The sequence below is a fragment of the Dendrobates tinctorius genome, unplaced genomic scaffold (genome assembly GCF_039654945.1).
Source record: "Dendrobates tinctorius isolate UK_male_01 unplaced genomic scaffold, ASM3965494v1 ptg000132l, whole genome shotgun sequence".
In the NCBI taxonomy this organism is placed as follows: domain Eukaryota; kingdom Metazoa; phylum Chordata; class Amphibia; order Anura; family Dendrobatidae; genus Dendrobates; species Dendrobates tinctorius.
In genome coordinates this window covers 9,670,554-9,742,642 of record NW_027361800.1, presented here as the reverse complement: position 1 = coordinate 9,742,642, position 72,089 = coordinate 9,670,554, and positions in this window count along the sequence as shown.

Below are 72,089 nucleotides of genomic sequence, written 5' to 3'. Positions count from 1 at the left end.
ATCACATTTCTTGGTAAAATCATGCAGGATTGAAATTTTTGATGGTTTTTTACTCCTCTCAACAGCCCAAACAAGTTTCTAAAAGGATGAGTTTGCAACTACTTTACTTTTGGAGAAAATTCAAAACATTCATTATTCAATAGGGCCCAAACTATCAAAAACCAGCGGTTTGAATGAACACACATTTCTTGGTAGAATCATGCAGGACTGAAATTTTTGATGTTTTTCTACTCCTCTCATGAGCCCAAACAAGTCTCTAAAAGTATGAGTTTGCAACTACTTTACTTTTGGAGAAAATTCAAAACATTCATTATTCAATAGAGCCCAATAGCAAAAACCAGCGTTTTGAATGAAGAATCACATTTCTTGGTAGAATCATGCAGGATTGAAATTTTTGATGGTTTTTTACTCCTCTCAACAGCCCAAACAAGTTTCTAAAAGGATGAGTTTGCAACTACTTTACTTTTGGAGAAAATTCAAAACATTCATTATTCAATAGGGCCCAAACTATCAAAAACCAGCCGTTTCAATGAACACACATGTCTTGGTAGAATCATGCAGGACTGAAATTTTTGATGTTTTTCTACTCATCTCATGAGCCCAAACAAGTCTCTAAAAGCATGAGTTTGCAACTACTTTACTTTTGGAGAAAATTCAAAACATTCGTTATTCAATAGAGCCCAATAGCAAAAACAAGCGTTTTGAATGAAGAATCACATTTCTTGGTAGAATCATGCAGGATTGAAATTTTTGATGGTTTTTTACTTCTCTCAACAGCCCAAACAAGTTTCTAAAAGGATGAGTTTGCAACTACTTTACTTTTGGAGAAAATTCAAAACATTCATTATTCAATAGGGCCCAAACTATCAAAAACCAGCGGTTTCAATGAACACACATTTCTTGGTAGAATCATGCAGGACTGAAATTTTTGATGTTTTTCTACTCCTCTCATGAGCCCAAACAAGTCTCTAAAAGCATGAGTTTGCAACTACTTTACTTTTGGAGAAAATTCAAAACATTCACTATTCAATAGAGCCCAATAGCAAAAATCAGGTTTTGAATGAAGAATCACATTTCTTGGTAAAATCATGCAGGATTGAAATTTTTGATGTTTTTTTACTCCTCTCAACAGCCCAAACAAGTTTCTAAAAGGATGAGTTTGCAACTACTTTACTTTTGGAGAAAATTCAAAACATTCATTATTCAATAGGGCCCAATAGCAAAAACCAGCGTTTTGAATGAAGAATCACATTTCTTGGTAGAATCATGCAGGATTGAAATTTTTGATGGTTTTTTACTCCTCTCAACAGCCCAAACAAGTTTCTAAAAGGATGAGTTTGCAACTACTTTACTTTTGGAGAAAATTCAAAACATTCATTATTCAATAGGGCCCAAACTATCAAAAACCAGCGGTTTCAATGAACACACATTTCTTGGTAGAATCATGAAGGACTGAAATTTTTGATGTTTTTCTACTCATCTCATGAGCCCAAACAAGTCTCTAAAAGCATGAGTTTGCAACTACTTTACTTTTGGAGAAAGTTCAAAACATTCATTATTCAATAGAGCCCAATAGCAAAAACCAGCGTTTTGAATGAAGAATCACATTTCTTGGTAGAATCATGCAGGATTGAAATTTTTGATGGTTTTTTACTCCTCTCAACAGCCCAAACAAGTTTCTAAAAGGATGAGTTTGCAACTACTTTACTTTTGGAGAAAATTCAAAACATTCATTATTCAATAGGGCCCAAACTATCAAAAACCAGCGGTTTCAATGAACACACATTTCTTGGTAGAATCATGCAGGACTGAAATTTTTGATGTTTTTCTACTCCTCTCATGAGCCCAAACAAGTCTCTAAAAGCATGAGTTTGCAACTACTTTACTTTTGGAGAAAATTCAAAACATTCATTATTCAATAGAGCCCAATAGCAAAAACCAGCGTTTTGAATGAAGAATCACATTTCTTGGTAGAATCATGCAGGATTGAAATTTTTGATGGTTTTTTACTCCTCTCAACAGCCCAAACAAGTTTCTAAAAGGATGAGTTTGCAACTACTTTACTTTTGGAGAAAATTCAAAACATTCATTATTCAATAGGGCCCAAACTATCAAAAACCAGCGGTTTGAATGAACACACATTTCTTGGTAGAATCATGCAGGACTGAAATTTTTGATGTTTTTCTACTCCTCTCATGAGCCCAAACAAGTCTCTAAAAGTATGAGTTTGCAACTACTTTACTTTTGGAGAAAATTCAAAACATTCATTATTCAATAGAGCCCAATAGCAAAAACCAGCGTTTTGAATGAAGAATCACATTTCTTGGTAGAATCATGCAGGATTGAAATTTTTGATGGTTTTTTACTCCTCTCAACAGCCCAAACAAGTTTCTAAAAGGATGAGTTTGCAACTACTTTACTTTTGGAGAAAATTCAAAACATTCATTATTCAATAGGGCCCAAACTATCAAAAACCAGCCGTTTCAATGAACACACATGTCTTGGTAGAATCATGCAGGACTGAAATTTTTGATGTTTTTCTACTCATCTCATGAGCCCAAACAAGTCTCTAAAAGCATGAGTTTGCAACTACTTTACTTTTGGAGAAAATTCAAAACATTCGTTATTCAATAGAGCCCAATAACAAAAACAAGCGTTTTGAATGAAGAATCACATTTCTTGGTAGAATCATGCAGGATTGAAATTTTTGATGGTTTTTTACTTCTCTCAACAGCCCAAACAAGTTTCTAAAAGGATGAGTTTGCAACTACTTTACTTTTGGAGAAAATTCAAAACATTCATTATTCAATAGGGCCCAAACTATCAAAAACCAGCGGTTTCAATGAACACACATTTCTTGGTAGAATCATGCAGGACTGAAATTTTTGATGTTTTTCTACTCCTCTCATGAGCCCAAACAAGTCTCTAAAAGCATGAGTTTGCAACTACTTTACTTTTGGAGAAAATTCAAAACATTCACTATTCAATAGAGCCCAATAGCAAAAATCAGGTTTTGAATGAAGAATCACATTTCTTGGTAAAATCATGCAGGATTGAAATTTTTGATGGTTTTTTACTCCTCTCAACAGCCCAAACAAGTTTCTAAAAGGATGAGTTTGCAACTACTTTACTTTTGGAGAAAATTCAAAACATTCATTATTCAATAGGGCCCAAACTATCAAAAACCAGCGGTTTCAATGAACACACATTTCTTGGTAGAATCATGCAGGACTGAAATTTTTGATGTTTTTCTACTCCTCTCATGAGCCCAAACAAGTCTCTAAAAGCATGAGTTTGCAACTACTTTACTTTTGGAGAAAATTCAAAACATTCATTATTCAATAGAGCCCAATAGCAAAAACCAGCATTTTGAATGAAGAATCACATTTCTTGGTAGAATCATGCAGGATTGAAATTTTTGATGGTTTTTTACTCCTCTCAACAGCCCAAACAAGTTTCTAAAAGGATGAGTTTGCAACTACTTTACTTTTGGAGAAAATTCAAAACATTCATTATTCAATAGAGCCCAATAGCAAAAACCAGCGTTTTGAATGAAGAATCACATTTCTTGGTAGAATCATGCAGGATTGAAATTTTTGATGGTTTTTTACTCCTCTCAACAGCCCAAACAAGTTTCTAAAAGGATGAGTTTGCAACTACTTTACTTTTGGAGAAAATTCAAAACATTCATTATTCAATAGGGCCCAAACTATCAAAAACCAGCGGTTTCAATGAACACACATTTCTTGGTAGAATCATGCAGGACTGAAATTTTTGATGTTTTTCTACTCCTCTCATGAGCCCAAACAAGTCTCTAAAAGCATGAGTTTGCAACTACTTTACTTTTGGAGAAAATTCAAAACATTAGGGGCGTGGCCAGCGTCTGAGCTGAATGGAAGCCTGAGCTCTGAGCTCCTCCACAGGGCAGCCTACCAAGCGCTATTAACAAGCGACTTACAAGCCAGGACTGGCTGAAAACTTGTGGGAACCTCCATAGGCACCAGCGGTGCCCCCACATAATGGATCCGCTTAATAGAAAAGCAGGAAAATCAAAAAATCTGGAGCGCTCTCCCCTCATGCTGAGGAGCCAAGATGGCGCCCGCCACACAGCAGCCACAGCCTGCAGCCCCAGCCTGAGCGGCGCACAGCGGGAGAGAACGCCACAGAGACTGAAACACGCAGTATTCAAGTCAGGGGGTAAGTCTGCCCCCATCCCTGCAAAAACCGCCGCTCCATATATTAAAGAAAGCGCTAAATTCAGTGTTAAAAGTAGCGCTGAGAAGAAGGAGGCAAAATATCGCGAGATTAACCGGGAAACAGACGGGATTGCGCAGCAAGTACGCAAATTGCGTACCTTAAGCAAAAATCTTGCGCAGCCTGTGAAATCTTGCACAGCAGCAACGCTCACAGCCGCTATGGAGGCCACAAATACAATAAGGGCCTCCTCATCTTGTCCAGATATCTCCACAATTTCAGACACCCCTCTAACGCCACCACAGAGGGAACTGTCCCCTGCCTCACAAAATAGCTGCAGATTAAGCAGTAGCTCGGCTGAGCTGCAAAGTGAGACGCAGATGGAGGACTTCTGCACTCCAGATAACCCCATGCCTGAAAACTTTTTACATGTTTTGACTGAGGTAGAGGCTACCAACAAAGCAGCTTCAGAAATGTTCATAAAAAATATGGTGTGCCTTCTTGCAAAGACATTCCAAAAACAACTAGAGGGATATAATACAAACCTCCAAAACAATATAGACAGTCTGGGTCAGAGGGTGAATCACTTGGAGTCGAAAATGGAGGAGATAGTCCAGTCTCACAACAATTTGATAGACGAACATTATGCCTTAGAGAAAGAAGTTACCTTCCTAAAGTCAAGACTGATAGAACAAGAGGACAGGAGTAGGAGAAACAACCTTAAATTCAGAGGAATACCTGAGAATGTCAAGGACAGAGATCTTGATTCATATGTGCAAAAAATGCTCCATGCTATGCTCCCAGGTGCTTCCAAAGGAGACCTCTTAATAGAACGCATACACAGACTACCTAAGTCCAAATATGCCCCTGAAAGAGCTCCGCGGGATGTTATTGCATTCTTTCACTATTTTCTGACAAAGGAGGACATTTTGAGGAAGAGCAAGCAGTCACCCATCTTACCAAGACCATATGAGGGTATTAAGATCTTTGCAGACTTTTCAAAAGCCACGTTGCAAAAAAGGAGAGACTTTTTCCCTATCACTGCACACCTACGGGAGCACAGGGTGCTATACAGATGGGGCTTTCCTACAAAAATATTGGTCATGAAGGAAAACACTACTTTTGCCTTATCTAACATTGATAACTGTGATAGATTCTTTCAGGACCTTGGTATTCCTCCAATGAAGAACTCATCTTTATCCTACAATCAAGAGAGGAGCAACTCTTCACGACAGCCAAGACGTTTGTCACAGTCCTGGACCACACAAAAGAAAAGATAATGGACTTGGTAGGTGTTGACCCTGGCTCTTGGCCTGAACTTTCATCCCCAAACACTAACCGAGAGATTTCTCTTGGTATCATTTCTTTTGAGAAATTCACCTTCCTTGTTAACAAGTTTGTTTTGTTCTAGGTTATTCCAGGTTATAACATGTTTCTATTCACAGGCACACCAGGCACTGACAACAAATTTCTAGAGAAATACCACTCTTCTTGGATATATGTCCAGATGGACTATTCTATCTTATTGAGTTATTTAACACATTTCTTTCTTTTTGATATATTATGGAGTTGAAAATCCTATCATTTAATGTAAATGGGCTTAATAGTCCCTTTAAAAGGTATGCTCTGTGGAAGGAGATCAAAAGATTGAAAGCAAATGTTGCTATGATACAGGAAACCCACCTCCTGGAAACTGATAATAACAGATTTAAAAACAAAGATTATCCTCAGATTTTCTTCTCCAACAACGAGGGAGGGAAAAAAGCTGGGGTGGCCATTGCCTTCCACAGAGACCTACCAGTGGTTATTTCAGATGTTTATAAAGACAATAAAGGCAGATATTTAATCATCAATTTTACCTTGGAGGGAATGGAATACACTGTGGTTAATGTATACGCCCCTAATGTGAGACAAATTAGCTTTCTCAATAAAGTCAAAAGAAAATTATCCAAATTTAGCAAGGGACAAATCATATGGGGGGGAGACTTTAATTGTATTGTTGACCCAAGCACTGATTGCTCATCCTCTGCTCCATACTACAGAAGTGTGAATTTGGGGAAGTGGCTGAGCAATGCTAACCTGCACGACAGTTGTAAAATATTGAACCCTAATTCTAGAGAATACACCAGATTCTGCCCACACAACAGATCTTATACCAAAATAGATCATATATTTACCAGTTTTTCCTTACTAGATTCGTATATAGATTTCCAAACTGGCCCCATCACATGGTCGGACCATGCTCCAATTCTATTAACATTACAGGTTTCCTCTTCGACTCAAAGACACTACAATTGGAGATATAGCAAATTTGTAGTAGACTCCCCAGATAATATAGCAACAATAAAAAACACTATAATGAATTATTTTAAAGAAAATGACTCCCAGGAAATCTCCCCTGAAACCTTATGGTTAGCACATAAATGTGTCATTAGAGGCCACTTAATTCAGATGGCCTCAAGACAAAAGAGGGAAAGAGAGAGCAAACAGAGGCTGTTACTAGAACAAATCAAAAAACTTGAAGACCAGGCCAAAGTGGAAAAATCTTTTACTAAATACAAGGAGTTATACTCCCTTAGATTGGAATTTAGAAATCTTCTCATAAATATTTACGAAAAAAAGACTCTGTTTAACAGGGCAGGGTTCTACATAAATAACAACAAAAACTCAAAAACTATGGCAAATAGATTCAAACCCATAAATAAAAAGCATTTAATTAAAAAACTTTCCCAGAACTCAGTGAATATAGAAAAGCCAAGGGACATAGCTTTGGCTTTTGAAAAATACTACTCAAACCTTTACAATATAGGGAAAAATGGGACTTATCCCCCTCCTACAGAGGAGATGATAGATAATTTCCTGGGAGGAGTAGAGTTGAGATCTCTGTCTTCTGAGCAAAGGGAAATGCTTGATGCACCCTTCTCTGAGGGAGAGGTCTCTCTGGCAATAAAAAATCTCAAATGTAATAAGGCTCCTGGTCCAGACGGATTCCCTGTGGAATATTATAAAACATTTCAGGAAAATCTGGTCCCCTATTTAACAAACACCCTAAATTTTATAAAATCAAAAGGAACATGTAGTGCAGATATGCTGAGAGCCACCATAGTGGTAATCCCCAAACCGGACAAAGATCCCACCAAGATAGAAAACTATAGACCCATATCCCTCCTGAATGCAGACATCAAGGTCTATGCAAAAATACTGGCAGAAAGGGTGCAGGATGTTATCCAATATCTCATACATCCCGATCAAGTGGGTTTTGTAAAATTTAGACAGACTTCTGACAGTTCAAGAAGTGTCTTGCACCATATACACTTTTGTAACAAGAAAAAAATTCCCAGTCTGTTTGTGGCCCTTGATGCGGAGAAAGCTTTTGACCGCATCAATTGGACATATGCATTCGCAGTATTAAAGAAGATGGGTTTTGGTGAGGAGATGTTGAAAAGTGTTCAGGCTCTGTACTCCCAACCGTCTGCCTCTGTGCTGGTCAATAGCACGATGTCAGGGAAATTTGACATAACAAACGGAACAAGACAGGGATGCCCTCTGTCCCCAATTATTTTTATCCTGAGTCTGGAACCACTGGCTCAAAGGATAAGGGACTCGAGTGAGGTGAGGGGAGTACGGTTGGGAGATGTAGAGCATAAAATAAATTTATATGCAGACGATATCATACTCACACTGACAGATCCTGTTGAGTCGTTGAAGGCGACTTGGGACATCATAGAGTTGTTTGGTTCAATATCATATTATAAACTCAATGTAAAAAAGACTAACGTTTTGTCACTATTTATTTCAGCCCCTATAAAACAGCAATTACAAGATAAGTACCCTTTTACTTGGGACTGCACTAAAATCCCATATCTAGGAATTTGGCTCACAAGCGACCTCACACACACAAGTGAGGTAAACATAGATAGCCTTTTGAAATCCCTTGACACTAAGTTGGGAGAATTGTCAAAAACCCCAGCCACTTGGTTGGGAAGAATAGTACTATATAAGATGTTCTGCCTCCCAAAGGTGTTGTTTTTGTACAGGAATGTCCCTCTGCCTTTATCAATGCAACACATACAAAAATTAACTCATCAAATGAACAGATTTATTTGGAATAATAAAAAGCCTAGGGTAAAGAAACACACACTACTTAAATCTAGAGAAAATGGGGGGATAGCCCTTCCAGACTTGGAGGCGTATTACTTTGCCACCACAACTGAATTGACAAAAATGTGGCTCACAGAACAGACAGAATTGGGATGGCCAAAAATTGAAAGAGATTTAATGCCTAATAAAGAACCGACACTTTATGTTTCCTATTTTCTTCTGCACAGAGGAGAGATTGGAGACATAGAAAACCCAATACTCAGAGCCTCTGTGCAGAGCTGGTCACATATGTGCAGGAGAAGGTTTAATGTCTCCCCTGTTTCAACCAAAAGACTGAGACTTCACTTTTTGGCACCTGTCAAGGTTTCTTTGAGACCCATGTTTGATAACTGGAAAACATTCCCCATTGCTTATGTGGATGATTTATTGGACAATAATAAAGTCATGCCTTTTGAGTTGGTCAAGGCTAAATTTAAAATCCCTAATACGGAATATATGAAATACCTCATACTCAAAGAGGAATATAACAAATTTAAGAGATATTTCTGCAAGATAGTTTTGGTCAACCATACCATTTATAATTTCCTAACCAGCACAACCCCCAGGCACAAGAGCTCTCTTAAACCCCTGTATAACTTCCTGACCGGCAAATACACCTTTTCTAAGGGTGGATGCTTTGAAAAATGGGAGACTACTCTGCAGAAGCAGATTTGTGCCCCACAGTGGACATTGTCTTTTAAGACTGCAGTGAGGTCTACAAATTGCATGAACATTTTGGAAACACATTACAAACTAGTCCACAGATATTACTTGACCCCAAACAGGATTAAACATTTTGGGGAAGGGGGATCTGATCTGTGTTGGCGGGGATGCGGGTCTCAGGCTGACTTACTCCATATTTTCTGGGGATGCCCGGTACTGAAACCATACTGGCTTAAGGTCTCCAATTTGATTTCGATCATATGCAACTGGCGTGTTCAGTTGCACCCTGCCTTGGCCTTACTACTCATAGATATTTGCAGATTCAAAACAACAAAGTATTTGGTTGCCCACATACTCATGTCTGCAATATACCTTATAGCGAAAGGTTGGAACAACAAGCAACCTCCGAACATTGCCACATTGATCATGTTGGTGGACAAACATTGTGTTTATGAAAAAATTCATTATATTAACAATATGTCAATAAAGTTATTTGACGACAGATGGCATAGATGGTTGAAACTCAAATCTAAGATAGAAGAAGAATTTATATCTTGATATCTTGATTTTTGCTCTTTTTGTGTGCCAAAATTTCACATGTATTTGGTGTTTGCCTGTACTGTTGTAATTGTTTTTCAAATCTATTTCAATTAATGTTAATTGTACATACTTTAAATGATGATATGATGTTCAGATACCATATGATGATGTCCTGATGTACATTATCTTGACTCTATTCGAACATGATATATATGAGGTATGTTTATACATTCCTATTATTTTGAAAACTCAATAAAAATATTGTTTAAGAAAATTCAAAACATTCATTATTCAATAGGGCCCAAACTATCAAAAACCAGCGGTTTGAATGAACACACATTTCTTGGTAGAATCATGCAGGACTGAAATTTTTGATGTTTTTCTACTCCTCTCATGAGCCCAAACAAGTCTCTAAAAGCATGAGTTTGCAACTACTTTACTTTTGGAGAAAATTCAAAACATTCATTATTCAATAGAGCCCAATAGCAAAAACCAGCGTTTTGAATGAAGAATCACATTTCTTGGTAGAATCATGCAGGATTGAAATTTTTGATGGTTTTTTACTCCTCTCAACAGCCCAAACAAGTTTCTAAAAGGATGAGTTTGCAACTACTTTACTTTTGGAGAAAATTCAAAACATTCATTATTCAATAGGGCCCAATAGCAAAAACCAGCGTTTTGAATGAAGAATCACATTTCTTGGTAGAATCATGCAGGATTGAAATTTTTGATGGTTTTTTACTCCTCTCAACAGCCCAAACAAGTTTCTAAAAGGATGAGTTTGCAACTACTTTACTTTTGGAGAAAATTCAAAACATTCATTATTCAATAGGGCCCAAACTATCAAAAACCAGCGGTTTCAATGAACACACATTTCTTGGTAGAATCATGCAGGACTGAAATTTTTGATGTTTTTCTACTCCTCTCATGAGCCCAAACAAGTCTCTAAAAGCATGAGTTTGCAACTACTTTACTTTTGGAGAAAATTCAAAACATTCATTATTCAATAGGGCCCAAACTATCAAAAACCAGCGGTTTGAATGAACACACATTTCTTGGTAGAATCATGCAGGACTGAAATTTTTGATGTTTTTCTACTCCTCTCATGAGCCCAAACAAGTCTCTAAAAGCATGAGTTTGCAACAACTTTACTTTTGGAGAAAATTCAAAACATTCATTATTCAATAGAGCCCAATAGCAAAAACCAGCGTTTTGAATGAAGAATCACATTTCTTGGTACAATCATGCAGGATTGAAATTTTTGATGGTTTTTTACTCCTCTCAACAGCCCAAACAAGTTTCTAAAAGGATGAGTTTGCAACTACTTTACTTTTGGAGAAAATTCAAAACATTCATTATTCAATAGGGCCCAAACTATCAAAAACCAGCCGTTTCAATGAACACACATGTCTTGGTAGAATCATGCAGGACTGAAATTTTTGATGTTTTTCTACTCATCTCATGAGCCCAAACAAGTCTCTAAAAGCATGAGTTTGCAACTACTTTACTTTTGGAGAAAATTCAAAACATTCATTATTCAATAGAGCCCAATAGCAAAAACCAGCGTTTTGAATGAAGAATCACATTTCTTGGTAGAATCATGCAGAATTGAAATTTTTGATGGTTTTTTACTCCTCTCAACAGCCCAAACAAGTTTCTAAAAGGATGAGTTTGCAACTACTTTACTTTTGGAGAAAATTCAAAACATTCATTATTCAATAGGGCCCAAACTATCAAAAACAGCGGTTTCAATGAACACACATTTCTTGGTAGAATCATGCAGGACTGAAATTTTTGATGTTTTTCTACTCCTCTCATGAGCCCAAACAAGTCTCTAAAAGTATGAGTTTGCAACTACTTTACTTTTGGAGAAAATTCAAAACATTCATTATTCAATAGAGCCCAATAGCAAAAACCAGCGTTTTGAATGAAGAATCACATTTCTTGGTAGAATCATGCAGGATTGAAATTTTTGATGGTTTTTTACTCCTCTCAACAGCCCAAACAAGTTTCTAAAAGGATGAGTTTGCAACTACTTTACTTTTGGAGAAAATTCAAAACATTCATTATTCAATAGGGCCCAAACTATCAAAAACCAGCCGTTTCAATGAACACACATGTCTTGGTAGAATCATGCAGGACTGAAATTTTTGATGTTTTTCTACTCATCTCATGAGCCCAAACAAGTCTCCAAAAGCATGAGTTTGCAACTACTTTACTTTTGGAGAAAATTCAAAACATTCGTTATTCAATAGAGCCCAATAGCAAAAACAAGCGTTTTGAATGAAGAATCACATTTCTTGGTAGAATCATGCAGGATTGAAATTTTTGATGGTTTTTTACTTCTCTCAACAGCCCAAACAAGTTTCTAAAAGGATGAGTTTGCAACTACTTTACTTTTGGAGAAAATTCAAAACATTCATTATTCAATAGGGCCCAAACTATCAAAAACCAGCGGTTTCAATGAACACACATTTCTTGGTAGAATCATGCAGGACTGAAATTTTTGATGTTTTTCTACTCCTCTCATGAGCCCAAACAAGTCTCTAAAAGCATGAGTTTGCAACTACTTTACTTTTGGAGAAAATTCAAAACATTCACTATTCAATAGAGCCCAATAGCAAAAATCAGGTTTTGAATGAAGAATCACATTTCTTGGTAAAATCATGCAGGATTGAAATTTTTGATGGTTTTTTACTCCTCTCAACAGCCCAAACAAGTTTCTAAAAGGATGAGTTTGCAACTACTTTACTTTTGGAGAAAATTCAAAACATTCATTATTCAATAGGGCCCAAACTATCAAAAACCAGCGGTTTCAATGAACACACATTTCTTGGTAGAATCATGCAGGACTGAAATTTTTGATGTTTTTCTACTCCTCTCATGAGCCCAAACAAGTCTCTAAAAGCATGAGTTTGCAACTACTTTACTTTTGGAGAAAATTCAAAACATTCATTATTCAATAGAGCCCAATAGCAAAAACCAGCATTTTGAATGAAGAATCACATTTCTTGGTAGAATCATGCAGGATTGAAATTTTTGATGGTTTTTTTACTCCTCTCAACAGCCCAAACAAGTTTCTAAAAGGATGAGTTTGCAACTACTTTACTTTTGGAGAAAATTCAAAACATTCATTATTCAATAGGGCCCAAACTATCAAAAACCAGCGGTTTCAATGAACACACATTTCTTGGTAGAATCATGCAGGACTGAAATTTTTGATGTTTTTCTACTCCTCTCATGAGCCCAAACAAGTCTCTAAAAGCATGAGTTTTCAACTACTTTACTTTTGGAGAAAATTCAAAACATTCATTATTCAATAGGGCCCAAACTATCAAAAACCAGCGGTTTGAATGAACACACATTTCTTGGTAGAATCATGCAGGACTGAAATTTTTGATGTTTTTCTACTCCTCTCATGAGCCCAAACAAGTCTCTAAAAGCATGAGTTTGCAACTACTTTACTTTTGGAGAAAATTCAAAACAGTCATTATTCAATAGAGCCCAATAGCAAAAACCAGCGTTTTGAATGAAGAATCACATTTCTTGGTAGAATCATGCAGGATTGAAATTTTTGATGGTTTTTTACTCCTCTCAACAGCCCAAACAAGTTTCTAAAAGGATGAGTTTGCAACTACTTTACTTTTGGAGAAAATTCAAAACATTCATTATTCAATAGGGCCCAAACTATCAAAAACCAGCCGTTTCAATGAACACACATGTCTTGGTAGAATCGTGCAGGACTGAAATTTTTGATGTTTTTCTACTCCTCTCATGAGCCCAAACAAGTCTCTAAAAGCATGAGTTTGCAACTACTATACTTTTGGAGAAAATTCAAAATATTCACTATTCAATAGAGCCCAATAGCAAAAATCAGGTTTTGAATGAAGAATCACATTTCTTGGTAAAATCATGCAGGATTGAATTTTTTGATGGTTTTTTACTCCTCTCAACAGCCCAAACAAGTTTCTAAAAGGATGAGTTTGCAACTACTTTACTTTTGGAGAAAATTCAAAACATTCATTATTCAATAGGGCCCAAACTATCAAAAACCAGCGGTTTCAATGAACACACATTTCTTGGTAGAATCATGCAGGACTGAAATTTTTGATGTTTTTCTACTCCTCTCATGAGCCCAAACAAGTCTCTAAAAGCATGAGTTTGCAACTACTTTACTTTTGGAGAAAATTCAAAACATTCATTATTCAATAGAGCCCAATAGCAAAAACCAGCGTTTTGAATGAAGAATCACATTTCTTGGTAGAATCATGCAGGATTGAAATTTTTGATGGTTTTTTACTCCTCTCAACAGCCCAAACAAGTTTCTAAAAGGATGAGTTTGCAACTACTTTACTTTTGGAGAAAATTCAAAACATTCATTATTCAATAGGGCCCAAACTATCAAAAACCAGCGGTTTCAATGAACACACATTTCTTGGTAGAATCATGCAGGACTGAAATTTTTGATGTTTTTCTACTCATCTCATGAGCCCAAACAAGTCTCTAAAAGCATGAGTTTGCAACTACTTTACTTTTGGAGAAAATTCAAAACATTCATTATTCAATAGAGCCCAATAGCAAAAACCAGCGTTTTGAATGAAGAATCACATTTCTTGGTAGAATCATTCAGGATTGAAATTTTTAATGGTTTTTTACTCCTCTCAACAGCCCAAACAAGTTTCTAAAAGGATGAGTTTGCAACTACTTTACTTTTGGAGAAAATTCAAAACATTCATTATTCAATAGGGCCCAAACTATCAAAAACCAGCGGTTTCAATGAACACACATTTCTTGGTAGAATCATGCAGGACTGAAATTTTTGATGTTTTTCTACTCCTCTCATGAGCCCAAACAAGTCTCTAAAAGCATGAGTTTGCAACTACTTTACTTTTGGAGAAAATTCAAAACATTCATTATTCAATAGAGCCCAATAGCAAAAACCAGCGTTTTGAATGAAGAATCACATTTCTTGGTAGAATCATTCAGGATTGAAATTTTTAATGGTTTTTTACTCCTCTCAACAGCCCAAACAAGTTTCTAAAAGGATGAGTTTGCAACTACTTTACTTTTGGAGAAAATTCAAAACATTCATTATTCAATAGGGCCCAAACTATCAAAAACCAGCGGTTTGAATGAACACACATTTCTTGGTAGAATCATGCAGGACTGAAATTTTTGATGTTTTTCTACTCCTCTCATGAGCCCAAACAAGTCTCTAAAAGCATGAGTTTGCAACTACTTTACTTTTGGAGAAAATTCAAAACATTCATTATTCAATAGAGCCCAATAGCAAAAACCAGCGTTTTGAATGAAGAATCACATTTCTTGGTAGAATCATGCAGGATTGAAATTTTTGATGGTTTTTTACTCCTCTCAACAGCCCAAACAAGTTTCTAAAAGGATGAGTTTGCAACTACTTTACTTTTGGAGAAAATTCAAAACATTCATTATTCAATAGGGCCCAAACTATCAAAAACCAGCGGTTTGAATGAACACATTTCTTGGTAGAATCATGCAGGACTGAAATTTTTGATCTTTTTCTACTCCTCTCATGAGCCCAAACAAGTCTCTAAAAGCATGAGTTTGCAACTACTTTACTTTTGGAGAAAATTCAAAACATTCACTATTCAATAGAGCCCAATAGCAAAAATCAGGTTTTGAATGAAGAATCACATTTCTTGGTAAAATCATGCAGGATTGAAATTTTTGATGGTTTTTTACTCCTCTCAACAGCCCAAACAAGTTTCTAAAAGGATGAGTTTGCAACTACTTTACTTTTGGAGAAAATTCAAAACATTCATTATTCAATAGGGCCCAAACTATCAAAAACCAGCGGTTTGAATGAACACACATTTCTTGGTAGAATCATGCAGGACTGAAATTTTTGATGTTTTTCTACTCCTCTCATGAGCCCAAACAAGTCTCTAAAAGTATGAGTTTGCAACTACTTTACTTTTGGAGAAAATTCAAAACATTCATTATTCAATAGAGCCCAATAGCAAAAACCAGCGTTTTGAATGAAGAATCACATTTCTTGGTAGAATCATGCAGGATTGAAATTTTTGATGGTTTTTTACTCCTCTCAACAGCCCAAACAAGTTTCTAAAAGGATGAGTTTGCAACTACTTTACTTTTGGAGAAAATTCAAAACATTCATTATTCAATAGGGCCCAAACTATCAAAAACCAGCCGTTTCAATGAACACACATGTCTTGGTAGAATCATGCAGGACTGAAATTTTTGATGTTTTTCTACTCATCTCATGAGCCCAAACAAGTCTCTAAAAGCATGAGTTTGCAACTACTTTACTTTTGGAGAAAATTCAAAACATTCGTTATTCAATAGAGCCCAATAGCAAAAACAAGCGTTTTGAATGAAGAATCACATTTCTTGGTAGAATCATGCAGGATTGAAATTTTTGATGGTTTTTTACTTCTCTCAACAGCCCAAACAAGTTTCTAAAAGGATGAGTTTGCAACTACTTTACTTTTGGAGAAAATTCAAAACATTCATTATTCAATAGGGCCCAAACTATCAAAAACCAGCGGTTTCAATGAACACACATTTCTTGGTAGAATCATGCAGGACTGAAATTTTTGATGTTTTTCTACTCCTCTCATGAGCCCAAACAAGTCTCTAAAAGCATGAGTTTGCAACTACTTTACTTTTGGAGAAAATTCAAAACATTCACTATTCAATAGAGCCCAATAGCAAAAATCAGGTTTTGAATGAAGAATCACATTTCTTGGTAAAATCATGCAGGATTGAAATTTTTGATGGTTTTTTACTCCTCTCAACAGCCCAAACAAGTTTCTAAAAGGATGAGTTTGCAACTACTTTACTTTTGGAGAAAATTCAAAACATTCATTATTCAATAGGGCCCAAACTATCAAAAACCAGCGGTTTCAATGAACACACATTTCTTGGTAGAATCATGCAGGACTGTAATTTTTGATGTTTTTCTACTCCTCTCATGAGCCCAAACAAGTCTCTAAAAGCATGAGTTTGCAACTACTTTACTTTTGGAGAAAATTCAAAACATTCATTATTCAATAGAGCCCAATAGCAAAAACCAGCATTTTGAATGAAGAATCACATTTCTTGGTAGAATCATGCAGGATTGAAATTTTTGATGGTTTTTTTACTCCTCTCAACAGCCCAAACAAGTTTCTAAAAGGATGAGTTTGCAACTACTTTACTTTTGGAGAAAATTCAAAACATTCATTATTCAATAGGGCCCAAACTATCAAAAACCAGCGGTTTCAATGAACACACATTTCTTGGTAGAATCATGCAGGACTGAAATTTTTGATGTTTTTCTACTCCTCTCATGAGCCCAAACAAGTCTCTAAAAGCATGAGTTTTCAACTACTTTACTTTTGGAGAAAATTCAAAACATTCATTATTCAATAGGGCCCAAACTATCAAAAACCAGCGGTTTGAATGAACACACATTTCTTGGTAGAATCATGCAGGACTGAAATTTTTGATGTTTTTCTACTCCTCTCATGAGCCCAAACAAGTCTCTAAAAGCATGAGTTTGCAACTACTTTACTTTTGGAGAAAATTCAAAACATTCATTATTCAATAGAGCCCAATAGCAAAAACCAGCGTTTTGAATGAAGAATCACATTTCTTGGTAGAATCATGCAGGATTGAAATTTTTGATGGTTTTTTACTCCTCTCAACAGCCCAAACAAGTTTCTAAAAGGATGAGTTTGCAACTACTTTACTTTTGGAGAAAATTCAAAACATTCATTATTCAATAGGGCCCAAACTATCAAAAACCAGCCGTTTCAATGAACACACATGTCTTGGTAGAATCATGCAGGACTGAAATTTTTGATGTTTTTCTACTCCTCTCATGAGCCCAAACAAGTCTCTAAAAGCATGAGTTTGCAACTACTTTACTTTTGGAGAAAATTCAAAACATTCATTATTCAATAGAGCCCAATAGCAAAAACCAGCGTTTTGAATGAAGAATCACATTTCTTGGTAGAATCATGCAGGATTGAAATTTTTGATGGTTTTTTACTCCTCTCAACAGCCCAAACAAGTTTCTAAAAGGATGAGTTTGCAACTACTTTACTTTTGGAGAAAATTCAAAACATTCATTATTCAATAGAGCCCAATAGCAAAAACCAGCGTTTTGAATGAAGAATCACATTTCTTGGTAGAATCATGCAGGATTGAAATTTTTGATGGTTTTTTACTCCTCTCAACAGCCCAAACAAGTTTCTAAAAGGATGAGTTTGCAACTACTTTACTTTTGGAGAAAATTCAAAACATTCATTATTCAATAGAGCCCAATAGCAAAAACCAGCGTTTTGAATGAAGAATCACATTTCTTGGTAGAATCATGCAGGATTGAAATTTTTGATGGTTTTTTACTCCTCTCAACAGCCCAAACAAGTTTCTAAAAGGATGAGTTTGCAACTACTTTACTTTTGGAGAAAATTCAAAACATTCATTATTCAATAGGGCCCAAACTATCAAAAACCAGCGGTTTCAATGAACACACATTTCTTGGTAGAATCATGCAGGACTGAAATTTTTGATGTTTTTCTACTCATCTCATGAGCCCAAACAAGTCTCTAAAAGCATGAGTTTGCAACTACTTTACTTTTGGAGAAAATTCAAAACATTCATTATTCAATAGAGCCCAATAGCAAAAACCAGCGTTTTGAATGAAGAATCACATTTCTTGGTAGAATCATTCAGGATTGAAATTTTTAATGGTTTTTTACTCCTCTCAACAGCCCAAACAAGTTTCTAAAAGGATGAGTTTGCAACTACTTTACTTTTGGAGAAAATTCAAAACATTCATTATTCAATAGGGCCCAAACTATCAAAAACCAGCGGTTTCAATGAACACACATTTCTTGGTAGAATCATGCAGGACTGAAATTTTTGATGTTTTTCTACTCCTCTCATGAGCCCAAACAAGTCTCTAAAAGCATGAGTTTGCAACTACTTTACTTTTGGAGAAAATTCAAAACATTCACTATTCAATAGAGCCCAATAGCAAAAATCAGGTTTTGAATGAAGAATCACATTTCTTGGTAAAATCATGCAGGATTGAAATTTTTGATGGTTTTTTACTCCTCTCAACAGCCCAAACAAGTTTCTAAAAGGATGAGTTTGCAACTACTTTACTTTTGGAGAAAATTCAAAACATTCATTATTCAATAGGGCCCAAACTATCAAAAACCAGCGGTTTCAATGAACACACATTTCTTGGTAGAATCATGCAGGACTGAAATTTTTGATGTTTTTCTACTCCTCTCATGAGCCCAAACAAGTCTCTAAAAGCATGAGTTTGCAACTACTTTACTTTTGGAGAAAATTCAAAACATTCATTATTCAATAGAGCCCAATAGCAAAAACCAGCGTTTTGAATGAAGAATCACATTTCTTGGTAGAATCATTCAGGATTGAAATTTTTAATGGTTTTTTACTCCTCTCAACAGCCCAAACAAGTTTCTAAAAGGATGAGTTTGCAACTACTTTACTTTTGGAGAAAATTCAAAACATTCATTATTCAATAGGGCCCAAACTATCAAAAACCAGCGGTTTCAATGAACACACATTTCTTGGTAGAATCATGCAGGACTGAAATTTTTGATGTTTTTCTACTCCTCTCATGAGCCCAAACAAGTCTCTAAAAGCATGAGTTTGCAACTACTTTACTTTTGGAGAAAATTCAAAACATTCACTATTCAATAGAGCCCAATAGCAAAAATCAGGTTTTGAATGAAGAATCACATTTCTTGGTAAAATCATGCAGGATTGAAATTTTTGATGGTTTTTTACTCCTCTCAACAGCCCAAACAAGTTTCTAAAAGGATGAGTTTGCAACTACTTTACTTTTGGAGAAAATTCAAAACATTCATTATTCAATAGGGCCCAAACTATCAAAAACCAGCGGTTTCAATGAACACACATTTCTTGGTAGAATCATGCAGGACTGAAATTTTTGATGTTTTTCTACTCCTCTCATGAGCCCAAACAAGTCTCTAAAAGCATGAGTTTGCAACTACTTTATTTTTGGAGAAAATTCAAAACATTCATTATTCAATAGAGCCCAATAGCAAAAATCAGGTTTTGAATGAAGAATCACATTTCTTGGTAAAATCATGCAGGATTGAAATTTTTGATGGTTTTTTACTCCTCTCAACAGCCCAAACAAGTTTCTAAAAGGATGAGTTTGCAACTACTTTACTTTTGGAGAAAATTCAAAACATTCATTATTCAATAGGGCCCAAACTATCAAAAACCAGCGGTTTGAATGAACACACATTTCTTGGTAGAATCATGCAGGACTGAAATTTTTGATGTTTTTCTACTCCTCTCATGAGCCCAAACAAGTCTCTAAAAGTATGAGTTTGCAACTACTTTACTTTTGGAGAAAATTCAAAACATTCATTATTCAATAGAGCCCAATAGCTAAAACCAGCGTTTTGAATGAAGAATCACATTTCTTGGTAGAATCATGCAGGATTGAAATTTTTGATGGTTTTTTACTCCTCTCAACAGCCCAAACAAGTTTCTAAAAGGATGAGTTTGCAACTACTTTACTTTTGGAGAAAATTCAAAACATTCATTATTCAATAGGGCCCAAACTATCAAAAACCAGCCGTTTCAATGAACACACATGTCTTGGTAGAATCATGCAGGACTGAAATTTTTGATGTTTTTCTACTCATCTCATGAGCCCAAACAAGTCTCTAAAAGCATGAGTTTGCAACTACTTTACTTTTGGAGAAAATTCAAAACATTCGTTATTCAATAGAGCCCAATAGCAAAAACAAGCGTTTTGAATGAAGAATCACATTTCTTGGTAGAATCATGCAGGATTGAAATTTTTGATGGTTTTTTACTTCTCTCAACAGCCCAAACAAGTTTCTAAAAGGATGAGTTTGCAACTACTTTACTTTTGGAGAAAATTCAAAACATTCATTATTCAATAGGGCCCAAACTATCAAAAACCAGCGGTTTCAATGAACACACATTTCTTGGTAGAATCATGCAGGACTGAAATTTTTGATGTTTTTCTACTCCTCTCATGAGCCCAAACAAGTCTCTAAAAGCATGAGTTTGCAACTACTTTACTTTTGGAGAAAATTCAAAACATTCACTATTCAATAGAGCCCAATAGCAAAAATCAGGTTTTGAATGAAGAATCACATTTCTTGGTAAAATCATGCAGGATTGAAATTTTTGATGGTTTTTTACTCCTCTCAACAGCCCAAACAAGTTTCTAAAAGGATGAGTTTGCAACTACTTTACTTTTGGAGAAAATTCAAAACATTCATTATTCAATAGGGCCCAAACTATCAAAAACCAGCGGTTTCAATGAACACACATTTCTTGGTAGAATCATGCAGGACTGTAATTTTTGATGTTTTTCTACTCCTCTCATGAGCCCAAACAAGTCTCTAAAAGCATGAGTTTGCAACTACTTTACTTTTGGAGAAAATTCAAAACATTCATTATTCAATAGAGCCCAATAGCAAAAACCAGCATTTTGAATGAAGAATCACATTTCTTGGTAGAATCATGCAGGATTGAAATTTTTGATGGTTTTTTTACTCCTCTCAACAGCCCAAACAAGTTTCTAAAAGGATGAGTTTGCAACTACTTTACTTTTGGAGAAAATTCAAAACATTCATTATTCAATAGGGCCCAAACTATCAAAAACCAGCGGTTTCAATGAACACACATTTCTTGGTAGAATCATGCAGGACTGAAATTTTTGATGTTTTTCTACTCCTCTCATGAGCCCAAACAAGTCTCTAAAAGCATGAGTTTTCAACTACTTTACTTTTGGAGAAAATTCAAAACATTCATTATTCAATAGGGCCCAAACTATCAAAAACCAGCGGTTTGAATGAACACACATTTCTTGGTAGAATCATGCAGGACTGAAATTTTTGATGTTTTTCTACTCCTCTCATGAGCCCAAACAAGTCTCTAAAAGCATGAGTTTGCAACTACTTTACTTTTGGAGAAAATTCAAAACATTCATTATTCAATAGAGCCCAATAGCAAAAACCAGCGTTTTGAATGAAGAATCACATTTCTTGGTAGAATCATTCAGGATTGAAATTTTTAATGGTTTTTTACTCCTCTCAACAGCCCAAACAAGTTTCTAAAAGGATGAGTTTGCAACTACTTTACTTTTGGAGAAAATTCAAAACATTCATTATTCAATAGGGCCCAAACTATCAAAAACCAGCGGTTTCAATGAACACACATTTCTTGGTAGAATCATGCAGGACTGAAATTTTTGATGTTTTTCTACTCCTCTCATGAGCCCAAACAAGTCTCTAAAAGCATGAGTTTGCAACTACTTTACTTTTGGAGAAAATTCAAAACATTCACTATTCAATAGAGCCCAATAGCAAAAATCAGGTTTTGAATGAAGAATCACATTTCTTGGTAAAATCATGCAGGATTGAAATTTTTGATGGTTTTTTACTCCTCTCAACAGCCCAAACAAGTTTCTAAAAGGATGAGTTTGCAACTACTTTACTTTTGGAGAAAATTCAAAACATTCATTATTCAATAGGGCCCAAACTATCAAAAACCAGCGGTTTCAATGAACACACATTTCTTGGTAGAATCATGCAGGACTGAAATTTTTGATGTTTTTCTACTCCTCTCATGAGCCCAAACAAGTCTCTAAAAGCATGAGTTTGCAACTACTTTATTTTTGGAGAAAATTCAAAACATTCATTATTCAATAGAGCCCAATAGCAAAAATCAGGTTTTGAATGAAGAATCACATTTCTTGGTAAAATCATGCAGGATTGAAATTTTTGATGGTTTTTTACTCCTCTCAACAGCCCAAACAAGTTTCTAAAAGGATGAGTTTGCAACTACTTTACTTTTGGAGAAAATTCAAAACATTCATTATTCAATAGGGCCCAAACTATCAAAAACCAGCGGTTTGAATGAACACACATTTCTTGGTAGAATCATGCAGGACTGAAATTTTTGATGTTTTTCTACTCCTCTCATGAGCCCAAACAAGTCTCTAAAAGTATGAGTTTGCAACTACTTTACTTTTGGAGAAAATTCAAAACATTCATTATTCAATAGAGCCCAATAGCAAAAACCAGCGTTTTGAATGAAGAATCACATTTCTTGGTAGAATCATGCAGGATTGAAATTTTTGATGGTTTTTTACTCCTCTCAACAGCCCAAACAAGTTTCTAAAAGGATGAGTTTGCAACTACTTTACTTTTGGAGAAAATTCAAAACATTCATTATTCAATAGGGCCCAAACTATCAAAAACCAGCCGTTTCAATGAACACACATGTCTTGGTAGAATCATGCAGGACTGAAATTTTTGATGTTTTTCTACTCATCTCATGAGCCCAAACAAGTCTCTAAAAGCATGAGTTTGCAACTACTTTACTTTTGGAGAAAATTCAAAACATTCGTTATTCAATAGAGCCCAATAGCAAAAACAAGCGTTTTGAATGAAGAATCACATTTCTTGGTAGAATCATGCAGGATTGAAATTTTTGATGGTTTTTTACTTCTCTCAACAGCCCAAACAAGTTTCTAAAAGGATGAGTTTGCAACTACTTTACTTTTGGAGAAAATTCAAAACATTCATTATTCAATAGGGCCCAAACTATCAAAAACCAGCGGTTTCAATGAACACACATTTCTTGGTAGAATCATGCAGGACTGAAATTTTTGATGTTTTTCTACTCCTCTCATGAGCCCAAACAAGTCTCTAAAAGCATGAGTTTGCAACTACTTTACTTTTGGAGAAAATTCAAAACATGCACTATTCAATAGAGCCCAATAGCAAAAATCAGGTTTTGAATGAAGAATCACATTTCTTGGTAAAATCATGCAGGATTGAAATTTTTGATGGTTTTTTACTCCTCTCAACAGCCCAAACAAGTTTCTAAAAGGATGAGTTTGCAACTACTTTACTTTTGGAGAAAATTCAAAACATTCATTATTCAATAGGGCCCAAACTATCAAAAACCAGCGGTTTCAATGAACACACATTTCTTGGTAGAATCATGCAGGACTGTAATTTTTGATGTTTTTCTACTCCTCTCATGAGCCCAAACAAGTCTCTAAAAGCATGAGTTTGCAACTACTTTACTTTTGGAGAAAATTCAAAACATTCATTATTCAATAGAGCCCAATAGCAAAAACCAGCATTTTGAATGAAGAATCACATTTCTTGGTAGAATCATGCAGGATTGAAATTTTTGATGGTTTTTTTACTCCTCTCAACAGCCCAAACAAGTTTCTAAAAGGATGAGTTTGCAACTACTTTACTTTTGGAGAAAATTCAAAACATTCATTATTCAATAGGGCCCAAACTATCAAAAACCAGCGGTTTCAATGAACACACATTTCTTGGTAGAATCATGCAGGACTGAAATTTTTGATGTTTTTCTACTCCTCTCATGAGCCCAAACAAGTCTCTAAAAGCATGAGTTTTCAACTACTTTACTTTTGGAGAAAATTCAAAACATTCATTATTCAATAGGGCCCAAACTATCAAAAACCAGCGGTTTGAATGAACACACATTTCTTGGTAGAATCATGCAGGACTGAAATTTTTGATGTTTTTCTACTCCTCTCATGAGCCCAAACAAGTCTCTAAAAGCATGAGTTTGCAACTACTTTACTTTTGGAGAAAATTCAAAACATTCATTATTCAATAGAGCCCAATAGCAAAAACCAGCGTTTTGAATGAAGAATCACATTTCTTGGTAGAATCATGCAGGATTGAAATTTTTGATGGTTTTTTACTCCTCTCAACAGCCCAAACAAGTTTCTAAAAGGATGAGTTTGCAACTACTTTACTTTTGGAGAAAATTCAAAACATTCATTATTCAATAGGGCCCAAACTATCAAAAACCAGCCGTTTCAATGAACACACATGTCTTGGTAGAATCATGCAGGACTGAAATTTTTGATGTTTTTCTACTCCTCTCATGAGCCCAAACAAGTCTCTAAAAGCATGAGTTTGCAACTACTTTACTTTTGGAGAAAATTCAAAACATTCATTATTCAATAGAGCCCAATAGCAAAAACCAGCGTTTTGAATGAAGAATCACATTTCTTGGTAGAATCATGCAGGATTGAAATTTTTGATGGTTTTTTACTCCTCTCAACAGCCCAAACAAGTTTCTAAAAGGATGAGTTTGCAACTACTTTACTTTTGGAGAAAATTCAAAACATTCATTATTCAATAGAGCCCAATAGCAAAAACCAGCGTTTTGAATGAAGAATCACATTTCTTGGTAGAATCATGCAGGATTGAAATTTTTGATGGTTTTTTACTCCTCTCAACAGCCCAAACAAGTTTCTAAAAGGATGAGTTTGCAACTACTTTACTTTTGGAGAAAATTCAAAACATTCATTATTCAATAGAGCCCAATAGCAAAAACCAGCGTTTTGAATGAAGAATCACATTTCTTGGTAGAATCATGCAGGATTGAAATTTTTGATGGTTTTTTACTCCTCTCAACAGCCCAAACAAGTTTCTAAAAGGATGAGTTTGCAACTACTTTACTTTTGGAGAAAATTCAAAACATTCATTATTCAATAGGGCCCAAACTATCAAAAACCAGCGGTTTCAATGAACACACATTTCTTGGTAGAATCATGCAGGACTGAAATTTTTGATGTTTTTCTACTCATCTCATGAGCCCAAACAAGTCTCTAAAAGCATGAGTTTGCAACTACTTTACTTTTGGAGAAAATTCAAAACATTCATTATTCAATAGAGCCCAATAGCAAAAACCAGCGTTTTGAATGAAGAATCACATTTCTTGGTAGAATCATTCAGGATTGAAATTTTTAATGGTTTTTTACTCCTCTCAACAGCCCAAACAAGTTTCTAAAAGGATGAGTTTGCAACTACTTTACTTTTGGAGAAAATTCAAAACATTCATTATTCAATAGGGCCCAAACTATCAAAAACCAGCGGTTTCAATGAACACACATTTCTTGGTAGAATCATGCAGGACTGAAATTTTTGATGTTTTTCTACTCCTCTCATGAGCCCAAACAAGTCTCTAAAAGCATGAGTTTGCAACTACTTTACTTTTGGAGAAAATTCAAAACATTCACTATTCAATAGAGCCCAATAGCAAAAATCAGGTTTTGAATGAAGAATCACATTTCTTGGTAAAATCATGCAGGATTGAAATTTTTGATGGTTTTTTACTCCTCTCAACAGCCCAAACAAGTTTCTAAAAGGATGAGTTTGCAACTACTTTACTTTTGGAGAAAATTCAAAACATTCATTATTCAATAGGGCCCAAACTATCAAAAACCAGCGGTTTCAATGAACACACATTTCTTGGTAGAATCATGCAGGACTGAAATTTTTGATGTTTTTCTACTCCTCTCATGAGCCCAAACAAGTCTCTAAAAGCATGAGTTTGCAACTACTTTACTTTTGGAGAAAATTCAAAACATTCATTATTCAATAGAGCCCAATAGCAAAAACCAGCGTTTTGAATGAAGAATCACATTTCTTGGTAGAATCATTCAGGATTGAAATTTTTAATGGTTTTTTACTCCTCTCAACAGCCCAAACAAGTTTCTAAAAGGATGAGTTTGCAACTACTTTACTTTTGGAGAAAATTCAAAACATTCATTATTCAATAGGGCCCAAACTATCAAAAACCAGCGGTTTCAATGAACACACATTTCTTGGTAGAATCATGCAGGACTGAAATTTTTGATGTTTTTCTACTCCTCTCATGAGCCCAAACAAGTCTCTAAAAGCATGAGTTTGCAACTACTTTACTTTTGGAGAAAATTCAAAACATTCACTATTCAATAGAGCCCAATAGCAAAAATCAGGTTTTGAATGAAGAATCACATTTCTTGGTAAAATCATGCAGGATTGAAATTTTTGATGGTTTTTTACTCCTCTCAACAGCCCAAACAAGTTTCTAAAAGGATGAGTTTGCAACTACTTTACTTTTGGAGAAAATTCAAAACATTCATTATTCAATAGGGCCCAAACTATCAAAAACCAGCGGTTTCAATGAACACACATTTCTTGGTAGAATCATGCAGGACTGAAATTTTTGATGTTTTTCTACTCCTCTCATGAGCCCAAACAAGTCTCTAAAAGCATGAGTTTGCAACTACTTTATTTTTGGAGAAAATTCAAAACATTCATTATTCAATAGAGCCCAATAGCAAAAATCAGGTTTTGAATGAAGAATCACATTTCTTGGTAAAATCATGCAGGATTGAAATTTTTGATGGTTTTTTACTCCTCTCAACAGCCCAAACAAGTTTCTAAAAGGATGAGTTTGCAACTACTTTACTTTTGGAGAAAATTCAAAACATTCATTATTCAATAGGGCCCAAACTATCAAAAACCAGCGGTTTCAATGAACACACATTTCTTGGTAGAATCATGCAGGACTGAAATTTTTGATGTTTTTCTACTCCTCTCATGAGCCCAAACAAGTCTCTAAAAGCATGAGTTTGCAACTACTTTACTTTTGGAGAAAATTCAAAACATTCATTATTCAATAGGGCCCAAACTATCAAAAACCAGCGGTTTGAATGAACACACATTTCTTGGTAGAATCATGCAGGACTGAAATTTTTGATGTTTTTCTACTCCTCTCATGAGCCCAAACAAGTCTCTAAAAGCATGAGTTTGCAACTACTTTACTTTTGGAGAAAATTCAAAACATTCACTATTCAATAGAGCCCAATAGCAAAAATCAGGTTTTGAATGAAGAATCACATTTCTTGGTAAAATCATGCAGGATTGAATTTTTTGATGGTTTTTTACTCCTCTCAACAGCCCAAACAAGTTTCTAAAAGGATGAGTTTGCAACTACTTTACTTTTGGAGAAAATTCAAAACATTCATTATTCAATAGGGCCCAAACTATCAAAAACCAGCGGTTTCAATGAACACACATTTCTTGGTAGAATCATGCAGGACTGAAATTTTTGATGTTTTTCTACTCCTCTCATGAGCCCAAACAAGTCTCTAAAAGCATGAGTTTGCAACTACTTTACTTTTGGAGAAAATTCAAAACATTCATTATTCAATAGAGCCCAATAGCAAAAACCAGCGTTTTGAATGAAGAATCACATTTCTTGGTAGAATCATGCAGGATTGAAATTTTTGATGGTTTTTTACTCCTCTAAACAGCCCAAACAAGTTTCTAAAAGCATGAGTTTGCAACTACTTTACTTTTGGAGAAAATTCAAAACATTCATTATTCAATGAATGTTTTGAATTTTTTGAATAGGGCCCAAACTATCAAAAACCAGCGGTTTCAATGAACACACATTTCTTGGTAGAATCATGCAGGACTGAAATTTTTGATGTTTTTCTACTCCTCTCATGAGCCCAAACAAGTCTCTAAAAGCATGAGTTTGCAACTACTTTACTTTTGGAGAAAATTCAAAACATTCATTATTCAATAGAGCCCAATAGCAAAAACCAGCGTTTTGAATGAAGAATCACATTTCTTGGTAGAATCATGCAGGATTGAAATTTTTGATGGTTTTTTACTCCTCTCAACAGCCCAAACAAGTTTCTAAAAGGATGAGTTTGCAACTACTTTACTTTTGGAGAAAATTCAAAACATTCATTATTCAATAGGGCCCAAACTATCAAAAACCAGCGGTTTCAATGAACACACATTTCTTGGTAGAATCATGCAGGACTGAAATTTTTGATGTTTTTCTACTCCTCTCATGAGCCCAAACAAGTCTCTAAAAGCATGAGTTTGCAACTACTTTACTTTTGGAGAAAATTCAAAACATTCATTATTCAATAGGGCCCAAACTATCAAAAACCAGCGGTTTGAATGAACACACATTTCTTGGTAGAATCATGCAGGACTGAAATTTTTGATGTTTTTCTACTCCTCTCATGAGCCCAAACAAGTCTCTAAAAGCATGAGTTTGCAACTACTTTACTTTTGGAGAAAATTCAAAACATTCATTATTCAATAGAGCCCAATAGCAAAAACCAGCGTTTTGAATGAAGAATCACATTTCTTGGTAGAATCATGCAGGATTGAAATTTTTGATGGTTTTTTACTCCTCTCAACAGCCCAAACAAGTTTCTAAAAGGATGAGTTTGCAACTACTTTACTTTTGGAGAAAATTCAAAACATTCATTATTCAATAGGGCCCAAACTATCAAAAACCAGCGGTTTCAATGAACACACATTTCTTGGTAGAATCATGCAGGACTGAAATTTTTGATGTTTTTCTACTCCTCTCATGAGCCCAAACAAGTCTCTAAAAGCATGAGTTTGCAACTACTTTACTTTTGGAGAAAATTCAAAACATTCATTATTCAATAGGGCCCAAACTATCAAAAACCAGCGGTTTGAATGAACACACATTTCTTGGTAGAATCATGCAGGACTGAAATTTTTGATGTTTTTCTACTCCTCTCATGAGCCCAAACAAGTCTCTAAAAGCATGAGTTTGCAACTACTTTACTTTTGGAGAAAATTCAAAACATTCATTATTCAATAGAGCCCAATAGCAAAAACCAGCGTTTTGAATGAAGAATCACATTTCTTGGTAGAATCATGCAGGATTGAAATTTTTGATGTTTTTTTACTCCTCTCAACAGCCCAAACAAGTTTCTAAAAGGATGAGTTTGCAACTACTTTACTTTTGGAGAAAATTCAAAACATTCATTATTCAATAGGACCCAATAGCAAAAACCAGCGTTTTGAATGAAGAATCACATTTCTTGGTAGAATCATGCAGGATTGAAATTTTTGATGGTTTTTTACTCCTCTCAACAGCCCAAACAAGTTTCTAAAAGGATGAGTTTGCAACTACTTTACTTTTGGAGAAAATTCAAAACATTCATTATTCAATAGGGCCCAAACTATCAAAAACCAGCGGTTTCAATGAACACACATTTCTTGGTAGAATCATGAAGGACTGAAATTTTTGATGTTTTTCTACTCATCTCATGAGCCCAAACAAGTCTCTAAAAGCATGAGTTTGCAACTACTTTACTTTTGGAGAAAGTTCAAAACATTCATTATTCAATAGAGCCCAATAGCAAAAACCAGCGTTTTGAATGAAGAATCACATTTCTTGGTAGAATCATGCAGAATTGAAATTTTTGATGGTTTTTTACTCCTCTCAACAGCCCAAACAAGTTTCTAAAAGGATGAGTTTGCAACTACTTTACTTTTGGAGAAAATTCAAAACATTCATTATTCAATAGGGCCCAAACTATCAAAAACCAGCGGTTTCAATGAACACACATTTCTTGGTAGAATCATGCAGGACTGAAATTTTTGATGGTTTTTTACTCCTCTCATGAGCCCAAACAAGTCTCTAAAAGCATGAGTTTGCAACTACTTTACTTTTGGAGAAAATTCAAAACATTCATTATTCAATAGAGCCCAATAGCAAAAACCAGCGTTTTGAATGAAGAATCACATTTCTTGGTAGAATCATGCAGGATTGAAATTTTTGATGGTTTTTTACTCCTCTCAACAGCCCAAACAAGTTTCTAAAAGGATGAGTTTGCAACTACTTTACTTTTGGAGAAAATTCAAAACATTCATTATTCAATAGGGCCCAAACTATCAAAAACCAGCGGTTTGAATGAACACACATTTCTTGGTAGAATCATGCAGGACTGAAATTTTTGATGTTTTTCTACTCCTCTCATGAGCCCAAACAAGTCTCTAAAAGTATGAGTTTGCAACTACTTTACTTTTGGAGAAAATTCAAAACATTCATTATTCAATAGAGCCCAATAGCAAAAACCAGCGTTTTGAATGAAGAATCACATTTCTTGGTAGAATCATGCAGGATTGAAATTTTTGATGGTTTTTTACTCCTCTCAACAGCCCAAACAAGTTTCTAAAAGGATGAGTTTGCAACTACTTTACTTTTGGAGAAAATTCAAAACATTCATTATTCAATAGGGCCCAAACTATCAAAAACCAGCCGTTTCAATGAACACACATGTCTTGGTAGAATCATGCAGGACTGAAATTTTTGATGTTTTTCTACTCATCTCATGAGCCCAAACAAGTCTCTAAAAGCATGAGTTTGCAACTACTTTACTTTTGGAGAAAATTCAAAACATTCGTTATTCAATAGAGCCCAATAACAAAAACAAGCGTTTTGAATGAAGAATCACATTTCTTGGTAGAATCATGCAGGATTGAAATTTTTGATGGTTTTTTACTTCTCTCAACAGCCCAAATAAGTTTCTAAAAGGATGAGTTTGCAACTACTTTACTTTTGGAGAAAATTCAAAACATTCATTATTCAATAGGGCCCAAACTATCAAAAACCAGCGGTTTCAATGAACACACATTTCTTGGTAGAATCATGCAGGACTGAAATTTTTGATGTTTTTCTACTCCTCTCATGAGCCCAAACAAGTCTCTAAAAGCATGAGTTTGCAACTACTTTACTTTTGGAGAAAATTCAAAACATTCACTATTCAATAGAGCCCAATAGCAAAAATCAGGTTTTGAATGAAGAATCACATTTCTTGGTAAAATCATGCAGGATTGAAATTTTTGATGGTTTTTTACTCCTCTCAACAGCCCAAACAAGTTTCTAAAAGGATGAGTTTGCAACTACTTTACTTTTGGAGAAAATTCAAAACATTCATTATTCAATAGGGCCCAAACTATCAAAAACCAGCGGTTTCAATGAACACACATTTCTTGGTAGAATCATGCAGGACTGAAATTTTTGATGTTTTTCTACTCCTCTCATGAGCCCAAACAAGTCTCTAAAAGCATGAGTTTGCAACTACTTTACTTTTGGAGAAAATTCAAAACATTCATTATTCAATAGAGCCCAATAGCAAAAACCAGCATTTTGAATGAAGAATCACATTTCTTGGTAGAATCATGCAGGATTGAAATTTTTGATGGTTTTTTACTCCTCTCAACAGCCCAAACAAGTTTCTAAAAGGATGAGTTTGCAACTACTTTACTTTTGGAGAAAATTCAAAACATTCATTATTCAATAGAGCCCAATAGCAAAAACCAGCGTTTTGAATGAAGAATCACATTTCTTGGTAGAATCATGCAGGATTGAAATTTTTGATGGTTTTTTACTCCTCTCAACAGCCCAAACAAGTTTCTAAAAGGATGAGTTTGCAACTACTTTACTTTTGGAGAAAATTCAAAACATTCATTATTCAATAGGGCCCAAACTATCAAAAACCAGCGGTTTCAATGAACACACATTTCTTGGTAGAATCATGCAGGACTGAAATTTTTGAGATTTTTCTACTCCTCTCATGAGCCCAAACAAGTCTCTAAAAGCATGAGTTTGCAACTACTTTACTTTTGGAGAAAATTCAAAACATTCATTATTCAATAGGGCCCAAACTATCAAAAACCAGCGGTTTGAATGAACACACATTTCTTGGTAGAATCATGCAGGACTGAAATTTTTGATGTTTTTCTACTCCTCTCATGAGCCCAAACAAGTCTCTAAAAGCATGAGTTTGCAACTACTTTACTTTTGGAGAAAATTCAAAACATTCATTATTCAATAGAGCCCAATAGCAAAAACCAGCGTTTTGAATGAAGAATCACATTTCTTGGTACAATCATGCAGGATTGAAATTTTTGATGGTTTTTTACTCCTCTCAACAGCCCAAACAAGTTTCTAAAAGGATGAGTTTGCAACTACTTTACTTTTGGAGAAAATTCAAAACATTCATTATTCAATAGGGCCCAATAGCAAAAACCAGCGTTTTGAATGAAGAATCACATTTCTTGGTAGAATCATGCAGGATTGAAATTTTTGATGGTTTTTTACTCCTCTCAACAGCCCAAACAAGTTTCTAAAAGGATGAGTTTGCAACTACTTTACTTTTGGAGAAAATTCAAAACATTCATTATTCAATAGGGCCCAAACTATCAAAAACCAGCGGTTTCAATGAACACACATTTCTTGGTAGAATCATGCAGGACTGAAATTTTTGATGTTTTTCTACTCCTCTCATGAGCCCAAACAAGTCTCTAAAAGCATGAGTTTGCAACTACTTAACTTTTGGAGAAAATTCAAAACATTCATTATTCAATAGGGCCCAAACTATCAAAAACCAGCGGTTTGAATGAACACACATTTCTTGGTAGAATCATGCAGGACTGAAATTTTTGATGTTTTTCTACTCCTCTCATGAGCCCAAACAAGTCTCTAAAAGCATGAGTTTGCAACAACTTTACTTTTGGAGAAAATTCAAAACATTCATTATTCAATAGAGCCCAATAGCAAAAACCAGCGTTTTGAATGAAGAATCACATTTCTTGGTACAATCATGCAGGATTGAAATTTTTGATGGTTTTTTACTCCTCTCAACAGCCCAAACAAGTTTCTAAAAGGATGAGTTTGCAACTACTTTACTTTTGGAGAAAATTCAAAACATTCATTATTCAATAGGGCCCAAACTATCAAAAACCAGCCGTTTCAATGAACACACATGTCTTGGTAGAATCATGCAGGACTGAAATTTTTGATGTTTTTCTACTCATCTCATGAGCCCAAACAAGTCTCTAAAAGCATGAGTTTGCAACTACTTTACTTTTGGAGAAAATTCAAAACATTCATTATTCAATAGAGCCCAATAGCAAAAACCAGCGTTTTGAATGAAGAATCACATTTCTTGGTAGAATCATGCAGAATTGAAATTTTTGATGGTTTTTTACTCCTCTCAACAGCCCAAACAAGTTTCTAAAAGGATGAGTTTGCAACTACTTTACTTTTGGAGAAAATTCAAAACATTCATTATTCAATAGTGCCCAAACTATCAAAAACCAGCGGTTTCAATGAACACACATTTCTTGGTAGAATCATGCAGGACTGAAATTTTTGATGTTTCTACTCCTCTCATGAGCCCAAACAAGTCTCTAAAAGCATGAGTTTGCAACTACTTTACTTTTGGAGAAAATTCAAAACATTCATTATTCAATAGAGCCCAATAGCAAAAACCAGTGTTTTGAATGAAGAATCACATTTCTTGGTAGAATCATGCAGGATTGAAATTTTTGATGGTTTTTTACTCCTCTCAACAGCCCAAACAAGTTTCTAAAAGGATGAGTTTGCAACTACTTTACTTTTGGAGAAAATTCAAAACATTCATTATTCAATAGGGCCCAAACTATCAAAAACCAGCGGTTTGAATGAACACACATTTCTTGGTAGAATCATGCAGGACTGAAATTTTTGATGTTTTTCTACTCCTCTCATGAGCCCAAACAAGTCTCTAAAAGTATGAGTTTGCAACTACTTTACTTTTGGAGAAAATTCAAAACATTCATTATTCAATAGAGCCCAATAGCAAAAACCAGCGTTTTGAATGAAGAATCACATTTCTTGGTAGAATCATGCAGGATTGAAATTTTTGATGGTTTTTTACTCCTCTCAACAGCCCAAACAAGTTTCTAAAAGGATGAGTTTGCAACTACTTTACTTTTGGAGAAAATTCAAAACATTCATTATTCAATAGGGCCCAAACTATCAAAAACCAGCCGTTTCAATGAACACACATGTCTTGGTAGAATCATGCAGGACTGAAATTTTTGATGTTTTTCTACTCATCTCATGAGCCCAAACAAGTCTCTAAAAGCATGAGTTTGCAACTACTTTACTTTTGGAGAAAATTCAAAACATTCGTTATTCAATAGAGCCCATTAACAAAAACAAGCGTTTTGAATGAAGAATCACATTTCTTGGTAGAATCATGCAGGATTGAAATTTTTGATGGTTTTTTACTTCTCTCAACAGCCCAAACAAGTTTCTAAAAGGATGAGTTTGCAACTACTTTACTTTTGGAGAAAATTCAAAACATTCATTATTCAATAGGGCCCAAACTATCAAAAACCAGCGGTTTCAATGAACACACATTTCTTGGTAGAATCATGCAGGACTGAAATTTTTGATGTTTTTCTACTCCTCTCATGAGCCCAAACAAGTCTCTAAAAGCATAAGTTTGCAACTACTTTACTTTTGGAGAAAATTCAAAACATTCACTATTCAATAGAGCCCAATAGCAAAAATCAGGTTTTGAATGAAGAATCACATTTCTTGGTACAATCATGCAGGATTGAAATTTTTGATGGTTTTTTACTCCTCTCAACAGCCCAAACAAGTTTCTAAAAGGATGAGTTTGCAACTACTTTACTTTTGGAGAAAATTCAAAACATTCATTATTCAATAGGGCCCAATAGCAAAAACCAGCGTTTTGAATGAAGAATCACATTTCTTGGTAGAATCATGCAGGATTGAAATTTTTGATGGTTTTTTACTCCTCTCAACAGCCCAAACAAGTTTCTAAAAGGATGAGTTTGCAACTACTTTACTTTTGGAGAAAATTCAAAACATTCATTATTCAATAGGGCCCAAACTATCAAAAACCAGCGGTTTCAATGAACACACATTTCTTGGTAGAATCATGCAGGACTGAAATTTTTGATGTTTTTCTACTCCTCTCATGAGCCCAAACAAGTCTCTAAAAGCATGAGTTTGCAACTACTTAACTTTTGGAGAAAATTCAAAACATTCATTATTCAATAGGGCCCAAACTATCAAAAACCAGCGGTTTGAATGAACACACATTTCTTGGTAGAATCATGCAGGACTGAAATTTTTGATGTTTTTCTACTCCTCTCATGAGCCCAAACAAGTCTCTAAAAGCATGAGTTTGCAACAACTTTACTTTTGGAGAAAATTCAAAACATTCATTATTCAATAGAGCCCAATAGCAAAAACCAGCGTTTTGAATGAAGAATCACATTTCTTGGTACAATCATGCAGGATTGAAATTTTTGATGGTTTTTTACTCCTCTCAACAGCCCAAACAAGTTTCTAAAAGGATGAGTTTGCAACTACTTTACTTTTGGAGAAAATTCAAAACATTCATTATTCAATAGGGCCCAAACTATCAAAAACCAGCCGTTTCAATGAACACACATGTCTTGGTAGAATCATGCAGGACTGAAATTTTTGATGTTTTTCTACTCATCTCATGAGCCCAAACAAGTCTCTAAAAGCATGAGTTTGCAACTACTTTACTTTTGGAGAAAATTCAAAACATTCATTATTCAATAGAGCCCAATAGCAAAAACCAGCGTTTTGAATGAAGAATCACATTTCTTGGTAGAATCATGCAGAATTGAAATTTTTGATGGTTTTTTACTCCTCTCAACAGCCCAAACAAGTTTCTAAAAGGATGAGTTTGCAACTACTTTACTTTTGGAGAAAATTCAAAACATTCATTATTCAATAGTGCCCAAACTATCAAAAACCAGCGGTTTCAATGAACACACATTTCTTGGTAGAATCATGCAGGACTGAAATTTTTGATGTTTCTACTCCTCTCATGAGCCCAAACAAGTCTCTAAAAGCATGAGTTTGCAACTACTTTACTTTTGGAGAAAATTCAAAACATTCATTATTCAATAGAGCCCAATAGCAAAAACCAGTGTTTTGAATGAAGAATCACATTTCTTGGTAGAATCATGCAGGATTGAAATTTTTGATGGTTTTTTACTCCTCTCAACAGCCCAAACAAGTTTCTAAAAGGATGAGTTTGCAACTACTTTACTTTTGGAGAAAATTCAAAACATTCATTATTCAATAGGGCCCAAACTATCAAAAACCAGCGGTTTGAATGAACACACATTTCTTGGTAGAATCATGCAGGACTGAAATTTTTGATGTTTTTCTACTCATCTCATGAGCCCAAACAAGTCTCTAAAAGCATGAGTTTGCAACTACTTTACTTTTGGAGAAAATTCAAAACATTCATTATTCAATAGAGCCCATTAACAAAAACAAGCGTTTTGAATGAAGAATCACATTTCTTGGTAGAATCATGCAGGATTGAAATTTTTGATGGTTTTTTACTTCTCTCAACAGCCCAAACAAGTTTCTAAAAGGATGAGTTTGCAACTACTTTACTTTTGGAGAAAATTCAAAACATTCATTATTCAATAGGGCCCAAACTATCAAAAACCAGCGGTTTCAATGAACACACATTTCTTGGTAGAATCATGCAGGACTGAAATTTTTGATGTTTTTCTACTCCTCTCATGAGCCCAAACAAGTCTCTAAAAGCATAAGTTTGCAACTACTTTACTTTTGGAGAAAATTCAAAACATTCACTATTCAATAGAGCCCAATAGCAAAAATCAGGTTTTGAATGAAGAATCACATTTCTTGGTAAAATCATGCAGGATTGAAATTTTTGATGGTTTTTTACTCCTCTCAAAAGCCCAAACAAGTTTCTAAAAGGATGAGTTTGCAACTACTTTACTTTTGGAGAAAATTCAAAACATTCATTATTCAATAGGGCCCAAACTATCAAAAACCAGCGGTTTCAATGAACACACATTTCTTGGTAGAATCATGCAGGACTGAAATTTTTGATGTTTTTCTACTCCTCTCATGAGCCCAAACAAGTCTCTAAAAGCATGAGTTTGCAACTACTTTACTTTTGGAGAAAATTCAAAACATTCATTATTCAATAGAGCCCAATAGCAAAAACCAGCATTTTGAATGAAGAATCACATTTCTTGGTAGAATCATGCAGGATTGAAATTTTTGATGGTTTTTTACTCCTCTCAACAGCCCAAACAAGTTTCTAAAAGGATGAGTTTGCAACTACTTTACTTTTGGAGAAAATTCAAAACATTCATTATTCAATAGGGCCCAAACTATCAAAAACCAGCGGTTTCAATGAACACACATTTCTTGGTAGAATCATGCAGGACTGAAATTTTTGATGTTTTTCTACTCCTCTCATGAGCCCAAACAAGTCTCTAAAAGCATGAGTTTTCAACTACTTTACTTTTGGAGAAAATTCAAAACATTCATTATTCAATAGGGCCCAAACTATCAAAAACCAGCGGTTTGAATGAACACACATTTCTTGGTAGAATCATGCAGGACTGAAATTTTTGATGTTTTTCTACTCCTCTCATGAGCCCAAACAAGTCTCTAAAAGCATGAGTTTGCAACTACTTTACTTTTGGAGAAAATTCAAAACATTCATTATTCAATAGAGCCCAATAGCAAAAACCAGCGTTTTGAATGAAGAATCACATTTCTTGGTAGAATCATGCAGGATTGAAATTTTTGATGGTTTTTTACTCCTCTCAACAGCCCAAACAAGTTTCTAAAAGGATGAGTTTGCAACTACTTTACTTTTGGAGAAAATTCAAAACATTCATTATTCAATAGGGCCCAAACTATCAAAAACCAGCCGTTTCAATGAACACACATGTCTTGGTAGAATCATGCAGGACTGAAATTTTTGATGTTTTTCTACTCCTCTCATGAGCCCAAACAAGTCTCTAAAAGCATGAGTTTGCAACTACTATACTTTTGGAGAAAATTCAAAACATTCACTATTCAATAGAGCCCAATAGCAAAAATCAGGTTTTGAAAGAAGAATCACATTTCTTGGTAAAATCATGCAGGATTGAATTTTTTGATGGTTTTTTACTCCTCTCAACAGCCCAAACAAGTTTCTAAAAGGATGAGTTTGCAACTACTTTACTTTTGGAGAAAATTCAAAACATTCATTATTCAATAGGGCCCAAACTATCAAAAACCAGCGGTTTCAATGAACACACATTTCTTGGTAGAATCATGCAGGACTGAAATTTTTGATGTTTTTCTACTCCTCTCATGAGCCCAAACAAGTCTCTAAAAGCATGAGTTTGCAACTACTTTACTTTTGGAGAAAATTCAAAACATTCATTATTCAATAGAGCCCAATAGCAAAAACCAGCGTTTTGAATGAAGAATCACATTTCTTGGTAGAATCATGCAGGATTGAAATTTTTGATGGTTTTTTACTCCTCTCAACAGCCCAAACAAGTTTCTAAAAGGATGAGTTTGCAACTACTTTACTTTTGGAGAAAATTCAAAACATTCATTATTCAATAGGGCCCAAACTATCAAAAACCAGCCGTTTCAATGAACACACATGTCTTGGTAGAATCATGCAGGACTGAAATTTTTGATGTTTTTCTACTCATCTCATGAGCCCAAACAAGTCTCTAAAAGCATGAGTTTGCAACTACTTTACTTTTGGAGAAAATTCAAAACATTCATTATTCAATAGAGCCCAATAGCAAAAACAAGCGTTTTGAATGAAGAATCACATTTCTTGGTAGAATCATGCAGGATTGAAATTTTTGATGGTTTTTTACTCCTCTCAACAGCCCAAACAAGTTTCTAAAAGGATGAGTTTGCAACTACTTTACTTTTGGAGAAAATTCAAAACATTCATTATTCAATAGGGCCCAAACTATCAAAAACCAGCCGTTTCAATGAACACACATGTCTTGGTAGAATCATGCAGGACTGAAATTTTTGATATTTTTCTACTCATCTCATGAGCCCAAATAAGTCTCTAAAAGCATGAGTTTGCAACTACTTTACTTTTGGAGAAAATTCAAAACATTCATTATTCAATAGAGCCCAATAGCAAAAACAAGCGTTTTGAATGAAGAATCACATTTCTTGGTAGAATCATGCTGGATTGAAATTTTTGATGGTTTTTTACTCCTCTCAACAGCCCAAACAAGTTTCTAAAAGGATGAGTTTGCAACTACTTTACTTTTGGAGAAAATTCAAAACATTCATTATTCAATAGGGCCCAAACTATCAAAAACCAGCGGTTTCAATGAACACACATTTCTTGGTAGAATCATGCAGGACTGAAATTTTTGATGTTTTTCTACTCCTCTCATGAGCCCAAACAAGTCTCTAAAAGCATGAGTTTGCAACTACTTTACTTTTGGAGAAAATTCAAAACATTCACTATTCAATAGAGCCCAATAGCAAAAATCAGGTTTTGAATGAAGAATCACATTTCTTGGTAAAATCATGCAGGATTGAAATTTTTGATGGTTTTTTACTCCTCTCAACAGCCCAAACAAGTTTCTAAAAGGATGAGTTTGCAACTACTTTACTTTTGGAGAAAATTCAAAACATTCATTATTCAATAGAGCCCAATAGCAAAAACCAGCGTTTTGAATGAAGAATCACATTTCTTGGTAGAATCATGCAGGATTGAAATTTTTGATGGTTTTTTACTCCTCTCAACAGCCCAAACAAGTTTCTAAAAGGATGAGTTTGCAACTACTTTACTTTTGGAGAAAATTCAAAACATTCATTATTCAATAGGGCCCAAACTATCAAAAACCAGCCGTTTCAATGAACACACATGTCTTGGTAGAATCATGCAGGACTGAAATTTTTGATGTTTTTCTACTCATCTCATGAGCCCAAACAAGTCTCTAAAAGCATGAGTTTGCAACTACTTTACTTTTGGAGAAAATTCAAAACATTCATTATTCAATAGAGCCCAATAGCAAAAACAAGCGTTTTGAATGAAGAATCACATTTCTTGGTAGAATCATGCAGGATTGAAATTTTTGATGGTTGTTTACTCCTCTCAACAGCCCAAACAAGTTTCTAAAAGGATGAGTTTGCAACTACTTTACTTTTGGAGAAAATTCAAAACATTCATTATTCAATAGGGCCCAAACTATCAAAAACCAGCGGTTTCAATGAACACACATTTCTTGGTAGAATCATGCAGGACTGAAATTTTTGATGTTTTTCTACTCCTCTCATGAGCCCAAACAAGTCTCTAAAAGCATGAGTTTGCAACTACTTTACTTTTGGAGAAAATTCAAAACATTCATTATTCAATAGAGCCCAATAGCAAAAACCAGCGTTTTGAATGAAGAATCACATTTCTTGGTAGAATCATGCAGGATTGAAATTTTTGATGGTTTTTTACTCCTCTCAACAGCCCAAACAAGTCTCTAAAAGGATGAGTTTGCAACTACTTTACTTTTGGAGAAAATTCAAAACATTCATTATTCAATAGGGCCCAAACTATCAAAAACCAGCGGTTTGAATGAACACATTTCTTGGTAGAATCATGCAGGACTGAAATTTTTGATGTTTTTCTACTCCTCTCATGAGCCCAAACAAGTCTCTAAAAGCATGAGTTTGCAACTACTTTACTTTTGGAGAAAATTCAAAACATTCACTATTCAATAGAGCCCAATAGCAAAAATCAGGTTTTGAATGAAGAATCACATTTCTTGATAAAATCATGCAGGATTGAAATTTTTGATGGTTTTTTACTCCTCTCAACAGCCCAAACAAGTTTCTAAAAGGATGAGTTTGCAACTACTTTACTTTTGGAGAAAATTCAAAACATTCATTATTCAATAGGGCCCAAACTATCAAAAACCAGCGGTTTGAATGAACACACATTTCTTGGTAGAATCATGCAGGACTGAAATTTTTGATGTTTTTCTACTCCTCTCATGAGCCCAAACAAGTCTCTAAAAGTATGAGTTTGCAACTACTTTACTTTTGGAGAAAATTCAAAACATTCATTATTCAATAGAGCCCAATAGCAAAAACCAGCGTTTTGAATGAAGAATCACATTTCTTGGTAGAATCATGCAGGATTGAAATTTTTGATGGTTTTTTACTCCTCTCAACAGCCCAAACAAGTTTCTAAAAGGATGAGTTTGCAACTACTTTACTTTTGGAGAAAATTCAAAACATTCATTATTCAATAGGGCCCAAACTATCAAAAACCAGCCGTTTCAATGAACACACATGTCTTGGTAGAATCATGCAGGACTGAAATTTTTGATGTTTTTCTACTCATCTCATGAGCCCAAACAAGTCTCTAAAAGCATGAGTTTGCAACTACTTTACTTTTGGAGAAAATTCAAAACATTCGTTATTCAATAGAGCCCAAAAGCAAAAACAAGCGTTTTGAATGAAGAATCACATTTCTTGGTAGAATCATGCAGGATTGAAATTTTTGATGGTTTTTTACTTCTCTCAACAGCCCAAACAAGTTTCTAAAAGGATGAGTTTGCAACTACTTTACTTTTGGAGAAAATTCAAAACATTCATTATTCAATAGGGCCCAAACTATCAAAAACCAGCGGTTTCAATGAACACACATTTCTTGGTAGAATCATGCAGGACTGAAATTTTTGATGTTTTTCTACTCCTCTCATGAGCCCAAACAAGTCTCTAAAAGCATGAGTTTGCAACTACTTTACTTTTGGAGAAAATTCAAAACATTCATTATTCAATAGAGCCCAATAGCAAAAACCAGCGTTTTGAATGAAGAATCACATTTCTTGGTAGAATCATGCAGGATTGAAATTTTTGATGGTTTTTTACTCCTCTCAACAGCCCAAACAAGTTTCTAAAAGGATGAGTTTGCAACTACTTTACTTTTGGAGAAAATTCAAAACATTCATTATTCAATAGAGCCCAATAGCAAAAACCAGCGTTTTGAATGAAGAATCACATTTCTTGGTAGAATCATGCAGGATTGAAATTTTTGATGGTTTTTTACTCCTCTCAACAGCCCAAACAAGTTTCTAAAAGGATGAGTTTGCAACTACTTTACTTTTGGAGAAAATTCAAAACATTCATTATTCAATAGGGCCCAAACTATCAAAAACCAGCCGTTTCAATGAACACACATGTCTTGGTAGAATCATGCAGGACTGAAATTTTTGATGTTTTTCTACTCATCTCATGAGCCCAAACAAGTCTCTAAAAGCATGAGTTTGCAACTACTTTACTTTTGGAGAAAATTCAAAACATTCATTATTCAATAGAGCCCAATAGCAAAAACAAGCGTTTTGAATGAAGAATCACATTTCTTGGTAGAATCATGCAGGATTGAAATTTTTGATGGTTTTTTACTCCTCCCAACAGCCCAAACAAGTTTCTAAAAGGATGAGTTTGCAACTACTTTACTTTTGGAGAAAATTCAAAACATTCATTATTCAATAGGGCCCAAACTATCAAAAACCAGCCGTTTCAATGAACACACATGTCTTGGTAGAATCATGCAGGACTGAAATTTTTGATATTTTTCTACTCATCTCATGAGCCCAAACAAGTTTCTAAAAGCATGAGTTTGCAACTACTTTACTTTTGGAGAAAATTCAAAACATTCATTATTCAATAGAGCCCAATAGCAAAAACAAGCGTTTTGAATGAAGAATCACATTTCTTGGTAGAATCATGCAGGATTGAAATTTTTGATGGTTTTTTACTCCTCTCAACAGCCCAAACAAGTTTCTAAAAGGATGAGTTTGCAACTACTTTACTTTTGGAGAAAATTGAAAACATTCATTATTCAATAGGGCCCAAACTATCAAAAACCAGCGGTTTCAATGAACACACATTTCTTGGTAGAATCATGCAGGACTGAAATTTTTGATGTTTTTCTACTCCTCTCATGAGCCCAAACAAGTCTCTAAAAGCATGAGTTTGCAACTACTTTACTTTTGGAGAAAATTCAAAACATTCACTATTCAATAGAGCCCAATAGCAAAAATCAGGTTTTGAATGAAGAATCACATTTCTTGGTAAAATCATGCAGGATTGAAATTTTTGTTGGTTTTTTACTCCTCTCAACAGCCCAAACAAGTTTCTAAAAGGATGAGTTTGCAACTACTTTACTTTTGGAGAAAATTCAAAACATTCATTATTCAATAGAGCCCAATAGCAAAAACCAGCGTTTTGAATGAAGAATCACATTTCTTGGTAGAATCATGCAGGATTGAAATTTTTGATGGTTTTTTACTCCTCTCAACAGCCCAAACAAGTTTCTAAAAGGATGAGTTTGCAACTACTTTACTTTTGGAGAAAATTCAAAACATTCATTATTCAATAGGGCCCAAACTATCAAAAACCAGCCGTTTCAATGAACACACATGTCTTGGTAGAATCATGCAGGACTGAAATTTTTGATGTTTTTCTACTCATCTCATGAGCCCAAACAAGTCTCTAAAAGCATGAGTTTGCAACTACTTTACTTTTGGAGAAAATTCAAAACATTCATTATTCAATAGAGCCCAATAGCAAAAACAAGCGTTTTGAATGAAGAATCACATTTCTTGGTAGAATCATGCAGGATTGAAATTTTTGATGGTTTTTTACTCCTCTCAACAGCCCAAACAAGTTTCTAAAAGGATGAGTTTGCAACTACTTTACTTTTGGAGAAAATTCAAAACATTCATTATTCAATAGGGCCCAAACTATCAAAAACCAGCCGTTTCAATGAACACACATGTCTTGGTAGAATCATGCAGGACTGAAATTTTTGATGTTTTTCTACTCATCTCATGAGCCCAAACAAGTCTCTAAAAGCATGAGTTTGCAACTACTTTACTTTTGGAGAAAATTCAAAACATTCATTATTCAATAGAGCCCAATAGCAAAAACAAGCGTTTTGAATGAAGAATCACATTTCTTGGTAGAATCATGCAGGATTGAAATTTTTGATGGTTTTTTACTCCTCTCAACAGCCCAAACAAGTTTCTAAAAGGATGAGTTTGCAACTACTTTACTTTTGGAGAAAATTCAAAACATTCATTATTCAATAGAGCCCAATAGCAAAAACCAGCGTTTTGAATGAAGAATCACATTTCTTGGTAGAATCATGCAGGATTGAAATTTTTGATGGTTTTTTACTCCTCTCAACAGCCCAAACAAGTTTCTAAAAGGATGAGTTTGCAACTACCGGGTGAGTCATAAAGGACGGATGTATTTGAAGTGGCTATAACTCACCACCAGGTGGAGGTAGAGATGTGCGGGAGGCGGGGTTATGTTTGTGAGGTGAAAGCATTGTTTTTATTTTAGTTTCAGTTTAAGCTATGGTGCCGTGGACGATAGAACATCGCGTTTTTGCGTACGACAGTTTTGTCAAGAATAATGAGTGTATCACAGCCGTTCAGCGTGAGTTTCGGCGTCATTTCAATATTCACAGAAATCAAGCTGTTCCCGCTCGTAACACTATCCTACGTTGGGTTGAAGCACTCCGTACACGAGGTACACTAATGAACAAACGACCACCGGGGGCTCCACGAACGGCACGTACCGCTGCACAGCCCTAAGGTAACGGTGTGGTGCGCTATGGGCAAATATGGCGTGATCGGTCCGTACTTTTTCGAAGGCGATAATGGCAATACTGTTACCGTGAACTCACAACGTTATATTGCCATGATAAATAACTTCTTTGTTCCTGAGTTACGACGGCAACATATCCCCATCTCTAGTGTGTGGTTTCAACAAGATGGGGCAACGGCCCACACAGCCGGAGCAACAATGAACGTTCTTCGCCCTCTCTTCCCTGGTCGCATCATTTCCAGGTTTGGCGATATTAATTGGCCTCCTAGGTCCCCAGACCTGTCCATGTGCGATTATTACTTATGGGGTCACCTCAAATCACGTGTATACAAGCTTAAGCCTCGATCATTACAAGAACTGAAGGAAGCTATTCGAGTGGAAGTTGCCCAAATCGACAGAGTTGTGTTGGAACGTGTTGATGCCAACTTCCAAGAACGCCTTTGGAAATGCATCACTGATAATGGCCACCACATGGCAGATGTTGTTTTCCATACTTGAATTTGTCAAATGCTATTAGTATACGTAACCAAATCTGTGAATACATTTATATTTAATAAATATTTAACGATTTTATGATTAGTTTAAAAACGTCCGTCCTTTATGACTCACCCGGTACTTTACTTTTGGAGAAAATTCAAAACATTCATTATTCAATAGGGCCCAAACTATCAAAAACCAGCCGTTTCAATGAACACACATGTCTTGGTAGAATCATGCAGGACTGAAATTTTTGATATTTTTCTACTCATCTCATGAGCCCAAACAAGTCTCTAAAAGCATGAGTTTGCAACTACTTTACTTTTGGAGAAAATTCAAAACATTCATTATTCAATAGAGCCCAATAGCAAAAACAAGCGTTTTGAATGAAGAATCACATTTCTTGGTAGAATCATGCAGGATTGAAATTTTTGATGGTTTTTTACTCCTCTCAACAGCCCAAACAAGTTTCTAAAAGGATGAGTTTGCAACTACTTTACTTTTGGAGAAAATTCAAAACATTCATTATTCAATAGGGCCCAAACTATCAAAAACCAGCCGTTTCAATGAACACACATGTCTTGGTAGAATCATGCAGGACTGAAATTTTTGATGTTTTTCTACTCATCTCATGAGCCCAAACAAGTCTCTAAAAGCATGAGTTTGCAACTACTTTACTTTTGGAGAAAATTCAAAACATTCATTATTCAATAGAGCCCAATAGCAAAAACAAGCGTTTTGAATGAAGAATCACATTTCTTGGTAGAATCATGCAGGATTGAAATTTTTGATGGTTTTTTACTCCTCTCAACAGCCCAAACAAGTTTCTAAAAGGATGAGTTTGCAACTACTTTACTTTTGGAGAAAATTCAAAACATTCATTATTCAATAGGGCCCAAACTATCAAAAACCAGCGGTTTGAATGAACACATTTCTTGGTAGAATCATGCAGGACTGAAATTTTTGGTGTTTTTCTACTCCTCTCATGAGCCCAAACAAGTCTCTAAAAGCATGAGTTTGCAACTACTTTACTTTTGGAGAAAATTCAAAACATTCCCTATTCAATAGAGCCCAATAGCAAAAATCAGGTTTTGAATGAAGAATCACATTTCTTGGTAAAATCATGCAGGATTGAATTTTTTGATGGTTTTTTACTCCTCTCAACAGCCCAAACAAGTTTCTAAAAGGATGAGTTTGCAACTACTTTACTTTTGGAGAAAATTCAAAACATTCATTATTCAATAGGGCCCAAACTATCAAAAACCAGCCGTTTCAATGAACACACATGTCTTGGTAGAATCATGCAGGACTGAAATTTTTGATATTTTTCTACTCATCTCATGAGCCCAAACAAGTCTCTAAAAGCATGAGTTTGCAACTACTTTACTTTTGGAGAAAATTCAAAACATTCATTATTCAATAGAGCCCAATAGCAAAAACAAGCGTTTTGAATGAAGAATCACATTTCTTGGTAGAATCATGCAGGATTGAAATTTTTGATGGTTTTTTACTCCTCTCAACAGCCCAAACAAGTTTCTTAAAGGATGAGTTTGCAACTACTTTACTTTTGGAGAAAATTCAAAACATTCATTATGCAATAGGGCCCAAACTATCAAAAACCAGCGGTTTCAATGAACACACATTTCTTGGTAGAATCATGCAGGATTGAAATTTTTGATGTTTTTCTACTCCTCTCATGAGCCCAAACAAGTCTCTAAAAGCATGAGTTTGCAACTACTTTACTTTTGGAGAAAATTCAAAACATTCACTATTCAATAGAGCCCAATAGCAAAAATCAGGTTTTGAATGAAGAATCACATTTCTTGGTAAAATCATGCAGGATTGAAATTTTTGATGGTTTTTTACTCCTCTCAACAGCCCAAACAAGTTTCTAAAAGGATGAGTTTGCAACTACTTTACTTTTGGAGAAAATTCAAAACATTCATTATTCAATAGGGCCCAAACTATCAAAAACCAGCGGTTTCAATGAACACACATTTCTTGGTAGAATCATGCAGGACTGAAATTTTTGATGTTTTTCTACTCCTCTCATGAGCCCAAACAAGTCTCTAAAAGCATGAGTTTGCAACTACTTTACTTTTGGAGAAAATTCAAAACATTCATTATTCAATAGAGCCCAATAGCAAAAACCAGCGTTTTGAATGAAGAATCACATTTCTTGGTAGAATCATGCAGGATTGAAATTTTTGATGGTTTTTTACTCCTCTCAACAGCCCAAACAAGTTTCTAAAAGGATGAGTTTGCAACTACTTTACTTTTGGAGAAAATTCAAAACATTCATTATTCAATAGGGCCCAAACTATCAAAAACCAGCGGTTTGAATGAACACATTTCTTGGTAGAATCATGCAGGACTGAAATTTTTGATGTTTTTCTACTCCTCTCATGAGCCCAAACAAGTCTCTAAAAGCATGAGTTTGCAACTACTTTACTTTTGGAGAAAATTCAAAACATTCATTATTCAATAGAGCCCAATAGCAAAAACCAGCGTTTTGAATGAAGAATCACATTTCTTGGTAGAATCATGCAGGATTGAAATTTTTGATGGTTTTTTACTCCTCTCAACAGCCCAAACAAGTTTCTAAAAGGATGAGTTTGCAACTACTTTACTTTTGGAGAAAATTCAAAACATTCATTATTCAATAGGGCCCAAACTATCAAAAACCAGCGGTTTCAATGAACACACATTTCTTGGTAGAATCATGCAGGACTGAAATTTTTGATGTTTTTCTACTCCTCTCATGAGCCCAAACAAGTCTCTAAAAGCATGAGTTTGCAACTACTTTACTTTTGGACAAAATTCAAAACATTCATTATTCAATAGGGCCCAAACTATCAAAAACCAGCGGTTTCAATGAACACACATTTCTTGGTAGAATCATGCAGGACTGAAATTTTTGATGTTTTTCTACTCCTCTCATGAGCCCAAACAAGTCTCTAAAAGCATGAGTTTGCAACTACTTTAGTTTTGGAGAAAATTCAAAACATTCATTATTCAATAGAGCCCAATAGCAAAAACCAGCGTTTTGAATGAAGAATCACATTTCTTGGTAGAATCATGCAGGATTGAAATTTTTGATGGTTTTTTACTCCTCTCAACAGCCCAAACAAGTTTCTAAAAGGATGAGTTTGCAACTACTTTACTTTTGGAGAAAATTCAAAACATTCATTATTCAATAGGGCCCAAACTATCAAAAACCAGCCGTTTCAATGAACACACATGTCTTGGTAGAATCATGCAGGACTGAAATTTTTGATGTTTTTCTACTCCTCTCATGAGCCCAAACAAGTCTCTAAAAGCATGAGTTTGCAACTACTTTACTTTTGGAGAAAATTCAAAACATTCACTATTCAATAGAGCCCAATAGCAAAAATCAGGTTTTGAATGGAGAATCACATTTCTTGGTAAAATCATGCAGGATTGAAATTTTTGATGGTTTTTTACTCCTCTCAACAGCCCAAACAAGTTTCTAAAAGGATGAGATTGCAACTACTTTACTTTTGGAGAAAATTCAAAACATTCATTATTCAATAGGGCCCAAACTATCAAAAACCAGCGGTTTGAATGAACACACATTTCTTGGTAGAATCATGCAGGACTGAAATTTTTGATGTTTTTCTACTCATCTCATGAGCCCTAACAAGTCTCTAAAAGCATGAGTTTGCAACTATTTTACTTTTCGAGAAAATTCAAAACATTCATTATTCAATAGAGCCCAATAGCAAAAACCAGCGTTTTGAATGAAGAATCACATTTCTTGGTAGAATCATGCAGGATTGAAATTTTTGATGGTTTTTTACTCCTCTCAACAGCCCAAACAAGTTTCTAAAAGGATGAGTTTGCAACTACTTTACTTTTGGAGAAAATTCAAAACATTCATTATTCAATAGGGCCCAAACTATAAAAAACCAGCGGTTTCAATGAACACACATTTCTTGGTAGAATCATGCAGGACTGAAATTTTTGATGTTTTTCTACTCCTCTCATGAGCCCAAACAAGTCTCTAAAAGCATGAGTTTGCAACTACTTTACTTTTGGAGAAAATTCAAAACATTCATTATTCAATAGGGCCCAAACTATCAAAAACCAGCGGTTTGAATGAACACACATTTCTTGGTAGAATCATGCAGGACTGAAATTTTTGATGTTTTTCTACTCCTCTCATGAGCCCAAACAAGTCTCTAAAAGCATGAGTTTGCAACTACTTTACTTTTGGAGAAAATTCAAAACATTCATTATTCAATAGGGCCCAAACTATCAAAAACCAGCCGTTTCAATGAACACACATGTCTTGGTAGAATCATGCAGGACTGAAATTTTTGATGTTTTTCTACTCATCTCATGAGCCCAAACAATTCTCTAAAAGCATGAGTTTGCAACTACTTTACTTTTGGAGAAAATTCAAAACATTCATTATTCAATAGAGCCCAATAGCAAAAACCAGCGTTTTGAATGAAGAATCACATTTCTTGGTAGAATCATGCAGGATTGAAATTTTTGATGGTTTTTTACTCCTCTCAACAGCCCAAACAAGTCTCTAAAAGCATGAGTTTGCAACTACTTTACTTTTGGAGAAAATTCAAAACATTCATTATTCAATAGAGCCCAATAGCAAAAACCAGCGTTTTGAATGAAGAATCACATTTCTTGGTAGAATCATGCAGGATTGAAATTTTTGATGGTTTTTTACTCCTCTCAACAGCCCAAACAAGTTTCTAAAAGGATGAGTTTGCAACTACTTTACTTTTGGAGAAAATTCAAAACATTCATTATTCAATAGGGCCCAAACTATCAAAAACCAGCGGTTTGAATGAACACATTTCTTGGTAGAATCATGCAGGACTGAAATTTTTGATGTTTTTCTACTCCTCTCATGAGCCCAAACAAGTCTCTAAAAGCATGAGTTTGCAACTACTTTACTTTTGGAGAAAATTCAAAACATTCACTATTCAATAGAGCCCAATAGCAAAAATCAGGTTTTGAATGAAGAATCACATTTCTTGGTAAAATCATGCAGGATTGAAATTTTTGATGGTTTTTTACTCCTCTCAACAGCCCAAACAAGTTTCTAAAAGGATGAGTTTGCAACTACTTTACTTTTGGAGAAAATTCAAAACATTCATTATTCAATAGGGCCCAAACTATCAAAAACCAGCGGTTTGAATGAACACACATTTCTTGGTAGAATCATGCAGGACTGAAATTTTTGATGTTTTTCTACTCATCTCATGAGCCCTAACAAGTCTCTAAAAGCATGAGTTTGCAACTACTTTACTTTTGGAGAAAATTCAAAACATTCATTATTCAATAGAGCCCAATAGCAAAAACCAGCGTTTTGAATGAAGAATCACATTTCTTGGTAGAATCATGCAGGATTGAAATTTTTGATGGTTTTTTACTCCTCTCAACAGCCCAAACAAGTTTCTAAAAGGATGAGTTTGCAACTACTTTACTTTTGGAGAAAATTCAAAACATTCATTATTCAATAGGGCCCAAACTATCAAAAACCAGCGGTTTCAATGAACACACATTTCTTGGTAGAATCATGCAGGACTGAAATTTTTGATGTTTTTCTACTCCTCTCATGAGCCCAAACAAGTCTCTAAAAGCATGAGTTTGCAACTACTTTACTTTTGGAGAAAATTCAAAACATTCATTATTCAATAGAGCCCAATAGCAAAAACCAGCGTTTTGAATGAAGAATCACATTTCTTGGTAGAATCATGCAGGATTGAAATTTTTGATGGTTTTTTACTCCTCTCAACAGCCCAAACAAGTTTCTAAAAGGATGAGTTTGCAACTACTTTACTTTTGGAGAAAATTCAAAACATTCATTATTCAATAGGGCCCAAACTATCAAAAACCAGCGGTTTGAATTAACACATTTCTTGGTAGAATCATGCAGGACTGAAATTTTTGATGTTTTTCTACTCCTCTCATGAGCCCAAACAAGTCTCTAAAAGCATGAGTTTGCAACTACTTTACTTTTGGAGAAAATTCAAAACATTCACTATTCAATAGAGCCCAATAGCAAAAATCAGGTTTTGAATGAAGAATCACATTTCTTGGTAAAATCATGCAGGATTGAATTTTTTGATGGTTTTTTACTCCTCTCAACAGCCCAAACAAGTTTCTAAAAGGATGAGTTTGCAACTACTTTACTTTTGGAGAAAATTCAAAACATTCATTATTCAATAGGGCCCAAACTATCAAAAACCAGCGGTTTCAATGAACACACATTTCTTGGTAGAATCATGCAGGACTGAAATTTTTGATGTTTTTCTACTCCTCTCATGAGCCCAAACAAGTCTCTAAAAGCATGAGTTTGCAACTACTTTACTTTTGGAGAAAATTCAAAACATTCATTATTCAATAGAGCCCAATAGCAAAAACCAGCGTTTTGAATGAAGAATCACATTTCTTGGTAGAATCATGCAGGATTGAAATTTTTGATGGTTTTTTACTCCTCTCAACAGCCCAAACAAGTTTCTAAAAGGATGAGTTTGCAACTACTTTACTTTTGGAGAAAATTCAAAACATTCATTATTCAATAGGGCCCAAACTATCAAAAACCAGCGGCTTCAATGAACACACATTTCTTGGTAGAATCATGCAGGACTGAAATTTTTGATGTTTTTCTACTCCTCTCATGAGCCCAAACAAGTCTCTAAAAGCATGAGTTTGCAACTACTTTACTTTTGGAGAAAATTCAAAACATTCATTATTCAATAGAGCCCAATAGCAAAAACCAGCGTTTTGAATGAAGAATCACATTTCTTGGTAGAATCATGCAGGATTGAAATTTTTGATGGTTTTTTACTCCTCTCAACAGCCCAAACAAGTTTCTAAAAGGATGAGTTTGCAACTACTTTACTTTTGGAGAAAATTCAAAACATTCATTATTCAATAGGGCCCAAACTATCAAAAACCAGCGGTTTCAATGAACACACATTTCTTGGTAGAATCATGCAGGACTGAAATTTTTGATGTTTTTCTACTCCTCTCATGAGCCCAAACAAGTCTCTAAAAGCATGAGTTTGCAACTACTATACTTTTGGAGAAAATTCAAAACATTCACTATTCAATAGAGCCCAATAGCAAAAATCAGGTTTTGAATGAAGAATCACATTTCTTGGTAAAATCATGCAGGATTGAATTTTTTGATGGTTTTTTACTCCTCTCAACAGCCCAAACAAGTTTCTAAAAGGATGAGTTTGCAACTACTTTACTTTTGGAGAAAATTCAAAACATTCATTATTCAATAGGGCCCAAACTATCAAAAACCAGCGGTTTCAATGAACACACATTTCTTGGTAGAATCATGCAGGACTGAAATTTTTGATGTTTTTCTACTCCTCTCATGAGCCCAAACAAGTCTCTAAAAGCATGAGTTTGCAACTACTTTACTTTTGGAGAAAATTCAAAACATTCATTATTCAATAGGGCCCAAACTATCAAAAACCAGCGGTTTGAATGAACACACATTTCTTGGTAGAATCATGCAGGACTGAAATTTTTGATGTTTTTCTACTCCTCTCATGAGCCCAAACAAGTCTCTAAAAGCATGAGTTTGCAACTACTTTAGTTTTGGAGAAAATTCAAAACATTCATTATTCAATAGAGCCCAATAGCAAAAATCAGCGTTTTGAATGAAGAATCACATTTCTTGGTAGAATCATGCAGGATTGAAATTTTTGATGGTTTTTTACTCCTCTCAACAGCCCAAACAAGTTTCTAAAAGGATGAGTTTGCAACTACTTTACTTTTGGAGAAAATTCAAAACATTCATTATTCAATAGGGCCCAAACTATCAAAAAACAGCCGTTTCAATGAACACACATGTCTTGGTAGAATCATGCAGGACTGAAATTTTTGATGTTTTTCTACTCATCTCATGAGCCCAAACAAGTCTCTAAAAGCATGAGTTTGCAACTACTTTACTTTTGGAGAAAATTCAAAACATTCATTATTCAATAGAGCCCAATAGCAAAAACCAGCGTTTTGAATGAAGAATCACATTTCTTGGTAGAATCATGCAGGATTGAAATTTTTGATGGTTTTTTACTCCTCTCAACAGCCCAAACAAGTTTCTAAAAGGATGAGTTTGCAACTACTTTACTTTTGGAGAAAATTCAAAACATTCATTATTCAATAGGGCCCAAACTATCAAAAACCAGCGGTTTCAATGAACACACATTTCTTGGTAGAATCATGCAGGACTGAAATTTTTGATGTTTTTCTACTCCTCTCATGAGCCCAAACAAGTCTCTAAAAGCATGAGTTTGCAACTACTTTACTTTTGGAGAAAATTCAAAACATTCATTATTCAATAGAGCCCAATAGCAAAAACCAGCGTTTTGAATGAAGAATCACATTTCTTGGTAGAATCATGAAGGATTGAAATTTTTGATGGTTTTTTACTCCTCTCAACAGCCCAAACAAGTTTCTAAAAGGATGAGTTTGCAACTACTTTACTTTTGGAGAAAATTCAAAACATTCATTATTCAATAGGGCCCAAACTATCAAAAACCAGTGGTTTGATTGAACACATTTCTTGGTAGAATCATGCAGGACTGAAATTTTTGATGTTTTTCTACTCCTCTCATGAGCGCAAACAAGTCTCTAAAAGCATGAGTTTGCAACTACTTTACTTTTGGAGAAAATTCAAAACATTCACTATTCAATAGAGCCCAATAGCAAAAATCAGGTTTTGAATGAAGAATCACATTTCTTGGTAAATTCATGCAGGATTGAAACTTTTGATGGTTTTTTACTCCTCTCAACAGCCCAAACAAGTTTCTAAAAGGATGAGTTTGCAACTACTTTACTTTTGGAGAAAATTCAAAACATTCATTATTCAATAGGGCCCAAACTATCAAAAACCAGCGGTTTCAATGAACACACATTTCTTGGTAGAATCATGCAGGACTGAAATTTTTGATGTTTTTCTACTCCTCTCATGAGCCCAAACAAGTCTCTAAAAGCATGAGTTTGCAACTACTTTACTTTTGGAGAAAATCCAAACATTCATTATTCAATAGGGCCCAAACTATCAAAAACCAGCGGTTTCAATGAACACACATTTCTTGGTAGAATCATGCAGGACTGAAATTTTTGATGTTTTTCTACTCCTCTCATGAGCCCAAACAAGTCTCTAAAAGCATGAGTTTGCAACTACTTTACTTTTGGAGAAAATTCAAAACATTCATTATTCAATAGAGCCCAATAGCAAAAACCAGCGTTTTGAATGAAGAATCACATTTCTTGGTAGAATCATGCAGGATTGAAATTTTTGATGGTTTTTTACTCCTCTCAACAGCCCAAACAAGTTTCTAAAAGGATGAGTTTGCAACTACTTTACTTTTGGAGAAAATTCAAAACATTCATTATTCAATAGGGCCCAAACTATCAAAAACCAGCCGTTTCAATGAACACACATGTCTTGGTAGAATCATGCAGGACTGAAATTTTTGATGTTTTTCTACTCATCTTATGAGCCCTAACAAGTCTCTAAAAGCATGAGTTTGCAACTACTTTACTTTTGGAGAAAATTCAAAACATTCATTATTCAATAGAGCCCAATAGCAAAAACCAGCGTTTTGAATGAAGAATCACATTTCTTGGTAGAATCATGCAGGATTGAAATTTTTGATGGTTTTTTACTCCTCTCAACAGCCCAAACAAGTTTCTAAAAGGATGAGTTTGCAACTACTTTACTTTTGGAGAAAATTCAAAACATTCATTATTCAATAGGGCCCAAACTATCAAAAACCAGCGGTTTCAATGAACACACATTTCTTGGTAGAATCATGCAGGACTGAAATTTTTGATGTTTTTCTACTCCTCTCATGAGCCCAAACAGGTCTCTAAAAGCATGAGTTTGCAACTACTTTACTTTTGGAGAAAATTCAAAACATTCATTATTCAATAGAGCCCAATAGCAAAAACCAGCGTTTTGAATGAAGAATCACATTTCTTGGTAGAATCATGCAGGATTGAAATTTTTGATGGTTTTTTACTCCTCTCAACAGCCCAAACAAGTTTCTAAAAGGATGAGTTTGCAACTACTTTACTTTTGGAGAAAATTCAAAACATTCATTATTCAATAGGGCCCAAACTATCAAAAACCAGCGGTTTGAATGAACACATTTCTTGGTAGAATCATGCAGGACTGAAATTTTTGGTGTTTTTCTACTCCTCTCATGAGCCCAAACAAGTCTCTAAAAGCATGAGTTTGCAACTACTTTACTTTTGGAGAAAATTCAAAACATTCACTATTCAATAGAGCCCAATAGCAAAAATCAGGTTTTGAATGAAGAATCACATTTCTTGGTAAAATCATGCAGGATTGAATTTTTTGATGGTTTTTTACTCCTCTCAACAGCCCAAACAAGTTTCTAAAAGGATGAGTTTGCAACTACTTTACTTTTGGAGAAAATTCAAAACATTCATTATTCAATAGGGCCCAAACTATCAAAAACCAGCCGTTTCAATGAACACACATGTCTTGGTAGAATCATGCAGGACTGAAATTTTTGATATTTTTCTACTCATCTCATGAGCCCAAACAAGTCTCTAAAAGCATGAGTTTGCAACTACTTTACTTTTGGAGAAAATTCAAAACATTCATTATTCAATAGTGCCCAATAGCAAAAACAAGCGTTTTGAATGAAGAATCACATTTCTTGGTAGAATCATGCAGGATTGAAATTTTTGATGGTTTTTTACTCCTCTCAACAGCCCAAACAAGTTTCTAAAAGGATGAGTTTGCAACTACTTTACTTTTGGAGAAAATTCAAAACATTCATTATTCAATAGGGCCCAAACTATCAAAAACCAGCGGTTTCAATGAACACACATTTCTTGGTAGAATCATGCAGGACTGAAATTTTTGATGTTTTTCTACTCCTCTCATGAGCCCAAACAAGTCTCTAAAAGCATGAGTTTGCAACTACTTTACTTTTGGAGAAAATTCAAAACATTCACTATTCAATAGAGCCCAATAGCAAAAATCAGGTTTTGAATGAAGAATCACATTTCTTGGTAAAATCATGCAGGATTGAAATTTTTGATGGTTTTTTACTCCTCTCAACAGCCCAAACAAGTTTCTAAAAGGATGAGTTTGCAACTACTTTACTTTTGGAGAAAATTCAAAACATTGGGGGGCGTGGCCAGCGTCTGAGCTGAATGGAAGCCTGAGCTCTGAGCTCCTCCACAGGGCAGCCTACCAAGCGCTATTAACAAGCGACTTACAAGCCAGGACTGGCTGAAAACTTGTGGGAACCTCCATAGGCACCAGCGGTGCCCCCACATAATGGATCCGCTTAATAGAAAAGCAGGAAAATCAAAAAATCTGGAGCGCTCTCCCCTCATGCTGAGGAGCCAAGATGGCGCCCGCCACACAGCAGCCACAGCCTGCAGCCCCAGCCTGAGCGGCGCACAGCGGGAGAGAACGCCACAGAGACTGAAACACGCAGTATTCAAGTCAGGGGGTAAGTCTGCCCCCATCCCTGCAAAAACCGCCGCTCCATATATTAAAGAAAGCGCTAAATTCAGTGTTAAAAGTAGCGCTGAGAAGAAGGAGGCAAAATATCGCGAGATTAACCGGGAAACAGACGGGATTGCGCAGCAAGTACGCAAATTGCGTACCTTAAGCAAAAATCTTGCGCAGCCTGTGAAATCTTGCACAGCAGCAACGCTCACAGCCGCTATGGAGGCCACAAATACAATAAGGGCCTCCTCATCTTGTCCAGATATCTCCACAATTTCAGACACCCCTCTAACGCCACCACAGAGGGAACTGTCCCCTGCCTCACAAAATAGCTGCAGATTAAGCAGTAGCTCGGCTGAGCTGCAAAGTGAGACGCAGATGGAGGACTTCTGCACTCCAGATAACCCCATGCCTGAAAACTTTTTACATGTTTTGACTGAGGTAGAGGCTACCAACAAAGCAGCTTCAGAAATGTTCATAAAAAATATGGTGTGCCTTCTTGCAAAGACATTCCAAAAACAACTAGAGGGATATAATACAAACCTCCAAAACAATATAGACAGTCTGGGTCAGAGGGTGAATCACTTGGAGTCGAAAATGGAGGAGATAGTCCAGTCTCACAACAATTTGATAGACGAACATTATGCCTTAGAGAAAGAAGTTACCTTCCTAAAGTCAAGACTGATAGAACAAGAGGACAGGAGTAGGAGAAACAACCTTAAATTCAGAGGAATACCTGAGAATGTCAAGGACAGAGATCTTGATTCATATGTGCAAAAAATGCTCCATGCTATGCTCCCAGGTGCTTCCAAAGGAGACCTCTTAATAGAACGCATACACAGACTACCTAAGTCCAAATATGCCCCTGAAAGAGCTCCGCGGGATGTTATTGCATTCTTTCACTATTTTCTGACAAAGGAGGACATTTTGAGGAAGAGCAAGCAGTCACCCATCTTACCAAGACCATATGAGGGTATTAAGATCTTTGCAGACTTTTCAAAAGCCACGTTGCAAAAAAGGAGAGAGTTTTTCCCTATCACTGCACACCTACGGGAGCACAGGGTGCTATACAGATGGGGCTTTCCTACAAAAATATTGGTCATGAAGGAAAACACTACTTTTGCCTTATCTAACATTGATAACTGTGATAGATTCTTTCAGGACCTTGGTATTCCTCCAATGAAGAACTCATCTTTATCCTACAATCAAGAGAGGAGCAACTCTTCACGACAGCCAAGACGTTTGTCACAGTCCTGGACCACACAAAAGAAAAGATAATGGACTTGGTAGGTGTTGACCCTGGCTCTTGGCCTGAACTTTCATCCCCAAACACTAACCGAGAGATTTCTCTTGGTATCATTTCTTTTGAGAAATTCACCTTCCTTGTTAACAAGTTTGTTTTGTTCTAGGTTATTCCAGGTTATAACATGTTTCTATTCACAGGCACACCAGGCACTGACAACAAATTTCTAGAGAAATACCACTCTTCTTGGATATATGTCCAGATGGACTATTCTATCTTATTGAGTTATTTAACACATTTCTTTCTTTTTGATATATTATGGAGTTGAAAATCCTATCATTTAATGTAAATGGGCTTAATAGTCCCTTTAAAAGGTATGCTCTGTGGAAGGAGATCAAAAGATTGAAAGCAAATGTTGCTATGATACAGGAAACCCACCTCCTGGAAACTGATAATAACAGATTTAAAAACAAAGATTATCCTCAGATTTTCTTCTCCAACAACGAGGGAGGGAAAAAAGCTGGGGTGGCCATTGCCTTCCACAGAGACCTACCAGTGGTTATTTCAGATGTTTATAAAGACAATAAAGGCAGATATTTAATCATCAATTTTACCTTGGAGGGAATGGAATACACTGTGGTTAATGTATACGCCCCTAATGTGAGACAAATTAGCTTTCTCAATAAAGTCAAAAGAAAATTATCCAAATTTAGCAAGGGACAAATCATATGGGGGGGAGACTTTAATTGTATTGTTGACCCAAGCACTGATTGCTCATCCTCTGCTCCATACTACAGAAGTGTGAATTTGGGGAAGTGGCTGAGCAATGCTAACCTGCACGACAGTTGTAAAATATTGAACCCTAATTCTAGAGAATACACCAGATTCTGCCCACACAACAGATCTTATACCAAAATAGATCATATATTTACCAGTTTTTCCTTACTAGATTCGTATATAGATTTCCAAACTGGCCCCATCACATGGTCGGACCATGCTCCAATTCTATTAACATTACAGGTTTCCTCTTCGACTCAAAGACACTACAATTGGAGATATAGCAAATTTGTAGTAGACTCCCCAGATAATATAGCAACAATAAAAAACACTATAATGAATTATTTTAAAGAAAATGACTCCCAGGAAATCTCCCCTGAAACCTTATGGTTAGCACATAAATGTGTCATTAGAGGCCACTTAATTCAGATGGCCTCAAGACAAAAGAGGGAAAGAGAGAGCAAACAGAGGCTGTTACTAGAACAAATCAAAAAACTTGAAGACCAGGCCAAAGTGGAAAAATCTTTTACTAAATACAAGGAGTTATACTCCCTTAGATTGGAATTTAGAAATCTTCTCATAAATATTTACGAAAAAAAGACTCTGTTTAACAGGGCAGGGTTCTACATAAATAACAACAAAAACTCAAAAACTATGGCAAATAGATTCAAACCCATAAATAAAAAGCATTTAATTAAAAAACTTTCCCAGAACTCAGTGAATATAGAAAAGCCAAGGGACATAGCTTTGGCTTTTGAAAAATACTACTCAAACCTTTACAATATAGGGAAAAATGGGACTTATCCCCCTCCTACAGAGGAGATGATAGATAATTTCCTGGGAGGAGTAGAGTTGAGATCTCTGTCTTCTGAGCAAAGGGAAATGCTTGATGCACCCTTCTCTGAGGGAGAGGTCTCTCTGGCAATAAAAAATCTCAAATGTAATAAGGCTCCTGGTCCAGACGGATTCCCTGTGGAATATTATAAAACATTTCAGGAAAATCTGGTCCCCTATTTAACAAACACCCTAAATTTTATAAAATCAAAAGGAACATGTAGTGCAGATATGCTGAGAGCCACCATAGTGGTAATCCCCAAACCGGACAAAGATCCCACCAAGATAGAAAACTATAGACCCATATCCCTCCTGAATGCAGACATCAAGGTCTATGCAAAAATACTGGCAGAAAGGGTGCAGGATGTTATCCAATATCTCATACATCCCGATCAAGTGGGTTTTGTAAAATTTAGACAGACTTCTGACAGTTCAAGAAGTGTCTTGCACCATATACACTTTTGTAACAAGAAAAAAATTCCCAGTCTGTTTGTGGCCCTTGATGCGGAGAAAGCTTTTGACCGCATCAATTGGACATATGCATTCGCAGTATTAAAGAAGATGGGTTTTGGTGAGGAGATGTTGAAAAGTGTTCAGGCTCTGTACTCCCAACCGTCTGCCTCTGTGCTGGTCAATAGCACGATGTCAGGGAAATTTGACATAACAAACGGAACAAGACAGGGATGCCCTCTGTCCCCAATTATTTTTATCCTGAGTCTGGAACCACTGGCTCAAAGGATAAGGGACTCGAGTGAGGTGAGGGGAGTACGGTTGGGAGATGTAGAGCATAAAATAAATTTATATGCAGACGATATCATACTCACACTGACAGATCCTGTTGAGTCGTTGAAGGCGACTTGGGACATCATAGAGTTGTTTGGTTCAATATCATATTATAAACTCAATGTAAAAAAGACTAACGTTTTGTCACTATTTATTTCAGCCCCTATAAAACAGCAATTACAAGATAAGTACCCTTTTACTTGGGACTGCACTAAAATCCCATATCTAGGAATTTGGCTCACAAGCGACCTCACACACACAAGTGAGGTAAACATAGATAGCCTTTTGAAATCCCTTGACACTAAGTTGGGAGAATTGTCAAAAACCCCAGCCACTTGGTTGGGAAGAATAGTACTATATAAGATGTTCTGCCTCCCAAAGGTGTTGTTTTTGTACAGGAATGTCCCTCTGCCTTTATCAATGCAACACATACAAAAATTAACTCATCAAATGAACAGATTTATTTGGAATAATAAAAAGCCTAGGGTAAAGAAACACACACTACTTAAATTTAGAGAAAATGGGGGGATAGCCCTTCCAGACTTGGAGGCGTATTACTTTGCCACCACAACTGAATTGACAAAAATGTGGCTCACAGAACAGACAGAATTGGGATGGCCAAAAATTGAAAGAGATTTAATGCCTAATAAAGAACCGACACTTTATGTTTCCTATTTTCTTCTGCACAGAGGAGAGATTGGAGACATAGAAAACCCAATACTCAGAGCCTCTGTGCAGAGCTGGTCACATATGTGCAGGAGAAGGTTTAATGTCTCCCCTGTTTCAACCAAAAGACTGAGACTTCACTTTTTGGCACCTGTCAAGGTTTCTTTGAGACCCATGTTTGATAACTGGAAAACATTCCCCATTGCTTATGTGGATGATTTATTGGACAATAATAAAGTCATGCCTTTTGAGTTGGTCAAGGCTAAATTTAAAATCCCTAATACGGAATATATGAAATACCTCATACTCAAAGAGGAATATAACAAATTTAAGAGATATTTCTGCAAGATAGTTTTGGTCAACCATACCATTTATAATTTCCTAACCAGCACAACCCCCAGGCACAAGAGCTCTCTTAAACCCCTGTATAACTTCCTGACCGGCAAATACACCTTTTCTAAGGGTGGATGCTTTGAAAAATGGGAGACTACTCTGCAGAAGCAGATTTGTGCCCCACAGTGGACATTGTCTTTTAAGACTGCAGTGAGGTCTACAAATTGCATGAACATTTTGGAAACACATTACAAACTAGTCCACAGATATTACTTGACCCCAAACAGGATTAAACATTTTGGGGAAGGGGGATCTGATCTGTGTTGGCGGGGATGCGGGTCTCAGGCTGACTTACTCCATATTTTCTGGGGATGCCCGGTACTGAAACCATACTGGCTTAAGGTCTCCAATTTGATTTCGATCATATGCAACTGGCGTGTTCAGTTGCACCCTGCCTTGGCCTTACTACTCATAGATATTTGCAGATTCAAAACAACAAAGTATTTGGTTGCCCACATACTCATGTCTGCAATATACCTTATAGCGAAAGGTTGGAACAACAAGCAACCTCCGAACATTGCCACATTGATCATGTTGGTGGACAAACATTGTGTTTATGAAAAAATTCATTATATTAACAATATGTCAATAAAGTTATTTGACGACAGATGGCATAGATGGTTGAAACTCAAATCTAAGATAGAAGAAGAATTTATATCTTGATATCTTGATTTTTGCTCTTTTTGTGTGCCAAAATTTCACATGTATTTGGTGTTTGCCTGTACTGTTGTAATTGTTTTTCAAATCTATTTCAATTAATGTTAATTGTACATACTTTAAATGATGATATGATGTTCAGATACCATATGATGATGTCCTGATGTACATTATCTTGACTCTATTCGAACATGATATATATGAGGTATGTTTATACATTCCTATTATTTTGAAAACTCAATAAAAATATTGTTTAAGAAAATTCAAAACATTCATTATTCAATAGGGCCCAAACTATCAAAAACCAGCGGTTTCAATGAACACACATTTCTTGGTAGAATCATGCAGGACTGAAATTTTTGATGTTTTTCTACTCCTCTCATGAGCCCAAACAAGTCTCTAAAAGCATGAGTTTGCAACTACTTTACTTTTGGAGAAAATTCAAAACATTCATTATTCAATAGAGCCCAATAGCAAAAACCAGCGTTTTGAATGAAGAATCACATTTCTTGGTAGAATCATGCAGGATTGAAATTTTTGATGGTTTTTTACTCCTCTCAACAGCCCAAACAAGTTTCTAAAAGGATGAGTTTGCAACTACTTTACTTTTGGAGAAAATTCAAAACATTCATTATTCAATAGGGCCCAAACTATCAAAAACCAGCGGTTTGAATGAACACATTTCTTGGTAGAATCATGCCGGACTGAAATTTTTGATGTTTTTCTACTCCTCTCATGAGCCCAAACAAGTCTCTAAAAGCATGAGTTTGCAACTACTTTACTTTTGGAGAAAATTCAAAACATTCATTATTCAATAGAGCCCAATAGCAAAAACCAGCGTTTTGAATGAAGAATCACATTTCTTGGTAGAATCATGCAGGATTGAAATTTTTGATGGTTTTTTACTCCTCTCAACAGCCCAAACAAGTTTCTAAAAGGATGAGTTTGCAACTACTTTACTTTTGGAGAAAATTCAAAACATTCATTATTCAATAGGGCCCAAACTATCAAAAACCAGCGGTTTCAATGAACACACATTTCTTGGTAGAATCATGCAGGACTGAAATTTTTGATGTTTTTCTACTCCTCTCATGAGCCCAAACAAGTCTCTAAAAGCATGAGTTTGCAACTACTATACTTTTGGAGAAAATTCAAAACATTCACTATTCAATAGAGCCCAATAGCAAAAATCAGGTTTTGAATGAAGAATCACATTTCTTGGTAAAATCATGCAGGATTGAATTTTTTGATGGTTTTTTACTCCTCTCAACAGCCCAAACAAGTTTCTAAAAGGATGAGTTTGCAACTACTTTACTTTTGGAGAAAATTCAAAACATTCATTATTCAATAGGGCCCAAACTATCAAAAACCAGCGGTTTCAATGAACACACATTTCTTGGTAGAATCATGCAGGACTGAAATTTTTGATGTTTTTCTACTCCTCTCATGAGCCCAAACAAGTCTCTAAAAGCATGAGTTTGCAACTACTTTACTTTTGGAGAAAATTCAAAACATTCATTATTCAATAGGGCCCAAACTATCAAAAACCAGCGGTTTGAATGAACACACATTTCTTGGTAGAATCATGCAGGACTGAAATTTTTGATGTTTTTCTACTCCTCTCATGAGCCCAAACAAGTCTCTAAAAGCATGAGTTTGCAACTACTTTAGTTTTGGAGAAAATTCAAAACATTCATTATTCAATAGAGCCCAATAGCAAAAATCAGCGTTTTGAATGAAGAATCACATTTCTTGGTAGAATCATGCAGGATTGAAATTTTTGATGGTTTTTTACTCCTCTCAACAGCCCAAACAAGTTTCTAAAAGGATGAGTTTGCAACTACTTTACTTTTGGAGAAAATTCAAAACATTCATTATTCAATAGGGCCCAAACTATCAAAAAACAGCCGTTTCAATGAACACACATGTCTTGGTAGAATCATGCAGGACTGAAATTTTTGATGTTTTTCTACTCATCTCATGAGCCCAAACAAGTCTCTAAAAGCATGAGTTTGCAACTACTTTACTTTTGGAGAAAATTCAAAACATTCATTATTCAATAGAGCCCAATAGCAAAAACCAGCGTTTTGAATGAAGAATCACATTTCTTGGTAGAATCATGCAGGATTGAAATTTTTGATGGTTTTTTACTCCTCTCAACAGCCCAAACAAGTTTCTAAAAGGATGAGTTTGCAACTACTTTACTTTTGGAGAAAATTCAAAACATTCATTATTCAATAGGGCCCAAACTATCAAAAACCAGCGGTTTCAATGAACACACATTTCTTGGTAGAATCATGCAGGACTGAAATTTTTGATGTTTTTCTACTCCTCTCATGAGCCCAAACAAGTCTCTAAAAGCATGAGTTTGCAACTACTTTACTTTTGGAGAAAATTCAAAACATTCATTATTCAATAGAGCCCAATAGCAAAAACCAGCGTTTTGAATGAAGAATCACATTTCTTGGTAGAATCATGAAGGATTGAAATTTTTGATGGTTTTTTACTCCTCTCAACAGCCCAAACAAGTTTCTAAAAGGATGAGTTTGCAACTACTTTACTTTTGGAGAAAATTCAAAACATTCATTATTCAATAGGGCCCAAACTATCAAAAACCAGTGGTTTGATTGAACACATTTCTTGGTAGAATCATGCAGGACTGAAATTTTTGATGTTTTTCTACTCCTCTCATGAGCGCAAACAAGTCTCTAAAAGCATGAGTTTGCAACTACTTTACTTTTGGAGAAAATTCAAAACATTCACTATTCAATAGAGCCCAATAGCAAAAATCAGGTTTTGAATGAAGAATCACATTTCTTGGTAAATTCATGCAGGATTGAAACTTTTGATGGTTTTTTACTCCTCTCAACAGCCCAAACAAGTTTCTAAAAGGATGAGTTTGCAACTACTTTACTTTTGGAGAAAATTCAAAACATTCATTATTCAATAGGGCCCAAACTATCAAAAACCAGCGGTTTCAATGAACACACATTTCTTGGTAGAATCATGCAGGACTGAAATTTTTGATGTTTTTCTACTCCTCTCATGAGCCCAAACAAGTCTCTAAAAGCATGAGTTTGCAACTACTTTACTTTTGGAGAAAATTCAAAACATTCATTATTCAATAGGGCCCAAACTATCAAAAACCAGCGGTTTCAATGAACACACATTTCTTGGTAGAATCATGCAGGACTGAAATTTTTGATGTTTTTCTACTCCTCTCATGAGCCCAAACAAGTCTCTAAAAGCATGAGTTTGCAACTACTTTACTTTTGGAGAAAATTCAAAACATTCATTATTCAATAGAGCCCAATAGCAAAAACCAGCGTTTTGAATGAAGAATCACATTTCTTGGTAGAATCATGCAGGATTGAAATTTTTGATGGTTTTTTACTCCTCTCAACAGCCCAAACAAGTTTCTAAAAGGATGAGTTTGCAACTACTTTACTTTTGGAGAAAATTCAAAACATTCATTATTCAATAGGGCCCAAACTATCAAAAACCAGCCGTTTCAATGAACACACATGTCTTGGTAGAATCATGCAGGACTGAAATTTTTGATGTTTTTCTACTCATCTTATGAGCCCTAACAAGTCTCTAAAAGCATGAGTTTGCAACTACTTTACTTTTGGAGAAAATTCAAAACATTCATTATTCAATAGAGCCCAATAGCAAAAACCAGCGTTTTGAATGAAGAATCACATTTCTTGGTAGAATCATGCAGGATTTAAATTTTTGATGGTTTTTTACTCCTCTCAACAGCCCAAACAAGTTTCTAAAAGGATGAGTTTGCAACTACTTTACTTTTGGAGAAAATTCAAAACATTCATTATTCAATAGGGCCCAAACTATCAAAAACCAGCGGTTTCAATGAACACACATTTCTTGGTAGAATCATGCAGGACTGAAATTTTTGATGTTTTTCTACTCCTCTCATGAGCCCAAACAGGTCTCTAAAAGCATGAGTTTGCAACTACTTTACTTTTGGAGAAAATTCAAAACATTCATTATTCAATAGAGCCCAATAGCAAAAACCAGCGTTTTGAATGAAGAATCACATTTCTTGGTAGAATCATGCAGGATTGAAATTTTTGATGGTTTTTTACTCCTCTCAACAGCCCAAACAAGTTTCTAAAAGGATGAGTTTGCAACTACTTTACTTTTGGAGAAAATTCAAAACATTCATTATTCAATAGGGCCCAAACTATCAAAAACCAGCGGTTTGAATGAACACATTTCTTGGTAGAATCATGCAGGACTGAAATTTTTGGTGTTTTTCTACTCCTCTCATGAGCCCAAACAAGTCTCTAAAAGCATGAGTTTGCAACTACTTTACTTTTGGAGAAAATTCAAAACATTCACTATTCAATAGAGCCCAATAACAAAAATCAGGTTTTGAATGAAGAATCACATTTCTTGGTAAAATCATGCAGGATTGAATTTTTTGATGGTTTTTTACTCCTCTCAACAGCCCAAACAAGTTTCTAAAAGGATGAGTTTGCAACTACTTTACTTTTGGAGAAAATTCAAAACATTCATTATTCAATAGGGCCCAAACTATCAAAAACCAGCCGTTTCAATGAACACACATGTCTTGGTAGAATCATGCAGGACTGAAATTTTTGATATTTTTCTACTCATCTCATGAGCCCAAACAAGTCTCTAAAAGCATGAGTTTGCAACTACTTTACTTTTGGAGAAAATTCAAAACATTCATTATTCAATAGTGCCCAATAGCAAAAACAAGCGTTTTGAATGAAGAATCACATTTCTTGGTAGAATCATGCAGGATTGAAAGTTTTGATGGTTTTTTACTCCTCTCAACAGCCCAAACAAGTTTCTAAAAGGATGAGTTTGCAACTACTTTACTTTTGGAGAAAATTCAAAACATTCATTATTCAATAGGGCCCAAACTATCAAAAACCAGCGGTTTCAATGAACACACATTTCTTGGTAGAATCATGCAGGACTGAAATTTTTGATGTTTTTCTACTCCTCTCATGAGCCCAAACAAGTCTCTAAAAGCATGAGTTTGCAACTACTTTACTTTTGGAGAAAATTCAAAACATTCACTATTCAATAGAGCCCAATAGCAAAAATCAGGTTTTGAATGAAGAATCACATTTCTTGGTAAAATCATGCAGGATTGAAATTTTTGATGGCTTTTTACTCCTCTCAACAGCCCAAACAAGTTTCTAAAAGGATGAGTTTGCAACTACTTTACTTTTGGAGAAAATTCAAAACATTCATTATTCAATAGGGCCCAAACTATCAAAAACCAGCGGTTTCAATGAACACACATTTCTTGGTAGAATCATGCAGGACTGAAATTTTTGATGTTTTTCTACTCCTCTCATGAGCCCAAACAAGTCTCTAAAAGCATGAGTTTGCAACTACTTTACTTTTGGAGAAAATTCAAAACATTCATTATTCAATAGAGCCCAATAGCAAAAACCAGCGTTTTGAATGAAGAATCACATTTCTTGGTAGAATCATGCAGGATTGAAATTTTTGATGGTTTTTTACTCCTCTCAACAGCCCAAACAAGTTTCTAAAAGGATGAGTTTGCAACTACTTTACTTTTGGAGAAAATTCAAAACATTCATTATTCAATAGGGCCCAAACTATCAAAAACCAGCGGTTTGAATGAACACATTTCTTGGTAGAATCATGCCGGACTGAAATTTTTGATGTTTTTCTACTCCTCTCATGAGCCCAAACAAGTCTCTAAAAGCATGAGTTTGCAACTACTTTACTTTTGGAGAAAATTCAAAACATTCATTATTCAATAGAGCCCAATAGCAAAAACCAGCGTTTTGAATGAAGAATCACATTTCTTGGTAGAATCATGCAGGATTGAAATTTTTGATGGTTTTTTACTCCTCTCAACAGCCCAAACAAGTTTCTAAAAGGATGAGTTTGCAACTACTTTACTTTTGGAGAAAATTCAAAACATTCATTATTCAATAGGGCCCAAACTATCAAAAACCAGCGGTTTCAATGAACACACATTTCTTGGTAGAATCATGCAGGACTGAAATTTTTGATGTTTTTCTACTCCTCTCATGAGCCCAAACAAGTCTCTAAAAGCATGAGTTTGCAACTACTTTACTTTTGGAGAAAATTCAAAACATTCATTATTCAATAGGGCCCAAACTATCAAAAACCAGCGGTTTCAATGAACACACATTTCTTGGTAGAATCATGCAGGACTGAAATTTTTGATGTTTTTCTACTCCTCTCATGAGCCCAAACAAGTCTCTAAAAGCATGAGTTTGCAACTACTTTAGTTTTGGAGAAAATTCAAAACATTCATTATTCAATAGAGCCCAATAGCAAAAACCAGCGTTTTGAATGAAGAATCACATTTCTTGGTAGAATCATGCAGGATTGAAATTTTTGATGGTTTTTTACTCCTCTCAACAGCCCAAACAAGTTTCTAAAAGGATGAGTTTGCAACTACTTTACTTTTGGAGAAAATTCAAAACATTCATTATTCAATAGGGCCCAAACTATCAAAAACCAGCCGTTTCAATGAACACACATGTCTTGGTAGAATCATGCAGGACTGAAATTTTTGATGTTTTTCTACTCCTCTCATGAGCCCAAACAAGTCTCTAAAAGCATGAGTTTGCAACTACTTTACTTTTGGAGAAAATTCAAAACATTCACTATTCAATAGAGCCCAATAGCAAAAATCAGGTTTTGAATGAAGAATCACATTTCTTGGTAAAATCATGCAGGATTGAAATTTTTGATGGTTTTTTACTCCTCTCAACAGCCCAAACAAGTTTCTAAAAGGATGAGATTGCAACTACTTTACTTTTGGAGAAAATTCAAAACATTCATTATTCAATAGGGCCCAAACTATCAAAAACCAGCGGTTTCAATGAACACACATTTCTTGGTAGAATCATGCAGGACTGAAATTTTTGATGTTTTTCTACTCCTCTCATGAGCCCAAACAGGTCTCTAAAAGCATGAGTTTGCAACTACTTTACTTTTGGAGAAAATTCAAAACATTCATTATTCAATAGAGCCCAATAGCAAAAACCAGCGTTTTGAATGAAGAATCACATTTCTTGGTAGAATCATGCAGGATTGAAATTTTTGATGGTTTTTTACTCCTCTCAACAGCCCAAACAAGTTTCTAAAAGGATGAGTTTGCAACTACTTTACTTTTGGAGAAAATTCAAAACATTCATTATTCAATAGGGCCCAAACTATCAAAAACCAGCGGTTTGAATGAACACATTTCTTGGTAGAATCATGCAGGACTGAAATTTTTGGTGTTTTTCTACTCCTCTCATGAGCCCAAACAAGTCTCTAAAAGCATGAGTTTGCAACTACTTTACTTTTGGAGAAAATTCAAAACATTCACTATTCAATAGAGCCCAATAGCAAAAATCAGGTTTTGAATGAAGAATCACATTTCTTGGTAAAATCATGCAGGATTGAATTTTTTGATGGTTTTTTACTCCTCTCAACAGCCCAAACAAGTTTCTAAAAGGATGAGTTTGCAACTACTTTACTTTTGGAGAAAATTCAAAACATTCATTATTCAATAGGGCCCAAACTATCAAAAACCAGCCGTTTCAATGAACACACATGTCTTGGTAGAATCATGCAGGACTGAAATTTTTGATATTTTTCTACTCATCTCATGAGCCCAAACAAGTCTCTAAAAGCATGAGTTTGCAACTACTTTACTTTTGGAGAAAATTCAAAACATTCATTATTCAATAGAGCCCAATAGCAAAAACAAGCGTTTTGAATGAAGAATCACATTTCTTGGTAGAATCATGCAGGATTGAAATTTTTGATGGTTTTTTACTCCTCTCAACAGCCCAAACAAGTTTCTAAAAGGATGAGTTTGCAACTACTTTACTTTTGGAGAAAATTCAAAACATTCATTATTCAATAGGGCCCAAACTATCAAAAACCAGCGGTTTCAATGAACACACATTTCTTGGTAGAATCATGCAGGACTGAAATTTTTGATGTTTTTCTACTCCTCTCATGAGCCCAAACAAGTCTCTAAAAGCATGAGTTTGCAACTACTTTACTTTTGGAGAAAATTCAAAACATTCACTGTTCAATAGAGCCCAATAGCAAAAATCAGGTTTTGAATGAAGAATCACATTTCTTGGTAAAATCATGCAGGATTGAAATTTTTGATGGTTTTTTACTCCTCTCAACAGCCCAAACAAGTTTCTAAAAGGATGAGTTTGCAACTACTTTACTTTTGGAGAAAATTCAAAACATTCATTATTCAATAGGGCCCAAACTATCAAAAACCAGCGGTTTCAATGAACACACATTTCTTGGTAGAATCATGCAGGACTGAAATTTTTGATGTTTTTCTACTCCTCTCATGAGCCCAAACAAGTCTCTAAAAGCATGAGTTTGCAACTACTTTACTTTTGGAGAAAATTCAAAACATTCATTATTCAATAGAGCCCAATAGCAAAAACCAGCGTTTTGAATGAAGAATCACATTTCTTGGTAGAATCATGCAGGATTGAAATTTTTGATGGTTTTTTACTCCTCTCAACAGCCCAAACAAGTTTCTAAAAGGATGAGTTTGCAACTACTTTACTTTTGGAGAAAATTCAAAACATTCATTATTCAATAGGGCCCAAACTATCAAAAACCAGCGGTTTGAATGAACACACATTTCTTGGTAGAATCATGCAGGACTGAAATTTTTGATGTTTTTCTACTCCTCTCATGAGCCCAAACAAGTCTCTAAAAGCATGAGTTTGCAACTACTTTACTTTTGGAGAAAATTCAAAACATTCATTATTCAATAGAGCCCAATAGCAAAAACCAGCGTTTTGAATGAAGAATCACATTTCTTGGTAGAATCATGCAGGATTGAAATTTTTGATGGTTTTTTACTCCTCTCAACAGCCCAAACAAGTTTCTAAAAGGATGAGTTTGCAACTACTTTACTTTTGGAGAAAATTCAAAACATTCATTATTCAATAGGGCCCAAACTATCAAAAACCAGCGGTTTCAATGAACACACATTTCTTGGTAGAATCATGCAGGACTGAAATTTTTGATGTTTTTCTACTCCTCTCATGAGCCCAAACAAGTCTCTAAAAGCATGAGTTTGCAACTACTTTACTTTTGGAGAAAATTCAAAACATTCATTATTCAATAGGGCCCAAACTATCAAAAACCAGCGGTTTCAATGAACACACATTTCTTGGTAGAATCATGCAGGACTGAAATTTTTGATGTTTTTCTACTCCTCTCATGAGCCCAAACAAGTCTCTAAAAGCATGAGTTTGCAACTACTTTAGTTTTGGAGAAAATTCAAAACATTCATTATTCAATAGAGCCCAATAGCAAAAACCAGCGTTTTGAATGAAGAATCAAATTTCTTGGTAGAATCATGCAGGATTGAAATTTTTGATGGTTTTTTACTCCTCTCAACAGCCCAAACAAGTTTCTAAAAGGATGAGTTTGCAACTACTTTACTTTTGGAGAAAATTCAAAACATTCATTATTCAATAGGGCCCAAACTATCAAAAACCAGCCGTTTCAATGAACACACATGTCTTGGTAGAATCATGCAGGACTGAAATTTTTGATGTTTTTATACTCATCTCATGAGCCCAAACAAGTCTCTAAAAGCATGAGTTTGCAACTACTTTACTTTTGGAGAAAATTCAAAACATTCATTATTCAATAGAGCCCAATAGCAAAAACCAGCGTTTTGAATGAAGAATCACATTTCTTGGTAGAATCATGCAGGATTGAAATTTTTGATGGTTTTTTACTCCTCTCAACAGCCCAAACAAGTCTCTAAAAGCATGAGTTTGCAACTACTTTACTTTTGGAGAAAATTCAAAACATTCATTATTCAATAGAGCCCAATAGCAAAAACCAGCGTTTTGAATGAAGAATCACATTTCTTGGTAGAATCATGCAGGATTGAAATTTTTGATGGTTTTTTACTCCTCTCAACAGCCCAAACAAGTTTCTAAAAGGATGAGTTTGCAACTACTTTACTTTTGGAGAAAATTCAAAACATTCATTATTCAATAGGGCCCAAACTATCAAAAACCAGCGGTTTGAATGAACACATTTCTTGGTAGAATCATGCAGGACTGAAATTTTTGATGTTTTTCTACTCCTCTCATGAGCCCAAACAAGTCTCTAAAAGCATGAGTTTGCAACTACTTTACTTTTGGAGAAAATTCAAAA